Source organism: Mugil cephalus, chromosome 2 (assembly GCF_022458985.1).
Source record: "Mugil cephalus isolate CIBA_MC_2020 chromosome 2, CIBA_Mcephalus_1.1, whole genome shotgun sequence".
Taxonomy (NCBI): domain Eukaryota; kingdom Metazoa; phylum Chordata; class Actinopteri; order Mugiliformes; family Mugilidae; genus Mugil; species Mugil cephalus.
This window is the reverse complement of record NC_061771.1, coordinates 10,077,366-10,135,666: the sequence shown is the minus strand read 5'-3', so window position 1 is coordinate 10,135,666 and position 58,301 is coordinate 10,077,366. Positions and strand designations below refer to the sequence as shown.

Here is a 58,301-nt window from a genome sequence, read left to right as displayed (position 1 = left end):
AACACTGCAACTTGCTGATTACATACCAAGCACACTGGTTTTGCATTCACTTCTGTGAATAAATACTTCTCGGTCCATTTCTCCTGGAAAACTCTGCACTCCGTGTCCACTCTTCTTTTTTTTTGACAGTGCCATTTTGGGAAGGGTGTGTTGACCGATAACTTGTTTAGTAGTGGTGAATGGTGAAGCAAGATTGCCGGTTTATTTTTACTTGGACACATCACGAATGTTTATTTTCTGTGACTAACTCGTGTCAGTGCCGCATGCTTGACGTGAGCGCTTTTACACATTTACTGCCCTCTAGCGGCCGGAGGGAGCATTTGGTTTGTATTTATTTTAAAAAATCACAACTTTTAATAGAAATTAGCTAGAGACTCGCTTCTTTTTTTGACATACTCAGAAATTTATGCCGGCCGGATTAAATGACCCAACGGGCCGGGTCCGGCCCGCGGGCCATATGTTTGACATGCCTGCTTTAGGGCCTTTGTCCACCTCCTGGATCCGACATACACTATTACAGGAAGGAAGGCCCTGAAACAAATGCTGCAGGAAAAATACAGGGTCATCAAAGATCAGGCTGTGGCTGAAGTGTCAAAGGTGTCCACAATCAGCTTAACAGCAGATATGTGGACCTCCATTAACATGGATGCCTACTTGGCAGTGACTGGCCACTTTGTCACAGAAGAGGTCCAGCTAAAAACTATTCTGCTAGGTGTCAAAAAATTCCCCCGGGCCCACACTGCAGCACACCTAGCAGAGGCCAAAGCCACTCTGATGGCAGAGTGGGGAATAAGAGGCAAAGTCAGATGTCTGGTCACAGATGCAGCACCAAATATGATAGCTTGTGCCAATCTGCTTAATGTGCGACATATCAATTGTTTTGCCCACATGATAAATCTGGTGGTGAAAAAGTCACTGTCACAGACAGCTGACTTGGATGACATCCGAACCAGGGCACGGAAAATAGTGGGGCATTTCAAGTCGAGCGCTACGGCAAAAGAAAAGCTTGCAGAAATCCAGCGTCAGATGGGTTGACCAGAACACAAACTTCTACAAGAGGTAGAGACCCGCTGGAATAGCACTTTCTCAATGCTCCAGCGGCTGTACGAGCAGAGGGAGCCACTTGGTGCAGCCCTCAGCAGTCTCAACACTCCCCTCCTCCCATTCTCTGCTGAGGAGTATGACACAATGCATTAGTGCATCATTGTCCTCTCTCCCTTCCACCAGGCCACTGAGGAGATGTCAACTGAGAAGAGGGTGTCTGGAATGAAGGTGATCCCTATTGTGAAGATGCTGAAGCACCTATCATCTAGACAGTGTGCTTCAGTGACTCATCCAATAGCATGTAACTTGGTCCACAACATCAACACCAACCTCCAAGAAAAGTTTGCAGTGCTGGAAAAAGTAACATCGCTAACACTAGCAACATTGTTAGATCCACGATTCAAGGAGGTGGGCTTCTGCAGCACAACAAGCTGTCAGGCAGCAGTGGAAAGGCTCACTAGAGAATGTGCAAATGTAATGCCTGCACCAGCCCAGCCACTGCCACCTGCAGAGGGTCTATCCCCTGACCAGAGCAACAGCCTCTGGGACCTCCTGGACAGCCACGTGGATGCACAGCATCCATCAAGTTGTACCGCCAGTGCAATTGCAGAGGTCCAGAGGTAAAATAATTTTACTTGTGTTTTGTATTCATCTGTTGCTGAAATGATAATGATCTTGCATATTTTTTCTTTTCTTATCCAGATATCTGAAGGACAAACTGCTGCCCAGGACTGAGGACCCATTGAATTATTGGCTCCTCCACAAGGCCACATACCCGCACCTTTACAGAGTGGCCGGGCAATATCTTTCCACACCAGCATCCTCTGTCCCCTGTGAGAGGATCTTTTCAAAGGCTGGCGAGATTGTCAGCCAGAGAAGAAGCCGTTTGAAGCCAAGCACAATAGAGCAGATTTTGTTTTTAAATAAAAACTTGTAATAAAGTGTTACAACAAGCACAATCCCCTCATGCACATTCACTTTATTTCCACACTGTAGCACAAGCACAATCCCCTCATGCACATTCACTTTATTTTCACACTGTAGCACAAGCACAATCCCCTTATTTTCACACTAGCACAAGGAAGTCCTTCAGAATCATTCCCACAAAAGTACCTTTACAGTGATGAATTGGAATCGTTTCATATCATGCGTGTATGTGTGAGAATGAAGACACAACTGCTCAAGAATGATTTTATTGCTTTTGTGTTGGAACTGGAATCAACGATGTGTGAATCATTTGGAAGTGCGTTGCTGCTATAATTGCAGCTGACCACTAGATGTCACCGGTAGGGTCTGTCTTTGATGCTTTGAAGCTTCGAATCTTTTTTCGGTACAATCAGGAAGAAGCCTCAAAAGCTTCACAAGGTTTCATCTGCCCATCTCTAACAGAAAGTGTTTAACGGAGCTAAAACAGTGTGAGCACACACAGCAGCGGTGCAGAATCGGGAAGTGACGCAGTACGCTTACTCACGTGACGAACGTAGGACAGGACGCTCAATTCTGACTCATTGAGGAGCTCCTGGAGGAGAACAGCTACTACAGCTGTGAAAGGAGAAATCCATAAATTCACTATATATTAAATTTAAACACATCTAACATGTACGTACAATGCATTTAACACAATTAACATTCATAAATTTATATACATTTACACAACAAGAGGTTGTCTTTTCAAAACAAAATCTTCATGTGACTCCTTATGTGGACTTTCACATCTTATTTTGTGAAAAATACCCAGTTTGAGCTGTTTGGTGAGGCCAGACCTGTAGACAAAGTCCTTCCAGCATTGCTGCAAACTCTTTCCAAAGAGTGTGCATGAGAAAAAAGCATAATTATGCACCCAAGGTTTTTGAAGCAGCTTAGGGAATATGCTGTGGTAAAATCTGCGCTGAAAGAGAGGAAAAGTTAGGATCAGGGTTCTAAACCCCAAGAAAAAAATAGTTTTTCTTTTTATAAATGCAGGCGAAGGGGATTGCTATCCTTCAGTCAACCTACATTTTGAAACGGTATTTGAAATATATGATAAGGAGGGATGATTTGTTTTAGTAAGTGGAAACACTGAAGGAAATCCAGTTACTTTGCTAAATACAGTATATACACACTCCCTGGACATTAACTTTTTCAAGTGAATCATTGATATGATGCCATCAGTAGGCCTATTAATCTGTGGGTGAGATCCAAATATACAGGAATAATGCAATTGACCCGTTTCACTACGAAACTTCAGCCTATAAAATGAAAATGGTTTATCTCACATGAAAACACCCTCTGAACGTTTATATTACATAGATACTGTTCAGGTTGATGTTTTACCTCCAGAACCACAACCTTCGTGTCTTACTGTCCCAAAAAGGGAAAATATGTTGTGCTCATGAGTACTTTGCACAAAAATGCTGAATCAACACAAGAGAGGACCAGAAACCAAGCATGATCTTGATTGCAATGCCACCAAAGGGAGGGTGGACAACTTGGACAAAGTAACAGGGTCCTACAGCACCAAGCGTGCTGGCCATTGGGCATCTTTTACAACATGATTGTGTATAGGCCTACAATGCATTTGTCATCTTGTCAAATTTACTGGTTAAGGCGCTTGTGACACCGCACATCCAACAGAGGTAGCACCTGCCAAGGTCCCCAGCGAAGAAGATCCAGAAGGATCTCCTAATGCACCTAATACACCAGTATTTGAGGTAAGTAAGTGTGTGTGTGCATGTGTACTTGTACGGTTATCTTTCTGAGGACCAGTTTAAGTTTTACACCATCAGATTGAGGAGATTTGTGCAAAGTTTGGACATTTTGGCCGGTCCTCACATCTTAGATATGTTCGTACCTTATCTGATCATAATGACCAGGCAGGCTTTATCTGAGAGCGTCAAACACAAGACAACATGCGGACGTTACAAATTATTAATCACATTCAAAAAAATAAAATGCCAGCAATGGTAATTAGTATTGCTGCAGAAAGGGCATTTGGTTCAGTGTATTGCAGCTTTCTTCCTGCTTTAATAATAATTAACTATACAGACATTACATAACAAACACATTGCTAGAATTAAAGTTAATGGCTGCTTATAAAACCGTTTAATTTTAGAAAGAGGAACAAGGCAGGGTTGTACGCGTTCACCACCATTGTTTGCATTACATTTAGCTCAATGTATAAGATAAAATAAGGAAATAAAAGGCATTAAAAAATGGAAGGAGCATAAACTAGCCGGCTATGTGGGCAACGTTTCGATCTCTCTGGGTAAACCGGCCAACTCTCGACTAAAGATAATCCAATCAATCAAATACTTTGGCAAAGGATACAAAATTCATGAAAGTAAAAAAACTATTCATTAAATACAATAACAAAAGTACAGAGCTGGAGGGGCTTTGATTGGAAAAACCTGGTAAGATATTTTATTACACCTTACCAAAAATGTCACTGTGAAGGAAACACCTGACTTACTGGAGAAGTTGGAAATGCAAATCAGTTGCAAATCTTGATCATATTTGTGGAAAGTAAAATATTGCTGTTTGGACTCATGCCCAAAGGATGGCCAAAGAGAGAGAAACACTTGTTTAGTATTTAGAAACAAAGGCCAACATCCTGTTTCAAGACTGGCATGGTTCTACAGTGCAGCACAGCTGTTGAGGATGTGGCCATGTTCAACATGCCAGTTCCTTGTCAGATGCGTTTGTGTCCGTCACTGTCCATAAAGTTGCTATAAGAAGTCACCGAGTACAGACTCCAAAGAAACACTGTGATAAGCTGCCCAGTCTTTACGGTAAAAAGTGATAACCCATCACCTTTAGGGCACTTCTTACTTTATTACAAGTGTAAGGTTATTTTTCATTTGTATGGATACAAGTAGTTAAACTACACTGAAGCCATAAACTCAGACAATAAACAATGAATAAACTTAAGTGACACACAGCGCAAGTTGCACACAAAGCCGTAACAGTGTTGTGAGACTACTCTTTCATTGAAGCATTGGTGTCGTCCCAGCTAGGAAACATCCAGGTATGAAAGTGTTTCCTTGAATGTATTTAAGCGTTTCTAACATAATTATTTAAAATGTTCATTGTTGTATTGGTTGACATTTTCACTAAGCTGATAAAACTGCAGCATAATCTAAAACATGTTGTATGTAATCATGAGTGTAAACTGCAGCAGATTTGTTTAATTAAATCAAATTTATCCATTGCTGTAAACCACTTTCAATTTATTTAATATTTTTTAAATATATATATATTTATATTTCTTGACCATTCATTTTGATTTGTTCGTATGGCTTTTAACCCCATATTTGCATCATCACTTTTATAGAGAAATAAGAGTGAATAGCATATAAAGGACAAAGGTGTAAATTATGGTTATCTGGGAATGACTCATTCTTCAACTGTATACTAAACATTATTTCCTTATATAATGATCAAAATGTATGTTGATTATTGTTTGAAATGCCATGGTTTTAAACTGCTATTATTTAAATAAAACAAATCTAATCAGCTTCTTGACATTACTTACTTCTTGACAGCTTCATTTGGCAATATGAAACAAAATTTTAAACCAAATGAAACAATTCAAACTAATAGTAATTTTTCTGAATGATTAACTGTCTCTTTGTAGATCGACCATGACTTCACTGCTGGGTAAAGCCCTGCTGATTATGGCCTTATCAGGACCCACCCTGGCCTTTGTCCCCATCGGGGGTGGAGGATCCAGTCATGTCAGCATTACAGGAACAGCTCTATTGCAAAAAGTGGAGGAAGCATGTCGGGCAGTAGCTGAGGCAGCAGGTCATGAGTTCAATCCTATGGTAAGATGGAAGATGAGATTAAATAAAAAATGTCCAAGACAACAGAAACGTCACCCACAACGTGGATAATCAAGCACACTTAAGATACGAGCATGTTCATCAAATATTTGTTTGTCCTAAGTCAACTTGTATACATAGTAAGACAGAAACACTCACATATACACCGAATAAAGATTCCGTTTATGGTATATATCATATATCCATCTGAATGATAATGGAGTCGATAGTAGAAGCTTATAGGAGTCATTTTCATTTGGAACTGGATAACAGGCTAATACATACAATACATTTGTTTAAATGGTTTAACTCTTTCTAGTCTTTTCCCTGTTATTTGAATTGTGACCTCTTACCTCTGACCCCCAGGGTACCTCTCCTGAACAACTGGTCCAGGCCTGCCTTGGTCCCACAGCTACAGGAGACGTGTCTGGCAGCAAGTTTCGCTCTTCCCTTCAAGAAATCTATTTCCAGAACGGAATGGTCGACCGTGACTTTGCCAACAGGTAAAGATGAAACAGAAAAACATTTTTATTCAAATAAGTTGCTAGCTTCAGATGTTATAAACTTCTACATGTGAAAATCTTTCAGTGCTCCACATCACTTCAACTCTGAGGCCTTCTTGGAGGGACGTGCCCTAATCACAGAGGGCACGGTAGCCATTAAGGCTAATATTCGCAATGAGAACTTCCAAGCTGCCAGGGAAACACTGGGTAGAGTTCTTCATACACTGCAGGTGAAATGGGTGGAATAAAAATGACTATGATATTGACATCAAAGGGAAGTAATGACAGTCTAACATAACATGTGTTTCCATGGTCTGTCAGGACTTCTACAGCCACAGTAACTGGGTGGAACTGGGCTACACTGAGCCATACGACAACCTCATAACCCCAAGTCTGCCACTGGAAAACCTAGCAGGTGAGTGTGTGTTACTGCTGTCCATGAACAAAAATGACATACACACATTTCTGAGGCTTATTTCTATTCCAGGCTTCGGTTTTAGGTCAAGGAATCTACTCACATGTATTGTCTGCATTTTGTTTGTATAGATAAGGACACTGCCACCTGCAATGACTGTGAAACTGGAGCATGCCCTAATCCAATCCTTGCCAACATCCTGGAAGAGAAGAAACTCACATCTGGTTACATGGGAATCTTCTCTGCTTCCAAGCCAAAAGGTATATGTTATATCTTATGATTAATAAACCTCATAGATCATATCCAAACACAATCACATCCAAGAGGGTGCAGATACAGCAAATCCAATAAATTAACATTTTGTCCCAGGCAAAATAGATTTGAACAAAGTCCCAGTGTTACATCTTGGTTCTGTTGTCTACCAGGTAAATGTAGCCACGGAGGTGCAGGGGATCTCACTAGCACAGTAGTTCCCCGAGGAGGCATCAACAAAGATGAACGCCGCTCTGACCTCCACAACGCTGCTGTGAATGCAGCCACAGCTGCCAGCCTCCAGCTTCTGGAGGACATCCGCTTAGCTGCAGGCGACAATGGCTTTCTTAGGTGCGACAACCAGACATGAAAATTATGAAAAAGTATGAAAGAGAAAAAGTACACCGAACATTTACTCAAGAGTCTCTTTGTCCTCTCTTGCAGAATGATGGGGATTGCCCGCTCATCTGTCCTCTGCTTTGTGATTGACACCACCGGCAGTATGTCAGACGACATTAAGGAAGCCAAAAACGTTGCTTACGAAATCATTGACAGCAAAAAAGGAACACAGGATGAGCCCTCTGAGTACATCCTGGTACCATTCAACGACCCCGGTATGAACTCTTATATCTAAGTCTGATTATAACAACATCAGTTGTGATGGATGGAATGGTTGATGGTGAAGTTGTTTTTTATAGCAGCAGACTGAGTTTGAACCAGTGTTGTGTTGGTGCTTAGCTTCTTTTTGTACTTGTATCTAGATTTTGGACCATTGATCAGGACAACAAACCCTGATAAAATGAAAAGCGAAATTTCCAAGCTCTTACCAATGGGTGGTGGTGATACCCCTGAGATGTGCCTGTCAGCACTTCAGGTATTATGATGAATGACTCTTAAAAATTTAAGCAGACATTGTGATTGTTTTGGTTGTTTATTTTTCAAAAAAATCCATGGATCCCTTAAAAAATACAGTCTTTTATTCATCCAGCTGGCTCTCACTGGTGCTCCTTCCTCGTCCCATATCTATGTTTTCACTGATGCCACAGCCAAAGATATTGCCCTCAAGGACACTATTGTTGCTCTCATCAGGAGCACCAAGTCAACGGTAAATGCTGACAAACACTTGGTTCACACTGACTACTTGGTTGATGAGATTGAGGGTGAAGTCTCCACATTAACTGTTCTCTACAGGTGTCATTCTTCATGACTGGGTATAGCAGGAGACGTCGTCGTTCTGTCAGAGCAGCTTCCTTTGAGGACTACAAGGAGTTGGCTCTGGCCTCAGGTGGACAGGCCATCCAGGTATCCAAGCAACACCTGCCACAGGCTACAGACGTTATCCTTGACACCTCGACTTCAGCTCTGGTAAGATTCTCATTTGAACTATGACCCAAAGGTTTGACCAGTATGAAGAACAAAAAGTTAAATTGTGCATTTGACTATTCCCTCAGGTGACCGTTCTCCAGCGAGCAAGAAACCCTGGGAAGCAGGAGACGTTCCCCTTCAGGTTGGATGAGTCGCTTAAAAATGTCACCATCTACATCACAGGGACATCAATAACTTTCACGCTGACCGACCCCACCGGTAACTCACTGTTCCCACCGTTTCCAGTGCAGATCAGTTAAGAAAATTTGTGTTTATCTCCTTTGCTAGGAGACATTCATGACAAATAATTCATGCAAAATATGCACAGGTGTGAGCCAAAATCACAGTGAGGCCACCGGTAAACTGGGCACCATTCAGACAGTTGGAAACCTCAGAAGAATTCATCTCAACCCTGAAAAAAACACAGGAACGTGGAAGATCAATATTAACTCTGTAGAACCATACACACTCAAAGTCACAGGTCAGATATAGTTAAGTTAAAAGTGTCAGACTCTGGCTCAGCAAATCATTTTTGTGTGTAACTGTGAATGCTTGTGTTTCCAGGCCAGAGTATTATTACCTTCATCTATGACTTTGTGGAAAGCTTCGGGGGACCCCACCCAGGTTATGCAGTACTTAGTGGACGCCCAAGTGCAGGTATAGAGTCTGCAATAAAGCAGTTTTCTTGTTTCACAACAGTAGTGTATGAGTGAACTGCGCTTGACACTTTACCAGACAGTCTTCTGTCTTTCTTTAACTGCTGTATGAGTTATCTTTGGCATGTGCACAAAATGTGCAGTTTTATTACCATCTAGTGGTGAAAAACAAAAGAATCAACTCTGATGTTGTATTGTTTTCGGCAATTTGTAAGGAAACCGAAAGTAATGTTTCATTATTACATCACATTTTAAAGTGCTCTATTTGTAAATTCACAATAGGTCATTTCATTTTCTTCATCTCTTTGTTCCTACATTGATTCTTCACCTCTTCCCTGTGTAATCCCAGGCCAGCCTGCCACCCTGATGCTCTCAGTAATGGGCAGGAAAGGTCCATCCTCGATTACGGTTGAAGATATCGGCCTAGTCAAAGTGTCTGGTCTAGAGGCTGTTACCAGTGGCAATATGACCGACATGGGCAATGGAGAAATTCTGGTGACTGTTGATGAAGTACCTGAGGGGGAGTTTGTGGTGCTTCTGAAAGGAACTGATAAAGAATCGAACAGTGAATTCCAGAGGCAGTCAACCACCCAGATGTCAGTCTCCAAAGTGAATATCAAGGTCTGTTTTTGCTTCCATTCACATCCTATGTGTCCATACCGAAGTTTTTAGGGCATTAGTATTCATGTCAGAAATCTTCATGTGTCTCTTCCCTTTATCACATCTAGGCTGCAGTGGACAGCAGTGCGGAGCCAGGGAAACCCCTCACACTCTCCTTCAGTGTGATGACCCAAGGTGCTGGCGGTGTGTACTCCATCAGTGCCAGAAATGACAGAAACTACCCAATGACCTACCCAAGCAGGTGAGAGGAAAGATCTAAAATTACACTTTTGGTATAGTTTGACATCTGGGGAAGTACTCTTCTTTTTTTTCAATTGAGAAGTGTAGCACCCCAGCACTCTGAATGTGTTTTGGGTTTGGGTTTATTATTGGCACAGGCGGGAAGTAACAAGTAGAAATACTTCATTACAGTACTTAAGTAGATTTTTCAGTTATCTTAACTTTACTTGAGTATTTGTACTTTTTCTGACAGTTTTTTACTTTTACTATATTTGTGCACAAATACTGTATCTGTACTTTCTTCTCCTTACTTTGGAAAAATGGGCTTGTTACTTTTTTCCACAGATGACATGACATGACATAAAATGTGACATGATCAGACATAACTAGAGCATTGGACTAGAGAGGGAAAGTCAAAAAACAATAAGACGGGAAGTCAAAAGAAGCAGAAGAGATACAGTTAACTGTGAAAAGATGTTGAGTAAGTGCAGAATTAAACCGCTTTCCCATTGTACTCAGCTCGGCTACGATGTGAACAGGAACGCTGCATCGACCCTCTAATTTACACGATGATGTAGATGCGCTTTCCTGTCACGTTCTGATTTTGTCACTGGATGGCCTGTCAGACTGCGAGCATCTCAAAAACAGAGCGAAGTTGTGGTCTGCACCCACAAGAGACCAATCTCTGAAGGGCAGAGATTTTTGTCCATTTTTTAATCAAACAAACCAAATGTGTTGTTACATGATCATTAATGGAAGCGCATAGGTGAATTAGTCCTACATCGTGTTTGGGAAATCGCACCAAACTGGAAACGCATGTGCGACTGTGTTTACATAAAGCTTGTAGATTTATTCTTTTTTATCGATCATGGCAGCACACTGGCATGGAGAAGAGGAGATTTGGTGGCAGATATCGGGCACTGTGCAGGACACAGTGATTTGTTGGTCCACTCTTCAGGTCATCAACAAACTGAAAGCGTTAAAAAAAAAAAATACACCATGCTCCATTGTTTACCTCGTAGTAGTGTATTAAAAGTGTAATGATGACGTTGTTGACGCGATGACTTATGAGAGAGAGGAAAAAACAGGCACGCAGCTCTCACAGTGGGAGGTCAGACTTGGGACTACTGGCGAGGCAAAAGCGTACCAAAGGTGATTCGACCTGTGTCTGAAAATCCATGTCAACCTGGTACTTTCGATGTAAAAGAGGTATTAGAGAGTGAACTAGTAGCATCATGGAAATGATTAAGAAAAGCAAGACCTCCTCATCCATGGCCGTATTTTAGAGAGCTGTTCCATGTTGTCGGCTCCAAGAATGATTCATGGTGAATGCGTTGTCTTAACTTAAAATCCACGAGCTTCTGGCATTCAAGAAAAGAGAGCTGTTAAAAATGATCAGGCAAGACCTTTGGCTGCCTGAGTCTACATTATTCTTTCACATTTTTTTCAAAATTATCAATGGACGTATTGTTTCATTTCTTGGACTTAAAAAGACCTTTTGACTCATTAAACCATGCTATATTTCTCTCAAAACTGTTCCTCTTCAACTTTTCGGATGGCACACTCTGCTGGATGAGATCATACCTGTCAAATAGGAAACAGACTGTTCAGATTGGGAAGTCAATGTCACCTTACCTCAGCTGCTCAACTGGTGTACCCCAAGGTTCCATTCTCAGACCCATCCTATTCAGTCTCTATGTAATTGACGTGCCTACAGTTTGCCCAAATGTGTGTAACTTTATGCTGATGATACAGTACTATATGTCCATGCAAAAACAAAACAAGAAGCTGCTGAAAAATGATCAGCTGCACTGACACCTATATCTAGCACCTCAATACTAAAAAGACTGATTGCATTTTCTTCTCTTGTCAGTCAGCAGAGAGCAATCAACCATCTGTAACGGTCAATGGAGAGAGACTTGATGTAGTAGAAGAGTTCAAATATCTTGGAGTAGTCTTTGACACAATCCCATCATTTAAAGCACATGTTAAAAAAATTACGAACACCATTAAATTTAATCTATCAAACTTCAATCATATACGACCTTTTCTCACACCCAAAAAAGCTAAAGTCTATATGCATGCCATGATATTTTCGTACATAAATTACTGTTTTACAACTTGGACACATGCAAATGAAAGTACAGTAAAACTTATCAAGTCTCTCTTCAAGAAGGCAATTAAAATCTTAGACAAGAAACCTCTTCACTTTCATTACTGGACGAAGAACGAGAACTCTAACTAGAGGTGACTGTAATGTACCAAGGCGCAAAACAAAATTTTCCCAAATGGTTTTATCTGTAAGACGTAAACAAAGGTGGAACAAGTTACCACCACACATCTGGAACAGCGACAACTACAGACCATGTCTGTTCTGATACTGTCTGTCTGTGTCCTTTTTGGTTTGTGCCATATGTGTCCGTGTCGGGTTCTGTAATTATCTTTTGTATGAATGTTGTTCTAAAGTCTCTTTGTCTGTGTTGTGTAGCTGTCTTGGGACTATGGCTGAAAATTAGCATCTGTGCTAAGACTGGCGCATTTACACTGATGACTAATGCATCAATGTTGATTAATGTGCACTGTCCCAATTCAATAAAATAATAATAATAATAATAATGGCATTTTTTAAAAATGACGCTTTACTTAAGTACATTTCAGAGTCTGCACTTTCTTACTTTTACTTGAGAAAAGGAGTTGAATCTGTGCTCTTACTTTAAGAATATTTTTTACACATGTATCCATACTTTTACTAAAGTACTGAATAGGAATACTTTTATAACTCCCAGTTTTCACGGGGTTAAGCACAATTAATGTTATCACCAAATGACAGCAAAAACGAGTCAGTCTTCCCATATTCTGCTGATTGCCATGGCATCAGCTGCTCCCAATATTGGCGTCCACTGCTGACGATAATGGAGTCCTGGAGAAACAATGTACTGTGGCAAAGCTAACGCAAAGTGGCCTCTCTGTATCTTTTATTCCCATATCCTTTCTCTCCTACCTCTTATCATAACCTGCTTCTCTATTACCCTCTTTCTTCCACCTCACTCCTCCCACATTACTTAAGTTATCACATTTGTTGAACCTGTGCAAAAACTCGACAGTTATGGAACTGTCCAGATTTAATGGCTCTGAGCATTTTCTGTATAAATGTGTTACTCATCCCCAAGCTGCCCGCTATTGCAAATAATGAAAATTTGATGCTGCAGCCTTCAAATACATATTTCCATTACAAATCTAGTTTCTGTAAGTGTATTTTTGTCTTCTCTTGACAGCCTTACTTTGACAACAAATGAATATGCTAATGCTACATTGAACATAACACCACCTGTGGACACACCATCAGGCACTGACGTCACTCTGACCATTGAAACCAAGTCATCCACGGGTCTTGACTCCAATTACGTTGTTCTGAGATTATCTGTTGTTACCAAGGTAAGCACATATGGCTTTAACACACATGACCCACTAATCTCTAAAGAACCACACTGATGACTCTCATGCATAGTCATGCCCAAAATCTATCTTCTCTTTTCTGTCCAGATTACAGATTTCAATCAGCCCCTGTGTGAAGTAACCAGTGTGGTGGCTGATGACTGCCCTCATGATGAGTCCCAGTGTGGATCTTTCTACTGGCAGCTCTCGGCTAACCTTACAGATGGAAACGGCACCGGGATAGAGACTCTTACCCTGCATCAGGGTAGTGGAAATCTCTCCCACACGGTGCTGACCGCTCCCACTGTGGAGGCAAACTACAACGCTTCCTGCTGCTCACAGATTGCTGAGCTTGTAGCTGTAGATAAAGTCGGCAATGTGGGCAAGTGTTATCATTCAATCGCTCGTCCTGATTTTGATCCACCACGGTGCGAAGTGGTCAGTGTGGTGGCTGATGACTGCCCCCGCGATGTGTCCCAGTGTGGACCTTTCCACTGGGAGCTATCAGCTTCTCTGACTGATGGAAACGGCACCGGGATAGTGAGCATTTCAGTGAATCAGGGTGATGGAAAACTCTCACACACCTCTCTGAGTGATTCCACTGTTCGTGCAAAATACAGAGCCTCATGCTGCTCGCATACTGTTGAGTTGGTAGCTATAGATAAATCCAGCAATGTGGGCAAGTGTTATCATTCAATTGCTCGTTCTGGGGGTCCTCCTGCTCTGACGCTGTCGCTGCCGTTGTGGCTGTGTCTGTTGGCATCTGTCTTTATTGTCAGGTCTTAAAGAGCATTAACTGAGTTGCAATGTCTGATTTCTCCATTAAATTTCAATACAGTGTGTGTCAGCTTTGGAGTGAAACATTCTACTGATGATGGTTATCCAAAGCCCAGATAATCCGCTTAATTAAAAGTGTCAAAAAAATGAATAAAGAATTTAATTAATTGTGCTGCATAAGAATGATTATATAGTATAAACCTGGTCTGGAACATATCTTTGTCTTTCTGTGAATCTGTGGAAGGAGAAAACCATACATTCACATTTAAATACATCTACCATCTGGGAAAACACACATGTAGAATGCATGCTGTTATGTTATCAAAACCTACCTTTAGTGAGCAGAAAATGTCAAAAACAAATTCTGAGCGGTGGCTTGTACATTTGAAAGAGAAGGGAGAAGAGTACAGAAAGCCATCTATGTATAATTAGAAGACTTCTCTGACCAGGGAAGGTGGACTAGGTTGATAATGGGACATTAAAGAATATGAAATATTTAAAAAAAAACAAAACAAAAAAAAAAAAAACACACACACACACAAAGAGAAACAAGGGAAACTGGACTTGTTAAGTTTCTTGAAGACATTTTGTCCCTCCCTCATTCAAGTAGCTTCTTCAGTTCTAAAAGACTTAATGAGTGGTGAAACATCCTCAAATTTAATCAGGAAACAGACATCACCCAGGTTAATCCAAACAACGTCTCCTAATTGTAGGTCAGTATTTTTTATGGTCCAACAATATAGCTGTGAGAGCCAGCTTGTGAAAGCAAAGAGACTCAGACAACTCTCTCAACCAGTATTAACTGAAACACTGTGTTTCCTGACAGTTCAGTAGTTTAAAAGAAATAATGAAAACTTATCAGGCAGTTTTCATTACCAAAAACGTTAATGCAACAGGTGTAAATTCATTTAACTCTCTTTTCGTGTGAAAGGGGCTTTATCCAGCCAGCGGGTTAACCCGGCAACCAACCAAGAGAGCTGTGCGTGCTCAGAGTGAAACTATAGTGTGAGATACAGATATTAGATCCAGTTTCGTGTGAGCCTACTTTAGTTTACTCCAGTTTTCAGTGGTTGGTTTCAGAGTTGGTTTTATCTCTGTGGTCAGCTGCTACAAGGTTCACTTTGAGTTCTTTTTTTTTTTTTTTTTTTTTTTTTTTGTAGTTTGTAAATAAATTCCTTTAAACATTGGCATCCAGTTCCCCTCTCCTTCTTTTGCCTGGTTATTTTCATTTTGTTACAACCCTCATAACATGGCCTCCTTCTAGGGCCAGGCTCCTTAAATACAAGAATGTAAAGACAAGGAGGCAACTGCTGCCATTCTCCCTGCTGCTCTCTCCAGGAAGATCACTTTCCTTATAAATGTATAAATATATAAATTTGACCACTCGATAACAACTACTGTAAACACATACACACTAGCAATACATGATGAGGCCTCTTAGAACACTGCACTTAATATAAAGCTCAGATTTTAAAGCCATATGGGTGAAACATTGTTATTCAGATCATCATCACACATGTGTCACAATGATGAATCTCCAGACTAATATATCTGTCTTTATTTGACCTCACCTGTGAATTTCCTGCCTCTCCTCCTACTCTACCTCCTCTGGCCTCTCCTCCTGCGGTGGTGCAGTTACTGCCTGAGCAAAAAGGGTTTTAACTTTCACATAATCACTACATGTAATTTATCCCACAAACATTTGTGGGGGAAACACAATAAAACCTCAGATTCTAGATGGTCATTTAAGCACTAACTATCTTCCACACAAATATATGGAAATAATAAGTAAAATAACTTTAAAAAGTGTGGCATTAAATGTTGTTTTTTATTCAGCATCTGTATTGTTGAGTCTCTACAGTCGTATACCCTTGAAATAACTTACAGTCTGACTGCAAAATTAGTGTCTCATGTCGAGTTTTCCTTTCTTTGACATCCTTTAAACAAGGACACACACTGACGCAAACAGGAACAAATACAGCGGCGTCTGGTGGTGGAATTTGGTGGGCGGGCGAACAAATGTGTAATACCAATTAAATAGTTAACAAAACAGAAATACACACAGTTACATCAGCTACAGGTACACTTTACCTTTTTAGTGCTCTACATCAGTGGTTCTCATCTTGTCTGGCTTCAGGGCCCCTTAGTCACCTCTTAATGACAAGCTGTGACGCAAATCAAAGAAAATTTTCAACTTCTCAATTTTATTTATTTATTATTCATTGTGTAATTTGACCCTGAGACAGTAGAACATAATATCCCAGTATGAAAGCCCAAAAACCCAAATGTAATGATAAACCAAATGACCAGCAAGTGGCGATGCGAGAGATGGAACTATTCCCCTTAACCCTCAGTTAACTGCAAGCGTTGTTCTATCCAGTCACTTCTTCAAGCATTAATCAATTAACAAGGCTGACATGACAATCACAACGTTTCACTAACAGGCATTTTTATATGTATAAATATAATATGTGAAATAAAAAAGTAAAATATTAACAAACAGTTAAATAACTTTAATTACTGTATGTAGCTTTAGCTGAGAATTTTCACTTACTGAAACTATGACAACCAACACTGCACTATGGGAAACATTCCATTTTGAGTCTAAAGATCCTCACTTGAACCCAGATGTCCCGTGTCATAGCCTTAACTAACTATAAAAACAAGCTGAATCAGCATTTTTGTAACATGGACAGCTTAAGGCTGTTCACAAAGTGATTTGCACTGCATCCATATTTTCTAAAAATGTTTCAAATTCACACAATTCCTCGTTGGGTCCGTGCTGTATCTCCTCCTAAAAGCAGACACGGAAAACCAAAAAGTGAATTCTTGGATATGATTCCAGTATTTTAACTTCCAACAAGGACAACATGTTAGTGGGAAACGCCGCCTTAACACAGTGCCAGCAGAGGCAGCGGTACACAAAAAAAAAGTAATGGAGGAAAGAGTTACTCCGCAATTTTCAAGTAGAATTATTCGCTGAATTTTGGACCAATTTCCCAATGGTTTGATTTGTTAAAAATGTCACACGTGTGGCTATGGTACAGGGTGCTTGGGTTTTTAAAAATGTTGGCTTTACTACCTAAATAAAATCATCACCTTCCTAAAATAACGACCTAATGTCACGCCTGGCGTTCGTAATGAACAAACCCTGTGAAAATAGCTCGACAACTGAGCGACATATAGAACTTTAATTGTGTCGACACATCATTCCTCTATAAACGTGATGCACGCTTTCCCAAATGTTAACAACATGTAGAAAAGCAATTAAAACAAAAATGGGCGGGCTGCGTCGGGTCGTGTGTTATTTACTTCTCCTGTCAGTAGTTGCGCCTGATTTATTTAAATAAATATAGATACATAAAATATGCAAAACATGGCCTGGTTTTTAAAATTGTAAAACTACAAATAAAGCAACATGTTTGACCATTCTTATGTGTAGATTCAGGCACTTGAGCCCATGACCATAAAAAACACATATCTTCTCCCCCAACTTCAATAATAATTATAATAATAAATCATTCATGATTCCAGTTTTTTATTTTGCGAAAAGCACACATGCTCATACAGATAACTGTTTCAAAAGAAAACTTCAAAATTTTGCAAAGCTGTCTGTTTGGGTTGCTTTGCTCAGCTAGAATAGGCAACTTCAGAAATAACCTCATGTTCCATCACATTTGTTCTATCTCTGTGCATAATTGAAAAATAACTTACATATTAAATAAGATTTTTATAGGCACAACAACTTACCAATCTGCTAGTCATTGTAAGGTTGCCAGCCAACAAATGGAGATATAAGTACAACATCGCTTAACAGAAATGACGACAGCACATACCAGCAACATTCTCTACAATCACACTTTTTGCCTTTTGGGGTTTGAACAAACCATGTGCATGTTTATTTATTGGCTTTCGAAAGAGTACCTTCCATCCTCATAATTAAGTATTCACCTACTGTATGCAGCTCCATTAAAAATGAATAAATACTAATATTTATCTTCTTGGCATGAGCACAAATTGTTCTCCTATAAGCATTCACAAAGACATTCTGAATGTAGCTTAAAAGCCAAGAACTCTCATTTGCATTTTCTGTACAAATATATAGCACTGAAGAAAAACTAAACTGATTCACATCAGTATGCATTTCCCTATCACAATACTTTACGTCTCTTATTATAAACATCACTGTTCTCAGTGGAATGCGGAGGTGAATACCATGTTCACCTCTCATTTTATTTTATGTACATTTTTAACGTGCTTTTTCAGGTGGCCTGTCTGTGTGAAGTGCTTGGGGCAGTGTGGGCAGGGATGTGGTTTCTCCCCTGTGTGGATATACTTGTGCCTCTTCAGGTTGTTGTAGTCTAAAAACCCTTTACCACAGTAGGGACACCAGTGTCTCTTCTCTCCAATATGCCAGCGTATATGCACATTCAGTTCTACTCTCCTTATGAACTTTTTGTCGCAGAGGTGGCAATGGAATGGTTTCTCTCCAGTGTGGCTCCGTATGTGGACTTCCACGTCTCGCTTTGTGAAGAACCCTTTGTTGCAGATCTGGCAAATAAAAGGTTTTATCCTGCTGTGCACCATCTGGAGGTGCTTGGTGAGGCCAAAGCTGTAGACGAAACCTTTACCACACTGGGGGCAGATGTGGATCTTACCGTTGCGGTGCACTCGGCCATGCCGTTTCAAACCCTTGGAGTCTGGGAAATTCTTTCCACAGAGTGTGCACGAGAAGGGCCGACATCCTGTATGGAGGCTGACATGGCTCTCTAGTGCAGCACTGCTGCTGAGGATGCGACCACACTCCCCACACTGGTTCCTTAACAGATGCCTACCTATGACTGACAGCGGCTGTAAAGGTGACACAATAGGCGATGATCTGGCAAGTATCTCTTGGAAAGAAATACAGTGGGGGCTTGTCTCAGTCTTAACAGGTAATAGCGATGACCCATTTTCCTCTTCTGAAGGTGTTTCACTGTCATCCATTATAGGTGGAAACCACACACCGTTAGTTTTACATTTTCTCACCACTTCACAGTTGGTTTGGTTCTGTGGTGTCTGACATGTGTGCATTTTTAATTTATTAGAATTTTTTATTCTAACCACCGTCTTAGCTTTTGCTGTCAACTTCATAGCATTAGCAACTCTAAGACTCATTTTGGAACCGGCCCTCTCTCGAATTAGTCTAGGTTTAGCAGGAGACCCAGTCTTTTTCGCACCAATACTGTTAGTTATTTCAGAGCATTTAACAGTTGAATAATTAACATTGCTGGTTCTTTCAGTAATATCATTGGCTGTGGTTAAGCTAAGATTTCCAGGACCGACAGAATGAGATTCACTTTCGTCAGTTGAGCTAGGCCTTCTAACGCTCTCAGAAGACTTTTTATTTTTACAGTCTGCCAAAACTCTACTTGAAATAGAGCCCTCTGGACTCACAGAGTTCATTTTACTCTTATTAGCACTAGCACTTCTTTCAGCTGACCTGGACCTCTTTGGGCTTACAGATGTGGATTTTGAATCAGGACTCCAGGAACTCAAAGGTCTGGAATCACTAGCAGCTTTTGACATTCTTGAGTGAACAGAAGCTGGTTCATTAGCACACCTCTTTAGTCTGAGGCTATCTTTACAAAGTCTAGATCTCCTAGGACTAATAAAAGATGAGTTGTTCATTCGATTTAGGGATACACCTTTAACATCATTTAGATTGTCGTTATTTATTCTAGATTTCTTAGCGCTGTTGGTTTCAGCTTCTTGGAGTGCGTCTGATTTTGTTTCATTTCTTTTTGCTTGAGAGTGGGTTTTCATGTGACTTCGCAGTGCGGCCATAAGAGAGTTTTTCTGTAAGATTTTCTTGTCACAAGAACTAGCATCACTGACAGAAGCTCTAGCATCTTCAGGGTCACTAGCGCTGGCCTGTAACAAAATGGAAAGAAGAATTTAGCAAAAACACTTTTAAACAATCTCAGTCCTCTACAAACGGGATGACCATCAATTAGAAAGCTTAATTCTGTTACGTCAGTTAAGTTCTCAATATGGTGTTTCAATATAACTCACACAAAAAATAAATTATACTTTGCTTAGTCTCTGGGGAGTGTTGTGAACAAATCAGTTTAATTAGTTGTTTATCCCCATGAAATGAAGGGTGTTTACCTTTTTGGGGGCTTGAACTGCTGGTGATACTGCTAGTTCCGCCAGGAACTGGGTTTTGTTCATTTGTAGGTGCGGGTCAGATGCATCTTTAGGCATGACAGCTGATTGTTTCTCTTGCACTTCAGTGTTCATCGTTTCCTTTCCCGAATCAGGACTCGGTGTTTCACCAGCCATACTGGGTTCAACTAAGTGCTCAGTCATGCTGCTGACTTCTGCTGATTTCACCAAGCCTCGTACTGACACAGAAGATAGTGTAGGTGCCTCTTCCAAAATGGCGCATGTTTCAGGTGCTAAAGATGACTTCTCTTGAATATTATTTGATTCTTCTAACATCCCACATGTATTCAAACATACCGAAGTGCATTTTTCTGGTAAACTGGAATGAACGTCGGAGGATAAATGTGGCATCTCTGTGTGTGAGATTCTTCCTTTTGACGGCTTCTTTGGTGTAAAGGCTTCAGAATATCCTTCTGAAAGCAATTTTGAGACTGAGACTGAGCTTGTGGTTGATATTGAAAATGGCAGTCTTGTTAATCTGACCATTGCAGAGAGTTTCTGTTCTACCGTCTCCGGAAAATTAGATGCTGGCACCAAACCAACAGGGGAAGTCTGTTTGAAAGACTCTGGGTTGGCCATTGCATTATTCCTTTTTTGCAGGTTAGAAGCAGGAACAAATAACTTCTGTGGTGTAGATATCGACTCCATCATAGGATTTTCTGGTTCGGTGGTCTGTCTGGAAACTATATTTATTTTGGGGTGTGGAATGGCTGACTGTTGATCTGCTGAGGTAGTGACTGACTGCGAAGGGAGATCAGGTAGTGCAAAAGATTGTGTTTCAGGTGGTAACACAAGTCTAGAAGATGGAAGTAAAGTATTACTCCGTACGGCAGCTGACACAGTGGTGGAGATTTTACAAGGAGACGATTCTGCAATTTTCTGAGACCTAAACCGTGGTACAAGAATTATTGTATGAGGTCCTGATTTACTTGGCACACTGGGTGCTGTTGATTTCACGAGAGGATGGCGGGGTAACTGTGCAGTGGTTTGAGTTGCAGCAGTTGATGATGATATTGGTGATGTAGCAGTATTGAAAGGATGGAAGGTGTGCTGTTTTGGTAAGGCAACGTCAAAGTGTGCTGGAGCTTCATTGGTTGAAGTGTAATCTTTAATCTTATCAGTGACAACAGGTGTCTCTACTGTGAATTCAGTTTCTTCAGGAAGCTGGGGCGTCTCAGCTGGGGTCTTATCCACCATTTCTGAGGTACTCACAAGGGCAGAACCTCGAGTCACAGTTGATGCAATTCTTTGTGGAGAATATTCATCGTCCACTGTTGACTGATTCATTGCTTCAACGAGCAGCATCGCATCCTGAAGACTTACAGGGGTGCAGGCTTCTCTGAACTGAACTGATGCTGCTTCTGGAGACTCCACTGGTTCCGTGTTCCATGTTTCATCTGCAGATGAAACATCAGTGGGCTCAGAGGAGCAGCTGCTGCTCAAAGATATAACTGAAACAGTCACAGAACCAATCTTGTGCTCGTCACGTTCCAGAGCAATGGTTGCTCTCCCTTGGACTGATGGTGCAATGACTAATGAGGCTTCTTTAGATAGAACTCTAGAGGATACCTCAATGCCCTCATCTGTTACTAAATTGGAATTATTTAACCCCTTGTTGTCTCTTCGTTCATCAGCAGATGATGACAGAAATATTTCTTTTTGATTTCTTTTCTTTGGTGATCGTCCACTTTTGTGGTGATCTACCAAAACATGTATGGAACTAGTATCACCTTCTGCCTCAGTATTTCCTAACTCTACTTCTTCGTTGACCAGTGTGGATCCAGCCAACGGTTCTTCTGTATAGTGCACATCTGCGAATTGCTGCAGCGTTACTGAAGTTTGACCATTTCTTTGACACTGTTGGGGCAGAAGCTGGTGTGCCTCAGATGTTGGGACCTCTTCTCGTGTCCCCATTACTGATATCTTTTGACCAGCTTTAACATCATCTTTTAATGCAGCAAGAGAAAATAATTGTGAAGGCTCTTGGTTAGGTGACTGGATTGTGGCACTCTGTAAACTACTATCCAATCCCAAACATGGTGGTTCCAAGACAATAGCAGCCTCTTCTTCTTTTTGAGGAGATATCATTTCTTCCGTACAACATTCCTTGATGATCAAAGGTCCTTCATTTTCAGATCCAGTAACAGAGGTCTGTGTCAAACCTAGGCATAACAATGATAATAACATTAGGGGCGAACAGAAATGAAAAAACTGTTAAAGAAATTGCCAAATACTGACGACTTAACAATTTCTATTAAACAGCTTAAATTCCTCACTTGCATTATCGCCACAGAGCAAAGGCGGCTCAACGTCCTCTTGCTTGAAGAAAAACTGTGTAGAATTGCTAAGTGATTCCTGCATGAGTGGGTAACAAAAATTTAAATTCAGAGTACACATAAATGGCTAAATAATGTTGTGTTGATACGCTCCAAACGCACCTCCTGTTTGACAAGTATAAATGACATCTGAGAATTCCCCTCTTCATGAGTGACACCGTTATGATCCTGCAAACCATACTCCATCCGCTCATAAGCGTATTGCTGCTCTTTGCTTTGTGTTGATGAATGTCTCAGTGGTTGACTTTGCTCTACCAGCACGGTGCAGAAAGGGACTAGGTCTGAAAATATAAACACAAAAAACAGGACATCCCCTGATGTTCAAACTATCATTCTGAAAAAAATGAAAAATTAAAGATTTTAACTCAAGATGAACATCACTGTGAAGTGTGCGGTGGGATAGTATGTACAGTAAATTTGCATCAGGCTAGTTACTTGGATTTGCTTTTACCTGTAATACCTTTTACCAATTATACAACTGCAACTTGCGAAATAATGTGGATAGTGGTTGATTCAGTGCACCATGCTTTATGTTTCTCTATATTCCAAAATGTAGCAGTGAAACTATACATTTTTTGTGCGACCACTTATCTAAACAAATTTTTTTTTTTTTTCTGTAGGTTTAAGAATCAAAACCTGGTTGTGGTTAAGAATCACTTCTAAAACTCAGATTTTCCAGAATCACATACTCCTTTACTCAACAATTACTGTTTGTTTTTCTGACTGGTGTATATATTAAAACAATGGTGCCTCTGCTGCTGGAAACTTAAAGAGAAGTCAAACCAAAACAGATGATGTCAATCCAACTAAGAGTGCACTCACAAGCAGTAAGTCATAATATTGTCTGGTACAATAAGGGCTTAAATTCCAGGCCATTTTTTTGAAACCCGCAATTATGTTTCTGCGCACGGCCATGCAAGGACCTGATGCACGGACCCTGCACCAGTGTGAGACATCTACACTTGTCACTCATCAGTCTGTCTCGCTCTGTAACAACTCCACCCAAACACTCGACAACACTGTATCTTTTTTGCCAGTAAGGGTTCTTATTTTTACTTCCTGCTTTGCTTTCAACAATGGTGACTGAAACTTTTTCGTCCGAATTCCGCCAAACCCAAGTCACGCAAATGTCTGTATCTCGAAACCTCCTCAGTTAACCTTTCTGATTCTTTATTTATCTAAATCAATCAATTTGAAAATTGTGTAGATGGAGAAGCAGCCGGAAATACTAAATCAGAAACACATGACTACCAAGTGAACCAATCGTGCTGTGTCAGCACATTGAGTAACTACATTTCTGGGGAGGTGCGCATTATCCTCAGTGTTGAGTGTGGGAATTCTTTTAACAGATAATTAATAAAATGGATGGTTTTTCTTTTAACAAAAAAAAAAAAAAAAAAAAAAAAAAAACACTGCATCACAGCATCACAACTGTTATGTATGATCATCTCAAAACATAATGATTATGGGTCAGTGCCTGAGAATGATAATTACGTCCTAATCTGTTGTAGCCTGGAAGTCAGCTTAACTTTCCCAGCCAGTAGAAAATCAGTCTGGAGCTGCACCACTGGGAAAACATTGCATTAAGATCCGATGTGGGCCATCCAATCACAACTGGCCAGGTTTAAGTACGTGTGTTCAGACCTGGCATTAACATACGTCTTCAAATGTGATCTCAGTTTTGGGTTTTTGTACGCAAATAAGCACCAACATCACTTGAGTGAGCACAGTGGAATATTAGAGCTACTCTACCGCTGCTCCAGAACGAGAACAGTTAGTCAGTTCACACAAAACACAATTATAACGAACCATGGATGTTTCCATACGCACCGTAATCTCTGGTTACAAAGGCAAATAAAGACACCAGTGGTTGAGGAAATATGTACTTAACCACCCATATGCAGCTCTTTATATATTAAATACTTTCACTTGTTAATTCTTGATTAGATATATTTATTACTTAGTAAATTAACAATTACAATGACAGAATAATTAAAAAGGCTCTAATTAGTAATGAACATACATCATACATGTGATTTTTTTTTATTAATCCCAGTCTGAGATGAATAAAGTCTGTCTGTCTATCTATCTTTTTGCATTAGGGGGATTTATTCATAATAGAGGGTCATGTGTTGTTTTCTTTTTTACATAAGCAGCAGCACCCCTGTTTAGTAAGAGGTTTTAAATGCAGATACAAGCGACCCAAACCACTTAAAAATGTAGTCACAGATCAGAACTCTCAAATGCGATATCAATGAACAATCAAGTTCACAACTGTCTTTTACCCTGGCCACTCGGATCTTAATGCAAGGTGTAACCAGGCCCTCTCTTTACAACTCTAGAAACTATGGCCTTTGCCATAGAGAAAACTCAGGCCAACAAGTATAAATGCTTTCAACAACAGAATCCTGTATGCTGTAACTGCACTATCGACGTGGCACGGTGCAATAAATTATGCTTAAGTGATGGTGTCTGTTGTAGCTACACTCAGTATAACAAATCATTATCATGAGCAGTCCATTTAAGGAAACTAAATGACAGATTTTTCAATAACATTATGCCTTATGTTGCTGAAAGCAATATTTTGCAGGTAAATACCACGGGTGGATTTCCAACAACAGAACAAAGCATTTTTCCTCACTAGGTTCGGCACAATGTGTCATTATGTCATTAATTACAAACTTGAATTATTATTACTTATTATTATAACTTATTTAACTAACTAATTTAACTTATTATGAAAACTTTCAGGTGCCAGGAAACAAGTGGGTATGTCTTAATTGCGCTCTATTCTAGTGTTAACCTTTGTATTGGGAACCTTTCACGTTTTATAAATGTGTGACATTTAAATGTATATAAATGTGCAAATGGCCTGTTTAATGGTGAATGCAGCCAACATGCAGGGAGACTGTTGTTAAAACGCTTTCGGTTCTTAATCCCACAGACCGGTAGTATGGTTTCCCTCCAAATATGGCTCCCACGCTCCAGATAAGACTACTATGGTACTGGTTAACACAGACACACACACACAGGAAAGGGAACAGTGACACGTGTTATAGATAACACTAGTTGTGAAATTGACCAATTTAAACAGGGTGGGATTATGTATTTTGTCGTGGTTAATATGGATTATGTAACTCACCACACTGTACGGCGGTGTCGCGTTTCTCAGAGCCACAGCTGTGCCCAGGATGACAACTATCCTCTGTGGTGTATACATTCAACTGGCTTTTCTCTTTCTCAAACTGGCTGCATCTTGTTTTAAGGTCCTCGTTCTCCTTCTTAATTTTGGATATCTCTGCCTTCAGCTCGTCCACCATAGTTTCGAAAAGTTTCCTGGTTTCCTCGACGGCACTCCTCATCATGTTCTCCATGAACGAGGAATACTTCGTCTGAAAATCGTCTGCCGACATCTCGGCGTGGTTTGCAGTTTGACCGGGGTTCGTTAAGTGATAGAGTTAGATATTGTATTCCCCATGACGTTTTTAAAAACAAGGCATTACAAACTGCCTCAACATGGCTCCGTCACATGGGTAGACGCGACAGTCTCCGCTTTGTGTGACGCGCACACTCTTCTTCTTCTGTTTCTGCTTCTTCTTCCTCTTTTGGTTTGATTGGTGGCTGGCAACCAACTTAACGGTGCAATACTGCCACCTACCGGACTACAGTGAGGATCAGTAGATCATTAAAAAAAATAAATCCTATCCATTAACCCTGTTCCCTTTACGTACATAATCAGTTGGTTGTTGTATCATATTCCTTTTCACCCAGAACCAGGAGGTTCTCTACAGTGAAACTTAACTTTGCTTTCTGCACAGTTGCTTTCAGTTCCTCACAGTGACTGTACACTATTCCTTACAGCGCATACACTTCCTCCGCGACAGCCGTTTCTTCTTCTTCTTTTAAATGGTGGCGGCCAAACAATTTTCAAGTGCATTACCGCCACCTATCTATCTATCTATCTATCTATCTATCTATCTATCTATCTATCTATCTATCTATCTATCTATCTATCTATCTATCTATCTATCTATCTATCTATCTATCTATCTATCTATCTATGTCATTGTTATCTCTCCATAATGAACTGTGTCTGAAGTTCCCTCTCTGTGGGAAGAAAGCTGCCATTAAGGTAATGACGACCAGTGATGCAGTAACGCGTTACTATTTCCAAACCAGTAATCAGATTAAAGTTACTCATCCAAGTCACTGTGGATTGCTATTTTCCCATTTTCATGAGTAAAAAGAGATGTTTTGACTTTTCTTGCGGGAGTGACGTCACGTATGCGACAAGTCACGTTTTCAGCATGAGGACAAGTCACTCGCGTGTAAAAAATAATAGTATATACGTGTACAGTAATAGTACAGTAATGGTAATACCACGCAGGGACACAAACGTAAGCAAAGGTGGAGCTCGGAGAGATGCCATTTTCCAGCCGGAAATACCGCCACTAGAGTTAGTTATATCCTTAAGATGTCACCAAAGGTTTTCCAGACAAAAGCACAACTTCCCAGTGTTCAGCAGCTATGTGAATTTTATCAATAACGCAAACTTATGGTGTTATTCATTTATGGTGATTCAAAAACCGCGAGATTTAACAGATCACCGAAGATCCGCTCGGTATTGAAAAGTTAACATTCTCCTTGATGTGAAGAGGCATTCCCCCAACAAGTGTGCCAAATCATAACTATACCCGAATCTGAGTTTTTGTTAATAAGGATGAACATAAAACTCTCCTGAATACAGTACAACTATAATGTTTGACTAAACGAAACCTACATATATATTACATATTACACATATTGGCAATGTGAAACAATCTCTTCTTTCGACAACTCAATTCCCTTCAGTATCCACTGAAGAACGTTAATATCTGGTGAGTCCCACTATCGAATCTGACTAAAGAGCGTTATTCTGCGACGCGCCGATGCACATGATAATTGTCCCAAATCACGACCCGTACTTTCAATACCGGAAGTGTATTTGTTTACGGAATCCGGAAGAAAACAGAAGCTTTCCTATATAATTAATCTCACTGCCAAATCGGTTTAGTACTAAAGAGAAACTAAATGCGTAATGTTAAAGTAATTTACGTTGCTTGTGACGTCTTGTTCTGAAAGATTCAGTATTAACCAAAACCCAAAATAAGCTAGTTTGCTAACGTTAGCATCACCAATTCGTTTAACAGCAGGTTTGGTGTGATGAATTAACCAAACGGCATATGTAGACAAATATGCGTATATGCAACCTGTATAAGGTTGAGGGCACTAAAAACGAAGTGGATATAATCTGAGGACAAAAAATGCCTTTCTGGTACAGGCTTTGAAGTGTCAGTCGGAAGTTTCTTTCTCTTCCTTCTCAGATCACATAGCGGCGGTAAAATGGCTGAGACTATAGTAACGTTTCAGTCCCAACTTTCTGGTGTCATGGAGACGGTCTTCAAGGCTGCCATGTACGAGATCACACGTCTGGTTGAAGATAGTTTTTTGGAAGAGGTAACGCGGTGCAGGGAGCAGGTTGAATCTCTGAAGAGGCGACTGAAGTGGTCGGAGAGTCGACGCAAAGACAGAGAGGGAGACAAGAAGGGGAGATGCACTGATTGCGGAAGAGTGGCTATGTCGGATGAGGACAAATCCAGAACGACAGGTACGACAGTCTGTCTGGTTTTACTCACCTATGTTCAGTCAATTAAATTTTGTCATATGATGACTAAATCCTCACATGCTTTGTTATTTATTATATTATGTGATGACTTCTTCCCTACAGAACTTTTAGACTTGCAAATTTTCAAAACCAACAAACTTGAGCCAAAGACCCACAAAACGTTTCAACAGCATAAAAAAACAGCATACACACATAGACACACAGTTGAAACACAAACGAGGCAAATGAAGACATTGGAAGTAATAAAGGACACAATTAAAAACAGGAGTGGATGTTACTTAGACGTGTATCATCCACCTAGACCAGACCAGGTGCCTGTCCTTAATGGCAGCAGTCATTCCCAGCAGGCCTTCACTATCAACATTCTGTTGCTAAACAACACAGGACACCCTCAGAAGGCCCATGTCCAGGTGGTCATAATGTTGTGCTTCATCAGTGTCTGTATATATTCTAAAACGATTTACACCTGTTTTAGGTATGAACAATTACACACTGAACATCTCGATATTATAATAATCATAACCGTGTTCTATATACACATTTTTTCTTTATTAGGGAAAAACCTGAAACAGAAGAGTGCTCTCCAAGAAGAAATACAAGGTTCCCAGGGCACTGATGGAGAGGCACCTTGTCATGATGTTGAAGTGGAGAAACAAGAGGCCCACAGTGCCACCAAGGCAGCAGAGGTAGCTACACTATATATGTCTCATGAACCAGGTTATGTATACAAATCACTGTTGTCCAATTAATATTGTATTTATTCATGTCTCCCAGTCACCACCTGTACAAGGTGATAAGTTTGATCGACTCTTCAAAGAGGAAGCTCTCCAGTCGCAAAGTTGGGATGTTGCATTAGATGGTAAGTCTGTGTGCAAACAGATACAGAAAAAAACAGTAACATAAATGGTCACATAAGTGGCATTACTGACCAATTAGAATATTATAAAAAAAATATATATATATTATGATACATGCTGGATGCAAAGGGACTAATTTCACTGTTGATATGGGGATGATGTCTTTGTCACCAAAAACATGATGTTTCAAGCAACACTGAGCTACCTTGAACCACATGCACTGTGTTATATGATGATGTTAAATAGACAGAGCCTCTGATGTAATAAAAAAAGCTTCCAAAACAAACAAATCTCCAGAAACAACAGTTCATCTATGTTCCTAAACTGCACCTCTCAGTTTGGGGTTGCATGTATTATTGTATCAATTGTCTCACATTGTGTCAGATATAACAGCTTGAAAGTTCTCATTTCCTCTTGTGTCTCAGAAACCGATTCACCAGGCCTGCCAGGGCCCAGTAAGCGTTTCAGTGACCAGAAAATCCCAAAGTGCCATGCAAACTGGGAAGCTGGCTTTGACCAGAGACCAGAATCAAGCCACGAACAACACTCAGGAGACCCGTCTGAACCTCTTTTCCAAAGCAGGTATGGACTGGAAGACTTAGGTGGCTTTGACAAGACAGGCTATGGAGATACTGACATGATAGACATGGATAACTTTGATGGGTTTCATGGCTCACCATCCCACCTCGGTGGGAATTTGAATTATGTGGATCAGTATGATGAGGATGTAGAAGGACCAGAAGGAACTGAGCATCAGGCTTACCAGACAGGCGCCCAACGGAATAGAAAAAATGTGGTGAGTTCACCTGCAGGTTCGCCCTCAAGGACCAACCTAAATGTAAGTGGAGAATTTGGCTGTTTGCTCATTAATGAGGAAGGATATCTGCAGGACTCGAACATCTTGTACCCTGAACAAGAATCTGGTGATCCAGGCAACAGATTGCCCTTCCACGGTCCAGGCATTCGAAATGACCCGTCTATAGATAGCACAGAGGATATGTATGGGCCCTCAGGTACATATAGTGATAACCTAAATTTGGGAGGGAGGTTGGACCATCAGGCAGCTGGGAGAAGAGGGAGGAGACACACATCCAACCAGTGCACCATGTCCTTCCCTGATTCAGCTTCACTCAAGGCCCGCAAACAGACACACAAAGGTAGCACACAGGGGCCCCCATACCCCTGCAACCAGTGCGGAAAGACGTTCACTCAAGCCTGTAACCTTAAAGTCCACCAAAGGATTCACTCAGGGCAGGGGCTTCACCTCTGCAGCCATTGTGGCAAAGGTTTCCCTTCATTTTCAGACCTAAAGACACATAAATGTGGTCAGACGGATGACAAACCGTATTGCTGCACCATATGCGGGAACAAATTCAGCCGTCTCTGGAATCTGAAGTTGCACCGGAGAATTCACACACAGGAAAAACCTCATCAGTGCAGCATGTGCGATAAGAGCTTTACACGGGCAGACATATTGAAGGTTCATCAGCGTACCCACACAGGGGAAAGACCATACTGCTGTGTTGTTTGTGGCCTCAGTTTCAAACGCCTAGATCATCTGAAGTCACACCAACGCAAACACATGACAGATCTATAATATGTGGGAGAAAATAGAATAAAATATTGTGTTTGTATAAGGAGGTTTTGAAATGTCAATGTTTACATGTTACAACCATGGATGTTTTTTGGTCAGATACTTTTTTTTTATCTTCTCCTCATTTGTAATTCAATAGATTTTTGTTCATATGAAAAATGTATGGTATTAAATTAAATTTCTTATTTTTGAAGAAATAAAAGTCTTATTCTTACCTTGTACCATTCTGCATACTTAAAATTATTGCTTTGAGTAAAATTGAAGAAGCTGAACCTCATATCACTTAACGTATTTGTTATTTGCACATTCGTTATTTAACATAACTGGCTTAAGACACCATTGGTTTTATTGTTTTTTGTTTTGTTTTGTTTTGTTTTTTCTTTGTTCAACCTTCCCAACGACACCAACAAATGGAGAGCAGTCAAGTAAATACTGTGACAAAAAGGAAAATGTGAACATCTCATGCAAGTACTGAAACTGCTGGGTCAAAAATAATGAGTTTAATAATGAGTGATTAATGAGTTACCATTTATTTCTAATACAGACCAAATGCTTCATACAATGGTATACAGGAGCATAAAAGTGAGAAAAGAGACCCAGTGGATGAAGTGAGTGACGCTAAAGACACATTAGAGAAAGAAAGGAAAATTTTTGTGGTCATAAAAAAACTTCTCTGGTCACTTCCCTTACTATTAGTATGAAACTTAAGACATAGGTCTTAAAACTGATTTGATTTCACACTGTCATAAATGAAAGAGCCAGCTCCCAAGATTATTAAAAAGATTCTGTGATTAGAAATATGCACTGTAAAAAAATGACAGCAGTAAAAGGTTGGACACAAATAAATTCCTTGTATCCACTGAAGATATATGATTTCTGTGTTGACTCACAATAAGGATGTTTGGGGTTCTAACGAGTGTGGAGTGGGCGCCCCATTTACTAAGGCTATATTGTCACGAGTTAATTTCCAGTCTGCACCCTTTGCTGGGATTGTCCCCTCTCTTTCACCCCTTACTTGATGTCTCTCTCCATTGCAGACTCTAGCCTAAATTGGGAGATTGTATCTATGAAGGAAAGGCCTAAAAAGACAAGCAAAATAACTAAGAAACATTGAAGATGAGCATTTGATTCCCAAAGGATGCCATGCGGTATCCTAATTTAGTAATTTAGTGAGTTTTCCAAATAAAACACTCTTTTATTCATTCAAAGTATTGCAGAAATGCATGGCGATAAATGGATACAACTTTCCTCCACCACGTCAGGTGTGCCCCAGGGCTCTATAATGGGGCCTCCTCTTCATCATATACTTCCTTCCAATTGTTCTACCGAGTCGAGAATGGCGCCTTCAAATAATAATAACAATAATATATATATACATATATATACACATAATGACATTAAGTAAAAACAGCTTGGCGCAGACTATCGGTTTCGCTTTTCTAAAACGCGTTTTGTAATTCCGTGTCTCCAGATGAGGCCACCGTACTACGTGTGACACCACGAGCAACAAGAGGGATCACGAGCGGGTTGAGTTGCAGCTTCCTCGGTTTAATGGTTCGTAAGCATTGATCGGTTTAGCTAGTTAATGTCGCAAACAAACGCCCACGCCTAAACACACCCACGGTTAGATTCGAGTGTAGTTTGTAGCAGCTGTAGTTCGACTTGTTACGGTTTCATGCAAATGATCGTTAGCATACAATGCTACCGTTAAGCTAAGGTGACGTATTAGCTCGTAGACAGTTTCACTTTATTTCTCGCGAGTAAACATCACGCTATTACATCTTCAAACGCGTAGAGTTTCATAAATACGTGTTGCTGCTCGTCAGTTGACATACCTTCAACGCTATGTGAATGTTTCCCTGAAAAGAGTGCGACGATGGCGTGCAGTCTTCAAGAACATCTGGCAGAGTTTTCCAAGCACAACATTTAAACCAGGACTTATTTTTCTTCTACACAAAGACACGGCGTGTATTCCAGTGTGTAGCCACTGTCACACGGCGCACGTCGTCATCATGTCGGACACGGACACCCTCTTTGCCACATTTCAGACCCAGCTCTCTGATGTGATGGAGGCTGTGCTGAAAACGGCAATGTTTAAGGTCACCAGGCTGGTGGAGGACGTCTTCTTGGAGGAGGTGAAGCGCCGGAGTCAGGAGGTGGCGACCCTCAGGATGCAGCTGCACTGGACTGAGAGCAAATTCATTGACCAAGGAGGGAAAGAGGGAAGAAAAACTGGAAGGTGTGTGGACTGTGCAAGGGATGATGTGGAGCTGTCCGCTGATGCTTTTGAAGAAATGGCGGAAGGCCAGCAGGATGGTAAGCACGACCACCCACGAGAGATGAAGAGAAATTGATGACTGTCTTGTATTATAACAGGGTTTCTCTTTTTCAGATGTGTTGAGGGGCTGTAGTGTGAAAAAAGAGGGAGATACTGGTGAAAGATGGATAACGAGCTGCAGGCAAGACCTCATATCGGAGTCACAACAGGAGGCTGAAAATCCTGCAGCCGACCAGAGCCCTGAAAGGAAGTCACAATCACATCATGTACGTTATGTTAACGTAAAGTAAGGGTGAATTATGTGTTCTTGGAAGCATGTCGATATATTTTGCAAATTAACTCTGAGTAAGTGAAATAAAACAGTGTTTCCTGTTTAGGCAAGAGAAGAAGAAGATGAAATGGCAGCTGTGGACATGAAGGAGGAAGAACCTCAGCCGTCTTATTCTTCGTTGCATTTGGGAGGGTGGAGCGGTACACTTGATGGTAAGTGTTGTGAAGACGCTCTCTATGTTTCTGTCTATCTATTAGGGATCGACCGATATGGATTTTGCATAGCCGATACAGATTATTAATAACCAAGTGAAACCAATAGCCGATATGTAGAACCAATATTCATTTGCAGTAAAAATTCTAATTTTGGTGTCAAAATTTAGAGTTTGAAGGATTAGAAAGAATGTCGTCCACTTCTCCTCCTTGTCTGTGGCACTGCATGTAGAGGCTTCAGTGCTGATTGGCTGTCACTGACTCACTTGTGCCAAGTAGCCAATCAGTGAGGGCTGTGGGCGGGATATTGTTACACAGCCAAGAGAGTGATGACCTCAGGCAGAGAGACGGCTGCATCAATTTTATCGGTTATCTGCGAAAAAAACAGCTGATGCCGATGATCCCAAAAATGCCAAATATCAGCCGGTTATCCGCCAGGCCGATAATTGGTCGACCCCTACTATCTATATCATATCTACTGTTTCTATACAGTATGGCTTTACTCACTATTAATAAATCTATTTAGAAGAGTTACATTAAAAGTTTCTATTTTGTCATTCAAAAGAGATCCTTACTTACATATTTTGCTAAGTTATTGCTGTAACTTTTGTTTTGTTCTGATTAATCCTTCCAGACGAAGCAGGATTCGAATCGGACAGCTCTAGTGAAGTGACTGAAGCACAAGAAACAGACGAGGAAATACTGAGGACTGTTGTTAAGCAAGACCCAGAAATATCTACTGCTTATGGATTTTCTGAAAGCAATACACAGACAGCTACGGATCAACTGCAAGCTTCAGCTTTGGAAATTGAACAGAACAGTTGGGCAGGCCTGACTGTCACAGCAGCTGGATTGCTGCAGAACCACAGACTTGGAGCAGAAACGGAGCGTGATCCTGTCAAAAGCGAAGGTCCTGTAAAGTGCACAGAGTACGAGCTGTCTGACACTGCCAGAGCAGTTGTTCAGATTGTTGCAAGCAGAGATCATATCCCGTCTTCAGCATCCCCTCAGGAAAGACTGCAACATGGCAATACGTTGGGTGTGACTATTAAGGAGGAAGTTGTTGTTGGTTCTGATGGGGATGAGGAAAGCAATCATGTGGAAAAGAAAATAACAAAGCCGGGGCTGGCGTGTTTCTCAAGTTCAGGAAGGCAGCAGAGGTTGAGTTCATTAACACGTAGATCAAACCACATTTCCCATAAAGCCACTCTGCAGGACGTTATGAGGCTGCATTCTAAAGTGGGTGCAGGCCACAGATTGCATGCAGCCATACATCATGTCCACCGACCGATGAAAAAGCCCGTTCACACATTTGTAAATAGCTCGTCTGCATCTCTGGCCATGGCTCGCTCTCAGGTTGGAAACTTAAATCTCAACAGAATTCCCTCCACATCCAAAGCAGCTCCTACTCCTGCCGTCCAGCGAGTTCAACGACCAACTCAGTCCGGCAACAAACAAACTTCAGCGCTTCATCGGACCGGTGTCCCGTGGGGCAGCATCAGATCCCACCATCACTCTGCAAACTCTCCTCAGGGCGACGCCGCAGCCTATCCAGACTCCCATGCAGGCCCCAGGCACCTCCTGTGTTGTGGCCAGTGCGGCAAGTGTTTTCCCCACCCCAGCAACCTGAAGGCCCACCTGCAGACGCACACTGGCGAGCGGCCTTTCTGCTGCTCGCTCTGCGGCCGCAGCTTTACCAAGCTGAGCAACCTGAAAGCTCACAGACGTGTCCACACTGGAGAGAGGCCGTACTGCTGCTCGGCCTGTGGCAAATGCTTCACTCAGAAGTGCAACCTGAAACGCCACCAGAGGATCCATCTGGATGTATGATGAAGGACAGTTGGTGAAAAAGAGACTACTTTGGTGTGTGTGTGTGTGTGTGTGTGTTTTTGTCGTTGTTAAGAGTTTACATTGCAGTCCAGTACTGTTTGCCTGATGCAATGCAAGACTGCCTCTGTGTACTCGTCTCAATGTGATTGTCCAAGATTCTTCTGTGCATTCCAGGAAGGTTCATCTAGTAATTTATGAAGGTGTGTTGGTGTTATTAAAGGTTGAAGTTTTGAGGTGTGTTACGCACAATGATAGTTCGGTTGCCACTTTTAGTCAATAAATGACTGTTATGTGAAAAGTCAGGTTCTTCTGTTACATTGACTGCAGTGTACAACCGTGGATCAGGGCCTGCATTTATCAAAAGGATTGTTCTTCAAAAATGATTCAAATTTCCTTTCGATTCAATGAAACAGAACATCAGAATTAATTTAAGAAGTAGTAGTAGTAGTTACACTGAAGCTGAAGTTCTCTGGGTCGATCAGAGTAGTTTGGGATGGTTTTATGTGGTGACGTGGAGGTGACAGAGGAGTGACAGGGGTGTAGTCTTACAGCTTATTCTGTTCACAACAAAACATTTAGATCGTGTAATTGCCCCTGTTGTAAAAAAAAAACATTTTGAAAGCAAAATAACTGTAAAGGACAAACTGTTTAAGATGATTAAGGCATTTGTTGAGAGGCATACGTCACATGTTTTGTTGCTCTGATTGGTTATAGTGTTTTTTGTTGTTTTTTTCCCCCCTCTCTATCACTTGACCCCGTACTGAAATCCTCAAATTCTCCTTCACAAACGTTTGCATTTAATTCCAACATTTAACAGGATGCTTCTCAACTGTTTTAAGGATTTTGGTTTTGGTTCAGCTTTTGAAATTTCAATTGGTTTATCCCAATTTAATTGTTAATTTATTATATCATAGCTCTTAACCACAATCACAGATAAAATGTAGAAAAAATAAAAGAAATAAAATTTCTTAACGTTTATTGACATTTTTTGACGTCTTTAACAATATTCTGATAACAAGCAAAGTGTCATTCTCGTGTTCTATAGGCGCTTGTCCTCTAGAGGGATTTTGCTTATATTTGAATCAGCTGATCTTAGAAGAAGTAGGACTTCTTAAGTTTGACACCCTATAAATGATATGTATCATGAGTAATTATACCAGTACTGTAGTATTTTGAAAGACCACTAGGTGTCAGTTTTCCTCCCAATTTATTTCACACGTTAGTAGAGATGTTTGTGATCATTTCTTGTTCTCCCGCTGGCTTCTGATGTATCAATGCAACAGAGAGGCACTCATAAAGAAAACACCTCCATTAGAATAACAGTCCATTTAAACAAGTTCCTGTAGGCACAGCTTTAGTCATTCCGTGTGCTCAAGCTCAGTGTGTGTTGCGAATCTTTTGCTCAGGATTAAGCCGGATGTGTTGTATCTGCAGTTAGAGTCAGAGCAGCACCGTGCAGGTGGTACATCCGATAACAATTTAATCTTATTTTCAAGGTGAGGAAAAAGCCACCCGAGTCTAAACTCTATCTGTGTATGTGTGTGTGTGTGTATACGAGAGGGAGAGAGAAAATGTGCATTAAAGCAGTGCTTCTGTTCAAGATGATATCTCTCCTTTTTGATGTTTGAACCCAATAATAATAAAAAGAGAAGTTATCTGTGAGGAGCAACAGAGAAATAGTACTTAGCTGCAGTGAGAGAAATAGATAGTGTTCGCTGTGTGGGAGGATATGAGACGAGTGACTATAGTCAGTTGAACGTGTGGGAGTGCTCACTATACATCCACATGTTGCTGTATGTTGGCCAACATGTACCTCCCGGCTGTGCATTTGAGACATGAAGCATATGCGGGTCCCTTTTTCCTAACCGAATGTAAGCGTCCCTTCTGAAGATGTTTAATTACCTCATAAAAATAACAGCCAGCAAGACTCTTTCATTTTCTTTTCTCATTTTCTGTAGCTTCCTCACTTGGACACGTTTCCTGTTCTTTGTACCGACTCTCTTTCTGGGCTCTTCAGGGAATCATTTAACTCACTAAGACGATGCGTTTTGAGAATTGGGAGGCTGTGTTTCTGTGCGGAGGGATGAGTCTGTTAAGCGTTTCTTTTGGCAACGTCAGAAAGCTACTTAAATCTGAGCTGCCGTTTATATGGATTTACTATAAAAAAAGAAAAGAAAACATACGGAGGAGGTTAAGGCTGAATAGACTTAGTGGAGCCGGACAGTCATGGAGCGCTAAAAGATGATTACAAGACCGTACGAACTGACAGCTTTTATTGAACATATGCTTGAGCAAGATATTGACACTGAACCCCCAGGTGTCCTGTTGACTGTAAGAAAACTCCTGTAACACTTCATTTGGATTTCACTATGGTGAAACCATGCACTGCGGTGTTCAGATGCTCTGCCTGACTACGTTGCAGTTTCTCTCCTGTTCATCACCACATGAAGCCCACCTTAATGATTTGATTACATAATCAGCTCCCAGCTGAGACCACCTGTCCGGAAAGTTTGTGAGAAACCATGTAAGGAGGAGGTCAAGGTGGATGGATAGGTCCGGAAAACACCAGCTAACACATCTCTGTGAAGGTTCTCAGGTCATCTCATCTCATCTTCTGCTACCACTTATCCTCACTATAGGGTCGCGAGGGTTACTGGAGCCTGTCCCAAGTGTCATTGGCTGAGAGGCAGGGTACACCCTGGACAGGTCGCCAGTCTATCACAAGACTAACACAGAGGCAAACATCATTTGTACAAACGCTCACACACACACACCTAGTGTCAATTTAGAGTCAATTAACCTAACCAGCATGTCACTGGAGGTAGGATGAAACCGGAGAAAAGCCACACAGACACAGGTAGAACATGGAAACTCCACGCAGTGTTGTGTTAAATCTGTGGTCTTTATCAGAAGAGGCTCTCAGTTGTTGTCCAGTCCAGCTCAGAAAAGTCTTCTCTTAGGGGTCTCAAAAGTTATCAGGAGTCAGAGTTCAGAGCATCAGAATGGTCTTTAGTGCGGGCAAAAAAGGAGAGCAGTCTTAAAGGGTACACAAGTTTCACCACAAAACACCCTGTATCACCCCTTTACATTAGCCAGTTACACCATTACAAATCTTCTTGCTCACTGTTGCTGAGGCTTCAGGCCTCGTGAGCCTTGTGATCTCGGTTTTCTGTACCATCTAGGTACGTCTCCATACTGCCTTTTCTTTCTTCTTTTTTTTTTAAGAGCCATTCTGGTTTACTTTAAACCAATAGCTCCATAATTTCCTTTTGTTCTTAATTTTTTAAAGTCATTCTTGCTTGTTTTACACACTTATTTCTTAATCCTCTTTTAAGTTTATTTTTTTAAAGTTTATTAGAAAGACGCTGTGTAACTATCTTCAACATAGTATGTGCCCTTACGCTACATCACACATGCCCTTCTACATGAGACATTCCTCATTCTATGTTTTCACAGTACTACATAAACATATTTCTGTTTAATGATCATCATATCATATAACACATTATAATCATATCCTTGCACTGCATTTAATTTTTCTTAACACATCACAGGCTTTAAAGTTTAACCACAGCAGAAAGGCCAGATATATTTTTCATGCAATTTTCACAATATTTTCCTATTATTAAGTGCACTATCAACCACTTTACACACGTTTGTTTGGTTGTTGTTGTTGTTGTTTTTTACATGGCTGAATAGTATTAGCAGCATTTCACTTGAATTAATAATGACTCTTCCCACTTGAATTGGGTAGCTGCACTTTAAAAGAAACTTTTGCTTTTCTCTTCTGGGTCAAGTCATCCCAGTATTATATTCAATGTTTACCAGGTAACAGTGGAAGATTTATGTAAAGAGTCCCATGGTGAGTGAGCCTTTTTCACAACGCCTTCATGTTTCATAATGGCTGTTGAAGCAGAAGAGCATGAACTCTCAAGTGCTTTTCATTAAAACTTTAATTCTCATTTGTGGGAAGTCCATTAAGTCCATTGACGGCAGGGTTTAAGTCCTTGAGCTTCGTCTTCTTATTCTTTGTGTGTGAAAGAAAAAGTGCAGCCATGCAGTCATGACTTCTTTCCCTGTTTTTCTTAAGATGCTATGAACAAGGGCGCCATTCACAAACATCCAGAGTATATTCTCAGTGAGAGCTCGGTTTTCTTTATAGAGAGATTCACATCTCAGCACGGAAGTGGAGCCCATTCAGCTGCTGGTTCGAGTTTGCATGTTCTCCCTGTGTCTGTGTGGGTTTTCTTTGGGTACTTTGGTTTCGTCCCACCTCCAAAGACATGCTGGTTAGGTTGATTAGTTCAGTTCATTTGGACATTCCTACAACCATAAATCCAAATAGTTTTAAATAAATTCATCCCCGTGGTGCTCAGATACAGATACAAAATACATTGCAGTTTCTCTTCTGCTCGTCACCACATCAAGCCTATCTAAACGATTTGATTGGCCTGGCCAGCAGATCTTTGCCAGGACACAGTTAGTTCCCTACAGAGCCACTCCAGACCATCTGTCCAGTGCAGAAAGTTTGTGGGCTGGCTGGGGACGTAGGTTGGGCTGGCTTCTAGGTTTCTAGCTGTGGCCACATCAGATCACATCAGGTCATCAGAAACCACGTAAGGTTCTCAGTCACTCAGGTCATATTATATCCAGAACAAAGCTAAAACAAAGGGAACTGGACTTTTTGCCTCTTCAGTTGTAAATGGCTTTTTATTCGGGACATATTTCAAAAAATATTTTTTTTTCCTCTACAGGAAACAATTGCACAATTTCTTAGCACATTAAAAAGAAATAATCAAAAGATGACACAGTCAAAAAACAGCGCTCAGTCCATAAATAGCCAAAAACATCCATAAGGCACAAAAGAATCTGAATCTCCAGTCTAATGGCTTTTGAAATACAAGCAATCTTCCTTCTGTTTGTTTTACCTCCAGTAAAATAGTCTGCCGTACTTAATACAATACCTCAGTGTTTCACAAAAGTTTCTACAGTAGAAGAGAATGAACTTTCATGTATTTTCAGTGGAAACTTTTATTCCCATTTGTGGAAATAACAAACAGATTGCCAAGTGTCATTGTGACTGTCATTTTCTCTTGTCCTTTTCTCTAAAAGCAGTGGGTAAGTCCAATATGTGTGAATTTCCACCATCTGCAGTTAGTTCACTGTCTATAAAACAGTGGGATGCTCCAGAGGGTGTTGTGGGACTTCTAGTATCTGTGATGAGTTCACTTCTATAAAAAGAGGGACTGGCCAGACAGCGTGGTCAGTTCACGTACTGTATAAATTAATCAGACAGTGGTGTGGCTGTGCTTAGTTAACAATGAAAAAAAAAATGGTATGGCCCAGTATCTGTGGATAATTCACCTCTATAATGTCTATAATTGACAGTCCAGTGTAAATGACAAAAACAAAACAAAAAAGTAAAAATATATAAAAAGCAGGAAGTAGAGGTAAACAAAGAGAAGAGAACAAGAAACAGTTGCTAATTTGGTATTTTGTAATGATGACGGCATAAAGTGTAGAGACAGGTGGAAATAAAGATGAAAAACGGTTATTGATATGGGGGTGCTGATAGTGTCTGAGAACATCTGGGCCACCAGAGACACCTGAGCACTGATGTAGTTGTAGTATCTTTAACGTCTGTGTGACCGTTCAGTGTCTGTGGATTGTGCATTGTCTCTTAGGGCAGTGGGACAACTAATTGGAACTTATAGTTGTATTAATATGGGAGGCTTACTTAAAGTATTAAAGATTAATATCACATTCAAAAGTGGATGAAAATGATGCAAATGCATCAGCCATCACTTTTTAAAACAGAATGAGATCCAGAGTTAACTCACATCTACTAAAGCAAAAAGTTCAAAAAGTTTTACAAGTATTACAGTGTCACCAACAGCAGACACAAGGTCAAAAACAGCAGGAACAGAAACACATGTTGTGATGAGTCAGTAAAACTGAAACTGTGAATATAATGTGTGTGTTTAGCTCATGTTTCTGCTGAATTTGTGGTTTATTCTGCAGCATTTATCTGTAGTCAGAGTCTACACACAAGCTGCTGCTGCTTCAAGTCTGGATCATCAGGCCACTGCTCATCCTCTCTTAGCTCATACATACACAAGCTTGTGTCATCTGTAGAAATAAAAAAAGAACAGAGAAGATAAATTAGTGTTTCCAGAGACTCCCTTCATTACCTGTCAGCCAGTGATGCAGCACATCCAGTTTAAAGAGCACCAGAGACTTCAGCTATTCAGGACAGCACTGGAGCAAATACATATGTGCTGAATGGAGGTTCTGCTCTATAGAAAGAGCCCATGGTTATTAGATGTAATGATGGTTTCTGTGATGTGTAGTCTTCAGTCAGACTGATCTCAGAGCTGTGATCAGTTTGTACTGTTGAAATAAGAGAACAGTCTGAGATCAGATATGATGATAGGACATGCTGATGGAAGGTTTGTAAGGTTATCAACTAGAATCGAACTTTATTTCCTCGACACAAGCACATCATTACAAGATCACGATCATTACAGGCCTCTGGTTCATCTGATTGGATGACTGTTTAGGATAATACTGCTGAAAGCAGCATGGACTGCATGGGCTACTCACAACAGAGTTTTCAGTTTATACTGTGGCCACAGTAAGAACAGCTGCTCCACATCAGAGTCCTGCAGATTGTTTTTTCTCAGGTCCAGATGTTTCAGATGGGAGCGGTTGGACTTCAGAGATGAGCCCGGAGAATCACAGCTGATCTCTGACAAACTGCATCGACTAAATATGAATAAAAAATAAAATGTCTGTTGTGTTAACATAAGCAAACTGACTTTGTCTTTCTGTTATTGTGGATCATCATCATGCCTTGTACAGACAGTGATATGTGACAGTGAGAGGTGTGTGAATGGACTGATATGTGGATTGGAGCAAGTTTCCCAAATTAAATGTGACTGGATTATGATGAAACACCAGGAAGCTGACACATTAAACACATCTCAGACACCTGCACCTGAACATGTGAGCTTGACCAGGAAAAAAGCTGTCAACATTACATTATATATATATCTGATGTTTCAGATGGGAGGGGTTGGACAATCAGAGCTGAGCCCAGAGAACCCCATCTGATCTCTGACAAACTCCATTGACTAAATCTGAATAAAGAATAAAATATGTAAATAAACATCTAACATCAGAAATGTTTGTTTAAATGACCTGACTGACTTTGTCTTTTTGTTATTTTGGATCAGATGTTAAAATGTCAATGATGAAACTTTAACTTTAAGTCTGGTATGGTGTTGGTTCTTCTCTTCTCTCCAGTAGAGCTCTGTAAGTAATTCCTGGGTCAAGGCTGAAAAACAGAGGCTCAGCCTTTATAGTCATCTCAACTCTGGAAATTAGTTCAACCTTTTGTCAGGTTCCAATGAGCAGCATAACTAGAAGATATTTGAGTCTGTGCTACGGTTCACACGCCCCATACACTGAGTGTATGGTCTGTCTGTCTGTGTGTGGGTGTGTATGGGTTTGATCACAGGGCATGTGATCAAATATAGACCCCTTCATGACCTACGTTCATTATGACGTCACAACGTTACCTAGAGGGAAAACAGGGCGAAGCCTGAGGCGAACACTGTCAAGAAGACGTCTTGCTGTATCTTTGGGGGCTAGGAAGTTAGGATTATTCCAAGCGCCCCTGACTGTCAGAGGCCCCAAACCAGAAGTGAAAAAAATATTAAACCGTCATCATAAAAAATAGAATTTTGTAATATAATAACAAAATATAGTGGTAAAATAAGTGGTCTTAGTGCGTCGGTTGTGCAGCGAGCATTCCATAGTTGCTAGATCCATAGATATGAGAAATTATTACTATTCGTGCATACGCATCACATATACACATGCGTAAACATGTGCATACACGTGTCACACGTGCAATATTATATATTGCATTGCATTGCATTATTATAGTATTGCAGTGAAAAAGTCTTGATGTGTCCATTTTATTGATTTTCTCGTCTGAATTGAAAATTCCTGGTTTTAATGCTAATGCATAACGCAATGCTAGTTGTACATTTCAGGGGCTGCCAAGTTACCTCCACGGTTCTGCTTTACTTCTTCTAATATCTTTGTTGGCGAGGCTTCACATGACAAAGACAGACCAGACTTCGTCCCCTCTGTGTGTTCTCCTATGGTCCATGAGAAAGTGTGTCCAAACTTTTGTCTGGGAGTGTATGTCCAGGTGGAGTTGTAGTGCCAGTGGAGGCTTGGATAGGTGGATGCGTCACTGCAGGAGCTCAGTTGTGGAGTATTGCAAGTCCAGACTGCACAAACAGTTTACTGATCCACATAGTTGCTGAGGATAATCTGACAGAGGCTTCCTGGGAGCAGTCAAACGTGAGGCCAGAAAGCAGCAGGTACAGGTAATCCACACACACACACACACACACACACACACACACACACACACACAGAAGAACTGATTAACACTGTACAATTTTACAATTAACCTCTACGAACGCAACCCTGCAGTACCAACATTTCCAACATGTAACCCATGCAACACCTATGACCAATTTTACAACCAACATTTCCAACACACAGCACATGCACCAACAATGACCAATGACCAACTGTGGGAACGCAACCCTGCACAACCAACATTTCCAACACACGCTTCATCCACAAACCCAACAACACAACTGGCCCACACACAACAAGAGTCACACATTCACGCACTCATTCACAACCACAATGACATCGTAACCTTAACTTAACCTGACCTAAACTAACCTAACCTGAGGAAATCCAGCAGGCACAGAGAACATGCCCATTATTATAGTATAAGAATACTATAAGGGCCACTTAAGGCCTTCCAGTGGAAAGGCTGAGAGCTACACCATAAAGCGTCAGCTTGGTGGCTTGAGGAGGCCGAGACCTCCGGCTGCAGCCAAGTGGGCTGATCGCCTGGCCACTGGGGTTGACAGGTGTGAGAAACAAGTCAGAGGAAGGTCCTATTTAAAAACGCCGCCTGGCGGGCTTGATGACATCACGATGACGCCATGAAGACGGCATCATGACGTCACTTTCACGCCCCCTTATGAATGAATGGGACTGGGACTGAAGCCATAATGACGTCACCATGACTAAAACAAAGGAGAAGTTGCTGCAATGTGTATTGTTCTTCAAAACACAGATAAAACTCTCCTTAACAGAGAGGGATAAAAATGTAGAAATTTATGGCTTCAGGCCATAAAACAGGTGTACAAACATGGAAAGCTGTGGGACCCTGATAGTTGATAGGTGTACACTTAAAAATTATGCTATCGTTAGCTAATGTCAGTCGCAGTGTTAGACACGTTACTTTTAAAAAGTAAGAAGTTATAGTTACTAGTTACTTCTCCCAAAAAGTAACTAAGGTAGTAACTGTATTACTCCACTATAAAGGGAACTAGTTACCGGGGAAAGTAACTATTGCGGACCTCCCGCTGTGAGAGCTGCTGTTTTTTCTCCCTCATACATCATCGCGTACATTGCAGATAAAGTTGCAGTTTGTTGATGACCTGAAGAATGGCCCCGTCAAACCCCCGATCCTTCAAAAGGCTGGTGATATCAGAATAAATCACTGTATCCTGCACAGTTCGCAATAACTGCCGCCAAATCCCCCTTTTGTCGGATGCAGAGCGCTGCCATGATCATTAAAAAGTGTGGGAGACATCGCTATACAAGCTGTACATAAACACAGTCGCCGTTCACCTGTGCGCTTCCATTAACGATCGTGTAACAACACATTTGATTTGTTTGATTGAAAAATCTGTCTGGGAACAAGGTCGGATGATAACAGACAGCTTTAATCTGTAAGGCGCCCCATTTAATTTCCAGTAACGGAAACGGCGTTATAACGATGGAAATAGTAATTAGTTAGATTACCCGTTACCGGGAAAAAAAATAATAATAATAACGCCGTTTATTTTAATTATTCCCATCAGTGGTTGTGATGTTTGGACCTGTGTTAGGACTCACCTCACCACAGCTTCTGATCCCATCAACATCCTCACTCTTCCTAACTTCACCTTCATCAAAGTTTCTTTTCATGTCTTTCTCTTCTTTCTCTGAAACATTTCTCTGTCAGACTTTCTCCGCAGACTGCTTTTATCTGTTATCATCTGATCTTCAACAGTCTCATTCACATGCTCACAAACTCTACAACCTCATCAGTACTGATTTCATCTTCACTTCAGCACAACACGAACCTTTGGAGGCTTTCATCATCCACTCCTGTTAGGCCTTTAAATAAACCTTGCTCACATTTTTCATTTCATTTTTATTTTTCTATTTGGAGCTACAAGGAATAAACAAAAAATGTGAGAAAAGGAATTGAAATGCTGAACATTTATCAGTTAAAGGAACATATGACATGATCAGGAAATGAATTGAAATGAATGAATGAAGAAAACCTAGCTAACAGCTACAGACAGTGAACTGACCTCAGAGTCTCCAGTCTACAGTTTGGACTCTTTAGTCCAGCAGACAGTTGCAGACAGATGATTCCTTCAGGTTATTATCTCTCAGGTCCAGTTCTGTCAGATAGGAAGGATTAGACTTCAGAGCTGAGGCCACCACTTCACAGTGAGGCTCTGAGAGTCGATATCCAATAAGTCTGTGATTATAAAACATACAACACCTGTTGTAAAATGAAGCCATTTACATTCAAGATAAAGACTGACTGCTTATAAAACACAGTGAGATGATCATGTCAAGAGCACTGTGTGTTCTTGACAATGACACAATGACTTTGTCTCTCTCATAGCTCAACATAGCTTGTTCAGCTTTAATCTTGCAGAGTAAGGAGGGAAAATGGTGTTACATTTATGCTCCCATAGTGTCCACAGACTGTCAGTGTGATTTGATCCACACAGTCAGAATGAAGACATCTTGTCGATGAGACAAGTTTGACCCCAGAAGATTTAGAATAAGCTGAACTCAGTGAGCAGTTGATGATTGGAGAAATGGTCTCTTTTTGCTGTCAAGTACAACTATTCACATCTATACACAGGGGAAATCTGATGATTGCTGCAGAGTGCTACAGAAAATAAACTAATTACCTGTCAATATTTTCTATACAAACATGATGCGTTAACTGAACCCAGGATATCTCATAGATTTCTGATTGAATGGGAAGGTTTTGTTTAAATGGTAAAGCATTACAAATGATGTTGTGCATACAGCCTGAAGGAGATCTAAAAGAACAAAGCAGTAGACTGTAATCTCACGTTCTCTCTAATGAAGATCTCAGTGCAAAATTCACTGAAGCCTCAGTCACATCAAGATCACAGTGCTCCAGGTCTTCTTGGTATAACATGATGTTTACTTTCTTTAGATGTTCAAACGCCAGCATCCCCAGCTTCAGAAGAACTTCCCTGTCAGCCTCCATCAAATCCTGTGGCCTTGCCTCTTGTCCCTCATAATACTTGTTCTTTTTCCTCTTTGTCTGAACCACCACATAATGTGAGTTCATGGCAGTCAGGGTCTTGGGCAGCTCGCCTCCTTGCCTTGTGGTCGGGACTGTAGCTGTGATCCAGCAGAAGACTGGGATTCCGCACAGGATGTGAAGGTTCCTGGAGGTCTTGGTGTGGGAGATGATTCTGCTGGACAGGTCTTCGTCACTGAACCTCCTCCTGAAGTACTCCTCCTTCTGGGGGTCAGTGAAGCCTCGTACTTCTGTTACCTTGTCAACACATGTAGGGGGGATCTGATTAGCTGCTGCAGGTCGGGAAGTGATCCAGACCAGAGCTGAGGGAAGCAGTTTCCCCTTGATGATGTTTGTCAGCAACACGTTCACTGATGCCTTCTGCATGACATCAGACAGAACCTCACTGAAAGTCTGCTTTCATCCAGGTCGTCAAAGAGTTTACACAAGTTTACAGAAAGACATATTCTCTGCTGCAACCTTCTGTAATGTTGGATAGAAAACATGAAGCAGCCCGGGAAGACTATACTACCTTTGATCAAGTTCAGCTTTCTGAATGAAAGCACAATCACTACATTGAACTCTTTATTTTCCAGAGCTTCTGCACTGAGAAGGTTTTTCCAATGTCAGCGATGCCATTGGTGACAACCTCTCTGATGTTTCTCTGTTGGTGAGGTAAGGCTTTAAAGATGTTGTGGGACTCGACTGGCGTGTCATGGAGGGCTTTCATCTTGGGAGCTGTCTCAAGCGGCTTCATCTCATGTTGGGTATTAACCTCTTTGATGTAGAGCTCAGTGTTGATCCTGTTGAAGAGGGTTGGACTTCTGTTCCATCAGTTTCTTCAGTCACACATTTATATGTCCTTTTCAGACTGATCATATGTTCATCTAAACCTCCTGCATACCAACAACTGCTGGAAAAACAAATGTCAAACAAAAAGAAAACAGTTATCCCTGTCTGAAGTCACAAAGAACAGAAACTGACTTTTAAATGTAAAAAATATTGCTCTCATAATAGCACATTTCTGGGGGCAACATGATCTTGCTTCTTTCAGCCCCCGGGTTGTTTGAATCATGCAGAAGAGGCAGTTCTTGTGCAGCTCTTCATCTAACAGCTCACTGGGGTTGTTTCTTCTGCACTGTCATATTTAAAAGTCATTCACCAATAAAATATTTTTTTATATATATTAATCATGTGACGAATGCTCTGCATTTTCTTTTTGGATGCAGTTTTCCCCAGTGGATGTTTGTTTGGTTCTTGTTCTCTGTAAGGCACAGCTTTACTCCTCTCTGTCCTGCTGTTACTACTCTGAGATGAAACAATGCAGTGAAATTTCACTGAGAGTAAATTTAGAATGGTATTTGTTGTGATCCCAAATTCACTTGCTCTCAAATACAACAATGTGTCTGTATTAATCAACAGGTTTCCAGAAAAGGGCCCATTAGCAGGCAGATGTACAGTCTTACTTTGTGCAGTGCTGCTCTGACTGCCTGTTTGTAGTCCACACTTGGTAGAGACTGAATCCTTCAGGACGTCCTGACACAAAGCACAGCAGGGCAGCTGGTCCTCCAGCGAAACATGAATACTCTTCCTTTCCCTGTCAACACATTATTCCCATCACTAAAATCAGTTGCAGATTGTTGGTGAAACGTATCAACATTTAACAACACAGTCTAGAAGGTCAGGTCAGACCCTCACAGAGAACAGGAAAGGTGTGGCTAGTTTTCTGTTTGGCATTAGTTCAGTCTGAACTGGGTTAGGAAGAGTGTTACTGATCATATAAAAATCACATTCTAACTATACTGGCTAGTTGCTACACACTGGCTATGCAAGGATGAGAATACTGCAGTTCAGTCCATCCATACTAGTGGATTTGCAGCTGAGCTACTACAGTAGTGACTCGTAGTACATTTTTACAGTCTTCAACATTAGAACATATTTAAATACTGATAAATGGTCATTCTGAAATGGAGATTCTCAGAAATATCATGAGCACTTACAGATTCTGACACCCAGACAAGGCTCTTACCTGCACTAAAATGTCTGCATCTTTCAAAATAACATTTCTTCTCCATCCTAAAACCATTATTTTCCATCAGGTCAGAAATGGTCTCTTAATTCTGTGTCTGAGGGTCCAGGTTATTCACTGACGCGTGGAGAGATATCTCTGGACTGATGACTCTTACTGATCACAGACAGACAGCTGGATACTGTAGACTCTGTTCTCTGTCTATGGCGCTGACCTCTACAAAATTCAGCATAATTTTATTCTCGTCGATCACTTATAAACTCTGAGATAAAGGTTATTTCAGTAGCAATACACACACAAACGGTGCCTGCAAATAATGAGATGGTCACAAATATTTTTTAGAAAATAAATTTTAGAAGAACTGAATCAACTGTCACAGAGAGAAAATATGCTGGAGCTGGCAGAAGTGTGGTAAAATGTGTCATAAATTAGTTACAAGCAGTTCTCTTACTTTGTGGTGTGTGAGTGTCCGGGTTCTTTACTGAAGCCTGGAGAAATATCTCTGGACTAATCACTCTTCATAGACAGACAACTGGATACTGTAGACTCTGTCTTCAGTTGCAGTCTTTTCTAGTCAGCTGATTTTTTAACTTTCACTCAATCACACTGAGGTCATATTTCATTTGAAGTTTTTTTTTTTTTTCTGAAAAAAATCATGCAACAGTGATTCAAACAGTTCAGCAGTTTTGTGACATCCTGGCTGCAGTCACATACATTTTAGTTTTCATTGCAGCTCAGTATTTTCCATAATATTTGATTAGCTGTCTGCATCTGTTGTAGAGTCGGCTACTGCTAAGCGCCAACATCATAGTGAGCTACATTCTTCAAGAAACTAGACGGGCTTGACTGTTCTTTCACACTATGTGCCCTGTCTTTGACTTAGCTCCTCTATTGGGACACCTTTACCCTCCTGGACTCTCCCATCTCTCCAGAGACCTACACAGAAACCCTCTGGACTCCCTCAGTCCAGAGTGAGGTGACTTGGAAAGCACAGGATCCTTCATTCCACCAGTTCCCACCAGCACCACATGAAAATAACAGAAACAGATGATAACAAATGAAAGTTTTTTAACTTGATTCATGTGTTACAAAGTGAACAAGGAGACACGTGAGTCATGTGACAGAGCTGCAGCAAAGGAACACAGCCCTTTGTCTTTTTTTTAACTTCTCTTCACCATAGCTGAAATAAATGAATGCAGCTTCCTTTTTCGTGCCTTCATTTCTCCTCAAATGCAGCTGTTATGATTTAAAAAAAAGACTAAATTACACAGATGATGTCAATATTATTAACCTGATGTGAAAGAAGAAACAGGAAGCTGCAGGTCCTCAACATTAAACACTGTTCCAGCCTGTTCTAGCAGTTCTCTTACTTTGTGTCTGAAGGTCCAGATTCATCACTCACGTCTAGAGGATAAAGTCTGGACTCTTCATGGACTGACATGTGGATGTTGGAGACTCTGGTGGCATCAGTCTGAGATAAACAAGCGTCACTGACTGTGAGCTCAGAGCAAAACAATCAGGACCAACACATTTTTCAAGAGACACCTAAAAACACCAAGTAAACACCACACGTCTTTGAATCATCAGCTGTTCATTCTGAATCTTCTGCCCTCCAGAGTCTGTAAAGAGAAAACTGACAAAAATAATAACAATGTTGTGTTAACACTCACACACACATTCTTTTATTAACTCAAAATAAATAACTTTGAGCTGATTCCAGAGTTCTCATCAAACATCAAGCTCCTCCCCTCAGACTCTGTGACTGAAGGAACTAAGTGATCTAGACTGAGCTCTACACCACAGAGGGACAGAGTGAAGAGGTTCAGTTCATTTTGTACTTTTTGGTATTCCAAGTTTGGTTTTAGACTCCGCAATAGGGCTGTCACCATATCAGATTTTCACTTCACAATTATCGTGGACAAAAAATGTTACGATACTGATATTATCATGATATCAACAAAAACGTAGATAATAACGGCAACATCCACTTCTCTTTTGGGAGTCGAATTCCACTCAAAACAACAGTGGAATGGAGGAAAACAGATGTAGATCACACACTGTGTTCAAGTGGCACCGGATCTGTATATGTTATTACCATACACATTTTCAACACCACAATTATCGTCAATACTGGTATACCATGATAGCACTACTCTGCAATTTAATGAGCAAAAACCAAAAATGCTAAAGAAAAAAAAAAATGCTATGTTTTTGATTTGTTGCACTTTTTTGTTATTTAGAAAAACTAAGTTAAATCTAATACTAACTTTCTCTTTTAATTTTAAACCAAATAATTAAAAGGTTTCTTTTTCTTTTTTTGTATTTAAAAGGAAACTTGAAATACCAAAAAATGCTCACACTATAAACATTTAATGTGCATATGTTTTTATATTTGTTTTAACACTTTTTGATATGGTTATCTACACATGTCATACCAATACAGTCATTTAATTCTCTCTCAGTTTCACCTGTAGGACTAACACGGCAACCTTGCTTGAAAGGAACATTAAGGCTGTACGATTTCTCAGAATTCCCCTCAGGTATTAATAAATATTGCTCTCAGTAGCTTCTTAAATAGGTTTCAAATGCTTAGCAACATCTAGTGCCATTTAGGGAAACTCCTAGTGGGAAGATAAAATACTTTGTCGCTACCGTCTCTGGACACAAATAGGCACGTCTCTTCAGTATTCTGTGAACAGGACAAAAATTGCCCACTTGACACTGGGAGATATTTATTAAAAGAAAAATGTACTTCTGTTCACCCACTGCTCTCCACACACATGTGTGAGAGAAGGCGAGAGAGAGTCATGACTACCTACGGGGATTCACATTGTCATTGCCAATGGACAGTCACACACATCTTCACCACTGTATGAGTGTCATAATAGCCGTGCTGGAATCTTTTTTCTTGCTAGTCTCACAGTTGGATGCTTGTTTGTCCTTCAAGTCGCACAGAAGCTTTGGAAATCTCATAACCTGCTTTACTGTGTGTGTGTGTGTGTGTGTGTGTGTGTGTGTGTGTGTGTGTACCTAAGGATGGACAAAGTAAAAATCTTTTAATATAAGAAAAAACACAGTAGCCCAAATATTATTTTTTTCTGCTTACTTGAGAGGTAAGGACGTACTGTCTTTATATTTTCTTATGTACTCTGGAGAGAACATTTTGGCATGGATCAGCTCAGGTGAATGAGATTCCTTTTAATTAAGTCTTTGAAATTAATTAAAGAGCCAGAAGGGTTTTCTCTTAATCATTTGTATACATTGTGTTGCAGAAGCTGACGGTGTCAAAGAGTTAAATCTCAAATGATGAAGGTAGATGGGGACAGGATCTCCCAAGGTCTACAGGATAATGTAGAAGTTGATAAAGCAGGCAGTGGGCTGAAGGAGCACTCTGATTCTGAAGATGACTTCTGGGGTGACCATAGAGAAATTATGCAGAAATTAAATGAAAAAACTGAAAGATTTATATTTTTTGGGAGCTGATGGACACCAAAAGAGGGTTTAAAAGGGACTTCTGGTGGCCTGATGACTCCAAATTGGTAACCATACACTCAGATGTTGACGATATCAAAACAGTAACATAAACCATTATTATAAGTTTAGCTATTTCTCGCTAAAAAAAATCAGCAGCTTTAAGTTCCTGAAAATAGATTTTGACAGGGACACAGGGTCTTAAATAGGATGTCATGTAATATGCCCTCAACATTTTATGCCTTCTGGAGGTCTGGTACCCTGCCAGTTTCAAACTTTTTGGTTGGGTACTACTGACCTAGGGCAATATTTGTTGCCTCAGGTCAGCAGTAAATTACAGGTGGCACTAAAATGGACAGATACAAATACTGTCTAGACCAAATTTGTATCATATATAGTTTGGACCTGCAGCTGAAATGGGAGAAAGACCCTATCATAGGACACACAGAAGGAGGCGGGCAGAATTACAAAAAAATAATCACTTTAATACTGTCACAGTCAAAGCATGTAGTCCAAACAGAGTTCAACAAGAGGTAATCCAACAAGAAGTGGTTCAATATAAATAATACAGAAATCCCTAAAGATGTCAAAACACAATTAAATAATGCATGGAATCACAAGCAAAAATGCAATTAAAACGTCCATGGAAGAACAAAGGTGAACTGAGGAAGGAAGGAAGGAAGGAAGGAAGGAAGGAAGGAAGGAAGGAAGGAGGAACAGAAACATATCATATATACAGAAACGACTAACCAACTAAAGCGGGCAGATAAAACCATCACAGAGGAGGAGAAACACGAGGTAAAGACACAGGTACAAGTAACACAGGAAGTGAACAAAATATGAAGCAGAGAAGAAACTGTCAAAGTAAAACAGGACAAATGCAGAACAAAACCCAAACTGAATAAATGTCCAAAAGTGAAACTCATACACAATTATATCAGAAAAGTCTAAACTAGAAAAAGAAAATCTTTTGATAACACAACATGGGATGTGTGTGGAGAGACATATTTCTTCACCATTTCTTCACCAAGACACTAATTTTAAGTTGATTTCCACGCATGCCCATGTTACTTTAAATCAAGTGATTGGCCCTTCAGCCTTCCTATTGGATTATTCATCATATTTACCTCATAGTATTTCTGGTCATGCATCTCTTTGTATGGGCTTGAATATACATAGTTCTCCATTTGTTCCCTTGACATAAATCAAACACTCTTTAGGTGTGGTATGTTATTTATGTGGAGAAGTTGTGGATGGACACCGGCTTCCTCCCACCATCCAAAGTCATGCTCATTAGGTTCATAGGTGATAGTAAATTGGCCCTAGGTGTGAGTGTGAATGGTTGTTTGTCTCTGTGTGTTAGCCCTGTGATAGACCCAATGCAACCCTTGCGACCCTCCAGAGGACAAGCGGTTATAGAAGATGAGAAGTTGTGAATGGATCCGTTTTGTAGACCAGATTTAATTTTGTTACTGACCCAAATTCCTCTGTGCAAGTCTGAGGTGGTTTTCTTGTTGTCATGACCACTGTATTTGCACAAAGTTCAGAGAGGACTGCTCATTGTTCAGCTCAATACAATGTTGTGTCTGCATGTGTGTGTGTGTGTGTGTGTGTGTGTGTGTGTGTGTGTGAGACTGTGTGTTAGACTTTTCTATTTACAGGCTAAAATTGCGACCCTCGAACCTCATCTCTCATCTCCCCTTCCACATGTGACACTGGAAATCCTTGGTGGTAACAATTATTGCTCCACGCAAACTGCAGCACAGAGAATTTAAAGATTAATGTGTGTAGTGTCACTGAGTTACAACACACAAGCCCACACTCTTCCTTAGGAGCTAACTTTAGGATTGCTCTGGAAGCGGAAATGTCCTCTGCTGGTAGCGAGGGATCCAGTTTGCTGAAAAGTGCCATTTTGACTTGTTAATTCCCCCTGTTTATCTGGATGCACATACACACCCACAGTGACGAAACACAGCAGCTGCTGTTGCCACTGTCATCGCTGTGGCAGTCGTATTATTCTGTTTAACTACCTCCTTGTCAATATGATCAAACTGGCATCTGACACAGAAACAATCAATTTAAATATATATATATATCATCTTCCATACTGCTTAATCCTCACTAGGGTCACAGGGCTTGCTGGGTCACCTAGGGTCAATATAGAGTCACCAATCAGTCTAACGAGCATGTCTTTGGAGGTGGGAGGAAATTGGAGTACCCGAAGAGAATCCACACAGACACAGGGAGAACATGCAAAAATTGCACTTATTGTTATCTTCAGAAACACAGTTTTATCCCCGTAACAGCTTTGTATTCTGTGGAAATGTAAAAAACAAAAACAAATTGTAAACAATAGCTCTTTTTAGAGCCTCTTTTTTAACACTAACAACGTTATGATACTAACACCAACCTGCCAAGAGCAGCTCTTCTTTGAACACTACTTAACATCTTACTTAGACGCTGGCATGCTAACATTTGCTAGACAACTCTAAACACATGTATAGTGTACATATGAATACATATAAATTAGTAACCTATGACTTTGTTTTGCTGGTTTTAGTTTACCAACAGAATCAACTTATCAGAATATGAGTATGGTAACATGGATTTGATTATGGGGCGTGTTTCACCTAATACACAAAAAGGAATGCCTCTGTGTGCATACGTATAGTACTGCATCTAATCTAAACCCTTTTGTTGTAAACAAAGTCAGTTCCGCGGCTCTCAGATATCTCGGTCTCTCCTCTGCTTATCACTGCATAAAGCCTGACCAAAAGATCTGATTGGTGCAGCAGATTTTTCCCGTGTAATCAGTTCTCAACCTCCAAACCATTGTTATATTGCAAAAAAAAAACTGATGGGCAGGGGAAGTTGTGCTGACATCCAGGCTAGTCCAAACCACAAATACCACATTCCTGTGCCAATCTCTGTGGGGGTATTTTTCAGCATAACACACACACAGGCAACTCTGAACTGCTGGTGGCTCTACAGAAAAGATCAGCGACTCACAAAAAAAAAAAAAAAAAAAAAATCTACGGTTCACACTCTGGGGAGCAATCATCATCAAGTGTAATCAAATCCCAAAAGGAAAATAAACCTAAAAACTGGTATTTCTAGTCAGTCCTCTAACCAAAGGTTCTTTTAAGTTAGAGATGTTTCAGGTTGATTTCATTCCAGAAATAAACATATTCTGCTGACTTTGCAGATGAGATAAGAGAGGAGCTGATAAAATGTTGATACCTTCATTTATTACCATATGCTCAGAGCAATAAACCAAACCTGCAGCAGCCACATGAACATTTCCCCCCCCCTTGGTTTTGACTCTCTGGCAACATAAATTCTACATTTTCCTACTGGAGGTTATTTGAGCCTTGAGCTGCCTGAGTGGATCTGAGTATTAAATCACTCATAGTTTTACTTACATTTAATATTTTCCAAAAACTGCGTAAGAATGGATTGTCACTGAAAAAATAAACAGTAAAAGGGAAGAGCTCTTAGTGCTGAAAATGAGTTTGAACAAAGGTGGCCCCGTACACGTTTCAGTTTAATTGCAAGCCTGTCTTCCCGTTCAACTCGAGCTCGCGCGCCCTCGCCACCACAAATCAAAGCAGACTGACATTAGAGGTTCAATCAGCCGAGAGATTGCTGCTGAATCCCCAAACTGCCATTTGAAAATGTCGTCAGTGCTCTTTGAGCGTAGCATGAGAAATATATTGGCTCATACTCCAGAACAATCATTGCTTTTGAAGAAAGCTGGGAAGGAGGTGATTAAAAGTTTATGCCGCTCACACCTAACACGGTAAATGTGAGCTTTAACAGTTCAGGGAGAACAAAAGAGAAAATAGATGAAAGCCCACAGACAACTTTTCAATTCATACTAGCCGTTTATTTAAACCCACTCTCACTGTTTAAATTTGATTGTCCCGTTGGAAGCTGAGGAACCCAAGATTCCCTTCAAGGGAATGCTTTCTGTGTTGGACATCATACCTCGTCTTTCCACAACCGAAAAGCACACCTCTAATTCAGCGTCCCAGACTTCACTCTTGAAAACCCTCTCATTCCTGAGTCCACAGCCTCAGTATGAAATGCTGTGATTAGGATCACACCGATACAGATTGTGTTTGAAAAATGGCTGCATTCAGTAGGGGTCAGTGTTGCTCCATGGAAATTTGTGGGACCACACATCTTCTGCAGTGTGTGTTTGATTGAGCTGTGTGTTCATAAGCGTGAGTGTCATCTGAAGTAGACCTTATCAACGAAAATTGACATGGTGCCACACACACCCACACACACACACACACACACACACAAACACACACACACACACTGAAAACGCATATTTTATTTCCAGGTCTGATTTGTACAACTATAAAGCATATCACACGTTTCTCTCTACTGTGAAGCCTCCTCCCGCGTCCTCTTTTCCAACTTATTGGTCCTTTTCTGCTTTGTGAAGTGTTCCACCCTCTGGCCATACCCACACACACACACACGCTTACAGGCACACTCTTGCGATAGCAAAGCAAGGCAAGGGAGGAGAAGCAAGGCAGACTGTGAGTGTGGGTGAGAGTGGAGAGGAATGATAGCCATGGTTTGTGTTTCCCCCAGACTTTCTCTCTCAGAAAAGCGAGCCACCTGGAGCAAAAAAGACACGCACATACAGACACACACCCACACTGTCATTCTCACGAGGGAACTCGGCAGATGGAAGGAATCCTTACAAGGTGCAACAAGCAGGAGGAGAGGCAGAAGAAATGTCAAACACATACTTCTCTGTGGAATGACAATGCCATGGCCATTTTTATGTGATTTTTTTTCCCCCTCTCAGTTTTTAAAATGTAGGTTGTGTGTTTGTGCACAATTTGCGATTTGTAGGAGACACAAGCAGAGTTAACTGCTGTATCTGTGTACACATGTTTCTGAGTGTGTGTTATCAGTGTTAGCCAGGATGGTGCGCAATGTTCATTTTGCTCTCTGGTTAAAGGTACTACCAAATCCTTTTAGATGGCCTGTCGTTGAAGCCAAAAAGGAGAAAAAAAAATCAAGACTCCATTTCCTGTCCCTGGCTAAGACCGCTGCCACTATCAGGACAAACTATTGACAGCCCGCGAGCCGGCAGACAGAGGTCCGTCTCTCGGTGCACTGAGCGAGTGTGAGAGTGAGAGAAAGACAGGGGCTGGGGATGGAGGCAGAGAGACAGATTGGATTAGCTGAGTTGCGGTTATTCCATTACCTCTCAGACGCACATACACGTGCACACACATACGCGCTATGGCGTTCGGCTCGAGACTGCAAGTTTTCCCGAACGCAAGAAGAGAGAAAGAGGGGGATGGAAAAGGAGTGAAATGGTAAGGAAATTGATTGAGCAGCCGCTTCTTTAATTGCATTCTGAACGCTGGTTCTGGAAGCTGCGAGTTCTGTGAGTGCTGGAATTAAAAGTATCCTGGGATGTCTTCTGATGATTCTATCTTTTGAGTAGCTTAGCAGAATAATATTTAATAACCCCCGAGTAAACACTGGGAGGAATTGCTCAATAAATAATTGAAGGGAAATTTATAAATAATTTTCCCTCGTAATCTACTTCAGTGTACTGCTGCCAGGTCCCCGAAGTGATCCTCATCCCTCTGGACAGCCTGCAGTTCCAGCTTCTCGCCGCATGGGGGTGCTCTGGTTATACCAGATAAACCATCTCCTCAGGAAAAAAAAAAAAAAAAAAATCAGAAAAGAAATAAATAAATGGGTTATTCGCAGAAAATAGTACATGCTTGTAAGAAACAGGACCTAACCCTCTATTAAAATCCTGTTTTTGAGAAGACTACTTTTGTTATCGGTGCTGTCTCAGATTTCTGGGCATTTTCAGGAAATGAGAGAGGTTTTGTGCTTCCCGAGCAGCAGCAGCAGACTTCTACAGCCTGCTCCCACTCCAAAATGTCAGAAAGTATACCAAGGAAGGCACGTTTGACTTTGGATTGAGGTGTCCATGTATGCAAATTCTAAAGTCACAATTAAGTAGTAA

At 40.8% G+C, this 58,301-nt stretch overlaps 4 protein-coding genes across 4 annotated transcripts; 3 read left to right on the top strand and 1 right to left on the bottom strand.

Annotated features, from left to right (window-relative positions):
• Positions 1-4,942: 4,942 nt before the first annotated feature.
• Positions 4,943-14,598, top strand: LOC125000696 (von Willebrand factor A domain-containing protein 7-like). Its single transcript, XM_047576314.1, has 18 exons — positions 4,943-5,047; positions 5,657-5,846; positions 6,210-6,346; positions 6,432-6,576; positions 6,668-6,761; positions 6,893-7,021; positions 7,187-7,364; positions 7,458-7,627; positions 7,775-7,887; positions 8,002-8,118; positions 8,205-8,378; positions 8,465-8,597; positions 8,707-8,859; positions 8,943-9,035; positions 9,384-9,655; positions 9,763-9,896; positions 13,150-13,309; positions 13,418-14,598. The coding sequence occupies exons 2-18, from the start codon at positions 5,664-5,666 to the stop codon at positions 14,093-14,095; spliced, it is 3,063 nt and encodes a 1,020-aa protein (XP_047432270.1). The 5' UTR covers positions 4,943-5,047; positions 5,657-5,663; the 3' UTR covers positions 14,096-14,598.
• Positions 14,599-15,206: 608 nt separating this feature from the next.
• Positions 15,207-26,487, bottom strand: LOC125000686. Its single transcript, XM_047576309.1, has 5 exons — positions 25,772-26,487; positions 22,732-22,910; positions 22,570-22,648; positions 20,237-22,455; positions 15,207-19,999 (listed from the first exon to the last, which is right to left on the bottom strand). Exons 1-5 carry the CDS (start codon positions 26,040-26,042, stop codon positions 18,314-18,316), a joined length of 4,434 nt encoding a protein of 1,477 aa, XP_047432265.1. The 5' UTR covers positions 26,043-26,487; the 3' UTR covers positions 15,207-18,313.
• A 1,015-nt stretch (positions 26,488-27,502) lies between these two features.
• Positions 27,503-31,609, top strand: si:ch73-109d9.2 (uncharacterized protein LOC565042 homolog). The gene is made up of 4 exons (XM_047579115.1): positions 27,503-28,276; positions 28,850-28,980; positions 29,069-29,153; positions 29,577-31,609. The coding sequence occupies exons 1-4, from the start codon at positions 28,012-28,014 to the stop codon at positions 30,746-30,748; spliced, it is 1,653 nt and encodes a 550-aa protein (XP_047435071.1). The 5' UTR covers positions 27,503-28,011; the 3' UTR covers positions 30,749-31,609.
• A 617-nt stretch (positions 31,610-32,226) lies between these two features.
• Positions 32,227-36,314, top strand: si:ch73-109d9.3 (zinc finger protein 813). Its single transcript, XM_047579114.1, has 5 exons — positions 32,227-32,299; positions 32,705-33,061; positions 33,138-33,289; positions 33,401-33,506; positions 34,141-36,314. The coding sequence occupies exons 2-5, from the start codon at positions 32,758-32,760 to the stop codon at positions 35,334-35,336; spliced, it is 1,758 nt and encodes a 585-aa protein (XP_047435070.1). The 5' UTR covers positions 32,227-32,299; positions 32,705-32,757; the 3' UTR covers positions 35,337-36,314.
• The last annotated feature ends 21,987 nt before the right edge of the window (positions 36,315-58,301 follow it).

What these genes read in the sequence shown, in the direction of transcription:
- LOC125000696 (XM_047576314.1), top strand. Translation starts at nt 5,664, where the DNA reads ATGACTTCACTGCTGGGTAAAGCCCTGCTGATTATGGCCTTATCAGGA. An exon ending in ACACCTCGACTTCAGCTCTG is followed by an intron (nt 8,379 to 8,464) that starts GTAAGATTCTCA and finishes CTATTCCCTCAG; the next exon opens with GTGACCGTTCTCCAGCGAGC. An exon ending in ATACACACTCAAAGTCACAG is followed by an intron (nt 8,860 to 8,942) that starts GTCAGATATAGT and finishes TTGTGTTTCCAG; the next exon opens with GCCAGAGTATTATTACCTTC.
- LOC125000686 (XM_047576309.1), bottom strand. Translation starts at nt 26,042, where the DNA reads ATGTCGGCAGACGATTTTCAGACGAAGTATTCCTCGTTCATGGAGAAC. An exon ending in CGACACCGCCGTACAGTGTG is followed by an intron (nt 22,911 to 25,771) that starts GTGAGTTACATA and finishes TTATATTTTCAG; the next exon opens with ACCTAGTCCCTTTCTGCACC. An exon ending in GCTCTGTGGCGATAATGCAA is followed by an intron (nt 22,456 to 22,569) that starts GTGAGGAATTTA and finishes TGTTATGCCTAG; the next exon opens with GTTTGACACAGACCTCTGTT.
- si:ch73-109d9.2 (XM_047579115.1), top strand. Translation starts at nt 28,012, where the DNA reads ATGGCTGAGACTATAGTAACGTTTCAGTCCCAACTTTCTGGTGTCATG. An exon ending in GGACAAATCCAGAACGACAG is followed by an intron (nt 28,277 to 28,849) that starts GTACGACAGTCT and finishes TTTCTTTATTAG; the next exon opens with GGAAAAACCTGAAACAGAAG. An exon ending in GTGCCACCAAGGCAGCAGAG is followed by an intron (nt 28,981 to 29,068) that starts GTAGCTACACTA and finishes CATGTCTCCCAG; the next exon opens with TCACCACCTGTACAAGGTGA.
- si:ch73-109d9.3 (XM_047579114.1), top strand. Translation starts at nt 32,758, where the DNA reads ATGTCGGACACGGACACCCTCTTTGCCACATTTCAGACCCAGCTCTCT. An exon ending in GGAAGTCACAATCACATCAT is followed by an intron (nt 33,290 to 33,400) that starts GTACGTTATGTT and finishes TTTCCTGTTTAG; the next exon opens with GCAAGAGAAGAAGAAGATGA. An exon ending in GTGGAGCGGTACACTTGATG is followed by an intron (nt 33,507 to 34,140) that starts GTAAGTGTTGTG and finishes TAATCCTTCCAG; the next exon opens with ACGAAGCAGGATTCGAATCG.